This window comes from Nanorana parkeri, unplaced genomic scaffold (genome assembly GCF_000935625.1).
Source record: "Nanorana parkeri isolate BGI_ZX_2015 unplaced genomic scaffold, ASM93562v1 scaffold936, whole genome shotgun sequence".
Classification (NCBI taxonomy): domain Eukaryota; kingdom Metazoa; phylum Chordata; class Amphibia; order Anura; family Dicroglossidae; genus Nanorana; species Nanorana parkeri.
Genome location: NW_017307204.1, coordinates 431,136 through 493,773, shown reverse-complemented (window position 1 = coordinate 493,773; position 62,638 = coordinate 431,136). Strand labels below are relative to the sequence as shown.

The 62,638-nt window shown below is 44.2% G+C and overlaps 1 protein-coding gene across 1 annotated transcript; it reads right to left on the bottom strand.

Annotated features, from left to right (window-relative positions):
• Positions 1 to 6,784: 6,784 nt before the first annotated feature.
• Positions 6,785 to 48,434, bottom strand: ETF1 (eukaryotic translation termination factor 1). Its single transcript, XM_018566320.1, has 11 exons — positions 48,238 to 48,434; positions 48,025 to 48,141; positions 40,538 to 40,713; positions 37,873 to 38,012; positions 35,873 to 36,011; positions 23,083 to 23,273; positions 18,503 to 18,632; positions 15,181 to 15,336; positions 15,017 to 15,081; positions 9,712 to 9,859; positions 6,785 to 7,899 (listed from the first exon to the last, which is right to left on the bottom strand). The coding sequence occupies exons 2-11, from the start codon at positions 48,108 to 48,110 to the stop codon at positions 7,817 to 7,819; spliced, it is 1,314 nt and encodes a 437-aa protein (XP_018421822.1). The 5' UTR covers positions 48,111 to 48,141; positions 48,238 to 48,434; the 3' UTR covers positions 6,785 to 7,816.
• Positions 48,435 to 62,638: the final 14,204 nt, after the last annotated feature.

Below are 62,638 nucleotides of genomic sequence, written 5' to 3'. Positions count from 1 at the left end.
ACACACACACACACACACAGTATCTCACAGAAGTGAGTACACTCACATTTTTGTAAATATTTTTATATATAATTTCGACACTGAAGAAATATAACAGAATGGGTAACTTGCTGCACTCCTTACTGGAACAATAATTAACCTGAAAAAGCAGGTGGGTGCTTGTAGCGACCACGGACAGCACTGTGAACAACTCAAAATCAGCAAAAATGTCACCAGCACACCATAAGATTTCAGCAAAAGTCCATTTAATGACAAATTGCCATTCAATTACATTCACTTTTGGGGCCTCAAGGGTTCCCCTTCATCAGGCTCAGAATGACACAGTATCAAAACACTATCACCTTTATATAGACCTACAAATGAGTTTAAAAACCGACCCCTCCCACCCATTCACGGCATCACAAGAACAACTCCCGCCATTCTGGGTTTAAAAATAAGACTCGCATGCGGCAGACCTGTGGGGAGACCAGCGCGCTCCACTATCATGGCCGTTGGCCACGAGCAACATCAGCCCGTTGTCCAGGAAACCGGACGATAGGTCGCAAGAAGAACACGCCCTCTTGTCCACAAGCGTACGCACCGCGTGGAACTCAGCTTGCGTCTCAGCCAGACATCATTCGGAGGTCCTACGTCCAATCGCGCATGCGCAGTACGTGACGTTAGGACTGTGGCCTGCGGCTCAAGTGGTCACCAGACGAACAGCAGCGCCAGAGCACACACAGTAACATCTGCCCATCATTTACATGAGGCATACAGGACGAAATAGAGCAAAAATCAACAATAAATCTGGCATAAGAAATAATACCGAGTAGAAAAACCATAAACCTCAATGTACATATATAACCCATACTTCGCTGTTGCATTTGTTCATGTGTTGCAAAAAAACCCCACACATAGTACAATATATTTGAGGCTCACATGTCATGATGGTATACAGTAGCGCATAACAGCAGTAACATACCATAGCAGTAACAATAATAGGCAACACCAATGGATACAAATTAGGGATGCACCGATACTAGTATCGAAATTGGTGCCGATACCGAGTATTTGGGCGAGTACTCGTCCAAATGCTCCGATGCCTATCCCGATATTTCCTGTATTTCCTTTACCGATTTGGTGCAGCGACGCATGGGGTTTCTCAGCTGCCAATGGGATGTGCGGGATCCATTGTGTGTTTCTGTACCTTTAAGGAGGTGGGGCGTCCTCCTGACAGGCCTGCACCCAATTTGATATCTTCTGCCCCCATGTGCTCCAAGATGGAGACTCTCATAGTTTAGAGTTAGGACCGCACTATAAGAGGTGCCTTGGCGCGGCAGTGCGGCTTACACATCCTTTGCAGAAGACGTGTATCCAAACCTCTGTCATTGTCCTTAGTGGTGAGACAAGTTGTTTTACATGCTGGTTTGTGAGTGTGCCATGATGCCTTTCTACTATTTCCTGTATAATGACGCGCTGCCCGGTTTCCCGATTGGCCGTGAAGCGTCTCCACGCTCTCTCGTCACTTGTGATGGGAGAGCATGGAGCCGACTTCCCGGCTAATCAGGAAGCCAGGCAGCGTGTAATGATGCGCTGCCCGGCTTCCTGATTGGCCGGGAAGCCGGCGTCATGAGATGACGAGGGAGTATGGAGGCGGCCTCCCGGCCAATCAGAGGGCAGGGCTTCGCGTCATTACACGGCACCCGGCTTCCATGATTGGCCAGCAAGATGGCTCCGGCTGGGTACCAGAGGAAGGCCGCTCCTGGCTGGAGAGGCCCCGGGGGTGACAAACGACATGCCGAGGTGAGAGGGGATAGAGATCCGCACTGCAGAGACATGCTGGATCATGATTATTATGGGGAATCGTATGGGACGACTGTTGTTAATCGGGAAGCCGGGTGGCGAGTCTTTACACGCTGCCCGGCTAATCAGGAAGCCAGGAGGCACGTCATTACATGCCACCTGGCTTCATGAATGGGACTTCCGGTACTCGGTAATTTGTATCAGCAAGTACCGGGGAAAAAGTATCGGTACTCATACTCGGTACAGAAATACCGGTATCGGTGCATCCCTAATACAAATAGTAGGCTATAAATCATGTATGTATGATGTATAACCTATGGTGACAACTGATTATAGTCGCTGTATATTATTGCCACCAATTATTAAATGACTGTACTATTTGTATTGTTGCTCTACATAAAGATGGCCTAGGCTATAAGAAGATTGCAAAGACCCTGAAATTGAGCTGCAGCACGGTGGCCAAGACCATACAGCGGTTTAACAGGACAGGTTCCACTCAGAACAGGCCTCACCATGGGTCGACCAAAGAAGTTGAGTGCACGTGCTGTGTCATATCCAGAGGTTGTCTTTCGGAAATAGATGTACAAGTGCTGCCAGCATTGCTGCAGAGGTTAAATGGGTGGGGGGGTCAGTCTGTCAGTGCTCAGACCATAAGCCGCACACTGCATCAAATTGGTCTGCATGGCGTCGTCCCAGAAGGAAGCCTCTTCTAAAGATGATGCAAAAGAAAGCCCACAGTTTTCTGAAGACAAGCAGACTAAGGACATAGATTACAGGAACCATGTGTTGTGGTCTGATGAGACCAAGATAAATTTATTTGGTTCAGATGGTGTCAAGCGTGTGTGTGGTGGCAACTAGGTGAGGAGTACAAAGACAAGTGTGTCTTGCCTACAGTCAAGCATGGTGGTGGGAGTGTCATGGTCTGGGGCTGCATGAGTGCTGCCGGCACTGGGGAGCTATAATTCATTGAGGGAACCATGAATGCCAACATGTACTGTGACATACTGAAACAGAGCATGATTCCCCTCCCTTCGGAGACTGGGCCGCAGGGAAGTATTCCAACATGATAACAACCCCAAACATACCTCCAAGACGACCACTGCCTTGCTAAAGAACCTGAGGGTAAAGGTGATGGACTGGCCAAGCATGTCTCCAGACCTAAACCCTATTGAGCATCTGTGGGGCATCCTCAAACGGAAGGTGGCTGAGTGCAAGGTCTCTAGCATCCACCAGATCTGTGATGTCCAGTGGCAACCTGTGAAGCTCTGGTGAACTCCATGCCCAAGAGGGTTAATGCAGTGCTGGAAAATAATGGTGACCACACAAAACATTGACACTTTGGGCCCAATTTGGACATTTTCACTCAGTGTGCTCACTTTTGTTGCCAGCGGTTTAGACATTAATGGCTGTGTGTTGTGTTATTTTGAGGGGACAGCAAATGTACACCGATATACAAACTGTACACTCACTACTTTACATTGTAGCAAATTGTCATTTCTTCAGTGTCATCACATGAAATGATATAAAATATTTACAAAAATGTGAGGGGTGTACACACTTCTATGAGATACTGTATATGGCTATTGAACACCTCTCAATAGGATCTGCATCCTTTGATGACGAAACACGTCAGGGCGGGTTCTATTGACGGTGTTCCTGTGAGAAATTGAGAGCTTGAGAAGGCGTTTGCTTTCATTCCGGCCTGATTAAAATAATTTTTTATGTGAGTGTACTTTTAGTAAATCATTTGTCATGCTTCACAATGGGCAATTCCTTCCTTTTGAGGGACACAGAAATGTTGCTACTTCACATTGGAGATTACATTTTTCACTATTGAAGTCTGGAAATATTTATATATATATGCACCAAACGGTCTGGGGATATTGATTGAGTGCTTTCAGGCATACATTTCTGGTAAATGTTTGACTATGGGGGCTGGTGAATCAGGACCACTAACACTGCATGGAGTGTAATATATTGTTTGCACTTGTATTCCCCACAATATCTTGGGACTTTGTGCTACTTTATTTATTTCACTTTATTTTATAGTTTTATGAGTTACTTTATTTGGCATTTCAGCTGATTAATTGCTGTCTTGTACAGGTTTGTCACTGATGATGATTTGTATAAACATCAACATCAAAATTTTGTATGCACTTCAATTATATATAGTTGTTATATTAAGAGACTAAGTTTGCCAACAATAATATGACACACATTTTGTGATTGCACTTTTGGCTGTTTCCTGGCATGTACTATATGTGATTCTTAACAAGATTTAGTGTTGTGTGTAGAGATGCTTGGGAAGCCAGTCGAGCCAGCAGCACCCGAGAGAGCATGCCTGCAACACACAGAGCCCAGCCGCTCAAGTAGCCACTTCACCAACCAAGAGGGGGGAGGGGGAAACTCCCATACCTCAGAAGCAGCCAGGGAGTGAAAAAGAGCACCTCCAGCATCCCATCATAAAGGTGGCCATAAGTGGGGGTGCCATAAGTGGGAGAGAGACAAGTAGTGCACAGCTGTCCCTAGCAGCAGCGTGGGAATGGAGAGAGCAAAAAGGGTGCAGTGCAGCCCAACACTGAAGACCAGGGGGAACCCAACAAGCAAGAGGGAGCCCCATGATATTAAAACCATATGGAGCGTACAGCTGGCCGTAGCAGCAGCACGAGTGCAGAACGAGGGGGTGTAAGTGGCAGAGTGAGAGGGTGCAAGAAACAAGGATCTAGGATAGGGAGACCAGGATCTATAACATCCAGCCCGTTGATTGAAGAACAGAAAAAAAATAAAATATAAAACAAAACTAATCAAGATCCCAACAGGAGCACTTACTCCTCGACGCCAGACAAAAAAACTGAGCTGCCTAAAGCAGCAAGCATGGGCTGCAGCTCAGGTGTATAGCTGTCTCACAATAGCTACCATCAAGTATAATCTTGAAAAGAAAGATCCTACAACTCCACAAGTAGCCCATAAATAAAATTAAAAAAACATGGGAAAATCTTTTTTACATCCTATGCTGACAGGGGCAGGAAATGCACTGAGGGGGATGAGGGTGGGGCTTTTAATCTGTGTATTTCCTGTCCCAATCAAGTGGGAGGAGGTAGGCAGTTGTGGGAGAGGGGGCGCAAGAAATGCCTACCAGAAACCTAGAAGAAAGCAGGTAGGACAACTGACTAAATTAAAAGAAAACACTACAACAAATATTCTTAAATATGGTTTAATACTTTTCTCCATTTCTGTACATCACAACACCAAGTTATTACTGCTTGGGAACACTCAATCTGAAGATAAAGTTAAGAATTGTACCCCATCTCATTTGTACATATATGTATATGATGTGCCACTGAAAAGAACACATTAAGGAAATATAAAAATTTTGGCATCATTTCCAAATATAGCAAAAAGGAAAAAGGCTAATGCGTTGATAATGTTGTGGAATAAGAAGAATATCTTCCCAAATCAATGCAAATGTACATCCAATGGATTTTTTTTCTAAATCTCTATAATATACCCATTTACAATGGCATCAAGCAGTTTACCAATTCTGAAGCAAAGGAGCATAACACTGAAGTACTTAATTTATTTTTAACTAAAAAATAAGTATTACAGAGTAGTTTTGGGGGGGACCATGATTTTGTGTACAGTGTTATTTTAATCATATATCATGTTTATGTTTTCTCCTGCTTAGCAGGAGAGGCTTGGTACATGAGGTGTTACTGAACTCTCAAAAACATTATGTTTTCAGACATAAAGGGGAAAAACCCAAAATAAGGACTTACATCAGGTGATTTCCTCTATGCCACTTCACTATTGCTATTTTCTGCTTGAGAAATGCAAAACTATGAAAGACTGCTCTAAACACGGAGGATCACATGCAACAATACATAAGTCGGCTTCAACAGACACTAAGAAAATGTAACCTTTCATTTGGTGCCTTTTATGGTCTTTAAGAATCAATTGAGTCTTTCCACTGAAAACTTAAGAATTCTTTGCAATTGCATTTTGTGCCACCAATTGCCAGTTTGTGATAATGGTCTGAATTGCAAGTGCACCTGCAGGCTAGCAGTACCAGGTGGCATAACCCCTTAGCATTTGTCAGTCTTAAGGTGGCCATACACTCTACAACCATCGCAAGTCTTGCGATGGTTGTACAGGGATTAAAAAAAACGTACGATCTGCCTATCTTGGACAGGCAGATCGCACTCTCGATCATCGCAAGCCCGCCCCCCTGAGGGGCGGGCTTCCGATGACCGCAATGCTGAACGGGCAGTGTGCGCGTGCGCACACCGGCCCGTTCGGCATTTGTCTTCCGAGCACCGTTCTAACCAGCCGAGAATCGTACGATTCCCGGCTGGGTTTCGACAGAAGACGTGCGACCGTAGAGTAGAAACGATCGCACGTCTCCGTTCACACTGCTCGATTATCGTACGAAAAACCGATCGCGTACGATAATCATGCAGTGTATGGGCACCTTAATGCTGCTCAGAGCACTCCCACAGGGCTTTGCTCAGGTAATGGGCTCTGGGCAAAGCTTGTGCATACTCTTGTAACCGAAAACACTGCAAAAGCAGCAATGGAATCACAAATACCAGTGAGAAAGCATTGTGTTGTAATAATTGTGTATTTCCATGGAAAGCTTTAAGACCATAAAAGGCACCAAATGAAAGGTTACATTTTCTTAGTGTCTGTTGAAGCAAACTTATCACATTGTTATGTTTTTGAGAGTTCAGTAACACCTCATGCGGTCACCCATCTAGTACTTCTGTCGAAATCTTCCCCCAAATGTTTTCTGCATTTCTCAAGTTAAAAATCAAAGCAGGACAGAAACACCTCCTGTGTAAACAAAAATCCAACAGTTAATCTACATTTGCTGTAGGTCTGATAAACTTAAAAAAAAGAACTAAATTTACATCATGTTGATTGAATTCTCAAATAGAAGAGCCCATCAACAGAGAAAGGGGCTATCCATCCAGAGTGTATATGAATCCACCATTTTTTTGTTTGGAATTTAAGGCTCATATAGTAATGGACAGTAAGTAATGCCCAACTACACATTACAAGAGAATGTTCACACTTTCCCGTGTGTTAGCTGCTTATGGAAGCACGATATGAACTTTAAATAATTCATGCAAAACACAACTGGAGTTACAGACCAAGAAGAGCATAAATGGTTATATTTGGGAATAATAAGTCACAAAAATGACTCAATAAAATACATTAATAAAATTAAACTGAGCAACCAGTTCAAAGAGTCATTAATGTCAGGCGTTTAAGTTATTCTTTTGCTAACTTATCCCTGTTAAACTGCTGTGGCTGTAAAAGGCGATTACCATACATACTCTCCATGCTCAGTATCAGACATTTGATTCAGATATCCTATATTAAGGTAAGGAGAGGAATGAATGCTGTGCAGCTTGCATGCTCTGTGCTGTCACTTGCAATGTCTTTCATGCTGCACAGCATCATGCAAAGATACAGGTTATTGTTTTTGCATTTGGGACATTAGATACATTTCTTTTTTTTATTACAAGGGTTCCAACAGTCAGTGGACTGTATTTTCTCCAATTTAGGTAGCACAAATATATTACAATATGTTTTGTAAAGGTCTGCTATACATTTTAAACTTTATATTGTGTGCTTGTCCCATTGTTTATCCCAAAGATCTAAACAGAATATAAAATTTAAGTTTTCCCATTATGCAGAAAAAAAAAGGAACATGGTGTTAATTTGCATGGATATTTGAAGCATTTTATCTGCCTGTGTATAAAGATAAAAAATAATAGAATACAAGATCAACTGATTTCATAGATAAAAACTGATTTGTCAAACATGTCCAGGTGACATGAATGAACCTTGCAGATGCATTCACTCTACATTATGACAAAACAATTTTATTTCTCATATCCAATGCTTATAGACAAAGTACTGGAAATGTTCAAATTCTAAGGCAGGGACATGTATGTCTTTCACCACAAAATTTCTTCTTGGGTTGGATGCTGGAGGGTTAGGCACACACTGCCAGACCCATGTCGACTACCTAGTAGTCATCGAGGTCAAATAATTCATCATCTCTAGCTTGGTAATCCATTCCTTGGAAATCTACTCTGTACCGCAAGATCCCTGCAACAAACAAGATTTTCATGAGGCAATATCACCCAAGGAAATAATTAAAATTGACAACCAAAATTCTGCAAGTTTGTCTTGTACACAGTTTTACATAAATCATCCCAAGTTACATTTTAAGCATTAAAAGCACAAAAAGTGTACAGTCTATAGGATAATCCATATGTTATTTATCATATTGTAGTTTAAGAGCTTCAAATAAGTCTTGCTTCTCCCTTTTTTGGGACCCCGGTAGTGTAGGCCAAGGTTATTACTTTGAAACTTGGCTTCAAGCTCTGCCCCCTGAACTCTTACGTAAGCAAAGTGGGATGTCTCAGCAGCAGCACATGACTACTAATTTATTTTCAAAGCAGAAGGTTGTAATGATTTAATTTGAAAGCATGGTACCAGTCAAACTTTGTTGCTGGATACATACATTAGCGGTTACATTTTTCATTAAAGTTGTGTAAAGGTTTTAGCGAACACCTTTTAAAACTTCCCTCTCCTCTAGTCAATGTCTGACTCAATTATTCATTTGGCACCATACTTACTATACCCCCTTGAAAAGGTTTAGATGGGTTAGACAGGAAACTGGAGATTGTCCTAGATGTAGGAGTGAGGATGCTAATTTGATTCATATGCTTTGGAGATGCCCCAAATTGTTTAGCTATTGGGATGGTATAATTTCCTTTATTAATCAAGTATTTGGGGTAAAGCTGCCCTTGGACCCTAGAATATGTCTAAGTTATGTGGAAGAACAGATTCTAGGGTCCAAGGACATTATGGAGACTCTTGTTTAGAGCAAGAAAGTTTATTGCTTTTAAATGGACGTCTCCCAGATCACATACAATAGAGAAGTGGTGTAAACAAGTTGACTTGGTTCTATTAAAAGATAAATTGCTTTTCATACATAGAGGGTGCCCCCAGAAATTTAAGAGCATATGAGACCCCTGGTTGTCAGTACCGGCTTCGGCCCATCTATGGTGTAAACCTTAATTACCTAATAAAAAAGAGAACAGGAGGCTTAGAGAGATCAAAAAAACAGGGAGCACTGTTGAGGGGTCGTGTGTCTGTCTTTGTTTTGTATGTCATATATTTAAATGTTTAAAAAAATTTATAAAAAGAGGAATCTAAGAGGAGGAGGAGAGGGAAGGAGAGAAAAGAGGGAGAAAGAGGGAAGTATGGAAGGAAGGTTGTTGGTGTGAATTTTATTTTTATGAAAATAGACTTAATTAGTAATTAAAAATCCGTTCCTAGGAAGATGATTGTTTGTTAATTATTAACTATTTGATTGTTTGATCAGCACTTTAGATCTTTAAAATTATTGATTATACAGTAGATGGTGTTTATTATATATAGTATATACACACACGGTTGATTGTAGTACTAGTCATGGATTAATTTTTTATCATCTTAAAGATGCACTTTAATAGGATACAAGACTATATCTATGTATCCATCTATCATAACATTGATTTTGTTGACGTTTGTTTTTTAAAATTATTTTTTCTCCCCTTTTGGGAGTGGTTTGTTATAGAACACCTGTTTTTTTTTGTATTGTATTTTTATATTGTTTTGTTTAAAAAAATTGTTAAGGAGAACTATGGGGTCAATGCTTTTCCCCATAGTTCTCCTAAGGGTAACGGGAGGACACAAACTAGCGTCCTCCCATCACCCAAAGCTCAGTATACCGCAAGCTAAGCCATCCACAGTTCTAGATACTGAGGTCCCATTCATTTAGTGCCAAATTCTTCAGATGACACACACACTACAATTTTAAACACAAATACAGTCAACAGTATGTTCAGTATAATTCTATTCTCTACTTGCCTCCAATGCCACCAAATCCTTTCACAAATTGGGATCCTTCTTGTGATTTGTCTGTAACAATCTCCAGTGTTGCGCCAAATTTTTTGTAGTTATTAGCAAACCACTCTAGTAGAGGCATACTCTCTATTAGCTCATGTTCTTGTCCACTCTAAAACATAACATGATAAATGTACACAATTTAGTCATAATGGACAGCTTTTATTATACAATAGCGACATAAGCCTGTCTTGGCACTTTGTTCCTCTTTATTCAGTCTGATCAGCCCTGCTGTAGGCATTCTGTGAATTAAAGCTGCCTTATCAAAAACATTGTACTGTCTAGCATACACGTTCATTGTGAGATCTCAGGATTTTAGATCCAGCCAATCTTGGCACGGACAGTTACGGGTGAAAGATCACCTGAGCTCTGACAGTTGCTGCCAATTGCCTTCTTGCTTATAGCCAGGATAGCACCTTTTGGACAATTTAGCACAAAACAGAAAAATAGGTTTTTGTGGCTGTAGTAAAATTCTTTTTTGGAGTCTATTGAGGGACAGTGAAATCTAGACAGTCCCGTTTACTGCCGCCTACAGGAGACAGTAGCAAACAGAACGGACAATGTCAAAGAAAAAACAAAAAAAATTGTACAGCCTTCCCCAGGATAATCTCTCTACCCAGCATGTCTGAATTTGTAGCAAGCAGTACCAAGAGCATGAGCACAAAAGGGGTGGAACCTGTATCCCTCATTGGAGTCCATGGAGTTTATATATAGTCAGCATGTTCAAAAGCAGTCTAACCAAGGGGTGGGCAACACAACAATTGCTAATAGGCCCAAGAAGAGAATCAGGGACTGCCTGCATCCCTGAAGCCGATTGAACAAATCAACGTCTGAATCTTAGCTCCGTATAAGATGTTCTGTATATCTATAAGAAAAGTTGCCATCACAACTAGAGGGAGGGCACAGAGAATCAACCTGAAAGGCCAGCTGGTCAACATGTGAAGGTTGAAATTCTTCACACTGGCTGATTAGGAGAGGATCTGCGCATGGATCCTCTCCCGATCACAGCAGTATAGAGCAGATGTCACAGCAGTGACACCTTGCGATGGAGGAAAAATTGCAAATACCAAGCCCCATCCCTGCTTATGGAGAATCAGATGTAAACTGACATGCGTCAGTTTAGACCAGAGTAACCCCAATCCGGGACACTGTTCTGTTTGTTTCCAGACGTAGCTGGAGTCATGGGTAACCGGGTATAAACGATTTGACTGGCCATGTGAAAAGGGGCCTAACCCACTAGGATCAAAGGGAAGAAACTGAGATTAAACAGTCATCTTGCCACATAATCTCTGTAGGCAAGACTTACCAGTCTTGCAGTTTTGCTAAGATCATTCACCAGATTAAGAGCAGAACGAGAGAAGGTATCTGAAAGACATTCTTTAAGAGGCTGGAGATCAGCCAAGAGGAGTAGGCTGGCTCCAACCCCAGGTGGACAGGTCCCATGAAGTCATTAATACATACTGTTCCTTTTAGGGGAACCCTGCAATAGGAAACTAGAGTGTTACACCTACTGATAATCCAAGGAGGCACTGGTTCCTTCAGTGATACCTGTCACACAGGATTGGAGACACACCTAGCTGCATGAATCTCTCATCCTTGCCCAAAGGATAACAGTTGATGAGATGTTCTCAATTAATCAAAACAAGAGAATCAGTGCAAGAGAAACACAGTATCATCCAGAGAAGAAACTAGGCTACCTCCCTTGGCACAGGAAGGAGTCCCAATCTTTGGGAGTCCCAATCATCGGTGGTGAAGGCAACAGCACTTAGATGGTGTCCAATGTAGTCCAAATCAGGAGACCTGCCCAAAGCAGGATCCCCTGGTGTGGAAGGTACCACCAGCTTTGAAAGGCTCCACTGTAGTCCCAGGAATAGTGGTTCCCCAATACGTAAAGCTCCCTAGATAAAAAAGGAAAATAATCCACCTAAAGAGGATAAAAGGATCACACCAGGGACTACCTGGTCCATAAAGACAGACACAATAGACTGCTCAGAAACTAGACCCATAACCAGGGAGAAGGGGTTGAAATAGCCAAAGATAAAAGATATAGGGAGACAATCCTGACAGGAAGGTTCCCCAACACACCTGAGAGAAAAGGTAAGGTGTTAACTTTCTGTCCAAACAAGAGACCTGAGGTACACAGGCTGTGGACTTTTGAAGCCAACAACTAAACTAATTAGCCACGCCCACAGCTGAGTGTTTGCATATCTGAAGGGTACAGAGTAAAAAGCCCCGGAAATGTTAAGTGTAAATTGGGCGTTACTTGTAGTAGCAGAACTGCCCCCTGTGTATCTCGATACAGGACATGTTGTAATTGCCTGGTGGTAATGTAACTAGGCACATGGTATGAGCAAGGCCTCTGGTACTCAAACTGAGGCAACTGGTGACTGATTAGGGCTGGATAGCCAGAGGTGACCAGAGTCACTGGTAGTAGGGTAGCCGATATGAACTGGCGATCGGAGTTCCCAATGGCTTTTTGCAAACCAGGAGCAGCAGCTGGACAAACATTGGATGACATCAGCACTCAGCCCTAAAAAGCCAACAGCTCAGTAAAAAAAAAAAAAAAAAGAGAAGTATATATTGCTAGAGTGGCCATGAGCTTGTTTACCTGGTCGATACTATTCCGACATATCTATCACAGCCATGGGGGTAACGGCATGTAAAACCAACAGCTGCTAGAGCACAAAGGGTTTAACCCTTTTGCTGCCAAGCCCTCTGAAACGCTTTTAACCTCAGTTGGCCACACCATTTTTGAAATTTCTCACCCCTTTTATTTTTAACTGCAGCTTTTAGAGTTTGTAAAGGACCCCAAAACCATATATTTTCTGAAAGCACAGTAGAATAAAAAGATGGTGCTACCAATTTTGTAAGTCCGGCAATAATTGCGCAAATGTTTATCAAATCAATATTAAACCGATAAAAAAATAAAAATACACAATTTGATCGCACACTAAAATCAATATCAATGCATTCAATGAGATTTAGTTGGAAAAGTGTTTTTCCAACTAAATTGAAAGATAAAACTGTACTGGGTTAATAACAAATGTTTAAATTTTAAATTGCACCTTTTTGCGAAAATATATGTGGTAAGCGGCATTTTTGGTTTCGGCCTGAAAATTCTGCGCCGGGAAGTGCATTGTGATGCCATTCCCAAAGTGCCCCTCCAGCCCGCAGTGTAATCACCTACACTGGAACACGCGATACTGCAATGCCATGTGTTTCAGTGCAAAAACATTGTGCATACAGTAAACTATATTTGCAACACTCCATTTGTGTATTATACTTTGAATAAAAGATGGTTTCTGTTTTTTTATCCGATAAAAAAAAAAAAAATCTGCCAACTAATCTATTATGAAAGTAATCAGTTGCAGGCCGTGTGTGTGTTTTTAAATTACATTTTTATACCGTTGGGGGGCTTTGGTAAAAATCTCTGGGGTATAAACAGACCAGACATTTCCCTTTTGAAATAGAAAAAGAAATTGAGGACATAGTCCTCAATCTTTCCCTGCAGCCTCTAAATGAATGGAAAGCATCAGTACAGAGGCTTCCCATTCAGTCACAAACTGGAGATAGTAAATATTTACCATCAAACAGTTATGAATGGGTAGAAGCCTCTGTACTGAGCTGCTTCTACCCATTGAGAAACTCATGAATGAACAAGAAGTGATGTAAAACACTTCCTGTTCATAACTGGGGAAACCTAGTACTATGCGCCCCCCATTTGTTTACAAAAAGTGTTTGTTCTGCATACAGAGGATCTGTAAATATTACACAGATTTACCGATCGATCCTCTGCTCAGCCACGCACACAGCTGCGGTCATCCTGAAACAGGATGACAGCGGCTCTCTCTCATCACGTACCTTGGCTGTCAGCTTATGGGGATTCACAGGGCTGCAGCCAATCTACTCTTTTCCTCCCCTATTTAGGTTCAGCTCACTCATTGCTTAGCATTCGAGCAACAAGTTTTTCCTGCTGCTGGACCCTCCTGTGTATGTAATTTCCCTCAGTTTCCAGAGTTATTCCTGGATGCCTTGTTCCCCTAGATTCCTCGAGGTGCCTTGTGGATTCCCTGCTTGGCTGTTTCCCTCCTTGCTGTTGCCTGTGTGATTTCCTATGATGATCGCGGTTTATTCACCAGTGTGGTGTGAGTGGCCTTGCTTGCTTGCTGAGTGGCCTTGCTGTGTCCCTCCATTCACTTTAGTGTGCCTGCTTTCCCTATCTGCCCTGCTGTCTACCTGTGCTGTGTTCCTTGTTGTGGTAGTTCCTATTGTTTCCTGTGTACCCGTTTTCACATTGCCTTGCACTGTGTCATCCTTGTGGGTATCTTCCTGTATGCCATCCTCACTTCCTGGGAGCCCTCTCGTGCCTGGCTTCAGGCCTCGCCATCTGTATTTCCTTTACAGCCTACTTCTGTGTTCACACAGTTCATGTGTGTGTATCTGCTTCCCTGCCCTGTACCTTTGTATAACGCATGTTCCTTGTGTTATGCTCATTTCTTATGCCCCGTCAGTGTAGCATATTCCTTACATCTACCTGTGTCACTTGACTCCGTGTCTGCACGTCTCCTGCATGCGCTCCCCTGTGCATCTGCCATTGCCCAGTGTGTCCTGTATCAAGTATTTCCTTGTGCACCTGCTGCAACCTTCCAGCACCTCTTGGGCACCTTCTCTTGTCCTATGCTTCATCAAATCCAGTGTCCCAGAGCTGTACTGAATTCTACCCCTGCATTATTCTCATTGCACTTCAGCCTGTGGGGTGTGTTGTAGGGCCGCAACCTGGCATCTGCCCTGCTGCACAACATCCTCGCCATTAGAGGCCCTGGAGAAGTCCAGGCTCTCCTTAGACCCTGCACCTGTGGCATACCCACTTTTCTTGTGTAAACATCCTGTCCCTGGCTCCCTGCAGCCAGTCAGTCACTCTTCATGACCTGTGTTACAAGTCTGTTTCGGGTTCCGGACTGTCCGCTAAACCCACAGCTCATGATCCATAGTGTCCCGGTTCCCAGCCTGTGAAAGGCACCATAAATGGAGAAATAAAGCACTATACCTTTCTAGAATTAGATTTTAGGGATTTCTTATCTGAGAGTTCAGTTACAAGTTAGGTTAAAAAAACCAAACAAAAGTGTTACAGTCAGCTAGTGACAACGCTGAACACCAATTTCTCACTTATTTTTAGCACTTGAGCCCTGCATAAAGTACCAACAGAACTAAGAGCAAAATAATGTGGTTTTTAAACTTCAATAAAATTACCATCTTATTGAACACATACCTCTTTGTCAATGAAGTGTGATTTGTCCTTTTCTTGCTCTGGTGTTAAATAGAGGGTCTTCTCCTCTAAAAGGAAAAAATAATAAACACCATGTTATATTTGAACATTTAAACCTGTGCAGTGTATCAACTTTACTACAGAAGACTATAATGAGCAAAACCAACCTTCAGAACCATTACATCTCAAGACGTATCTCATGATATCCAAGTTCTCATAAACGATCAGAATTTCTACAGCTCCCATTTCCAATGCTTTTAGTGTGTCTTCAACACCGAAACAATACTTCCCCGTGTCCTGGCTAATCTCATCGAAGTATCGTCCTGTAAATAAACATTATTGATTTAAAAAACAAACACATTTATATGCAGAAAAAAGTAGCCAACAAAATATGGATGGGGAGGACACGACCTGTAAAATCCTATTCTTGGGAGTACATCACAGGACACACTGAGTTAAATTCTTAAGCTACTTTGCTATGCAGCTACCTTCAGTGGACTGAGGACTACCAAATCAAAGTAGCAGCCCCACTCTGACTCCAGCCTGCCTCAGTTTTAGCAAGCAGCACTGTGATGTACTCCAGAAAATATTCTAGAAAGACAAAAAAAAACCTGATGCTGAAACACCCAAGAAGCGCTAACACTCCCAGTAGAGTGAGAAGTGACTAATAATTGAGAAAGATATATGGAGAAGCTCAGACCTGAGAAATTGTCTGATTAAATCTACCTAGCTACAGTGGAATGGAAGGCTGGATACCCCATACGGGGACCCCCTGGGATGACCAACAGTGAGCTGGATTTACAAATAGCAGCTGTTGCAGAGACGTAAGCACTAACTGCTTGAACTACATCCAAACAGTGGAGGACAATTTGTTTTGGGTGTTTTGGTACACAAGGATAGTAAAACAACTTCCTGGTTAAGGTAGAGGGCAGATACCACTTTAGTGGTCTCATCAAAACTTTATTGTGGATGACTAAAAACTTGTATGTCAAAGCTTCTAAATCAGAAAACATGTCTAGCAGAAGTTATAGTGACAAAAAAAGGCCACCTTGTAAGGACCGGAGAAGTTCTCTGATCAGCTCAAAGGCCTGTTTCTAAAGGGCCACGAAGACCAGATTGAAGTTCAACTTTGTCACTGAAGCACGAACAGGGGAAAGATAGGCCACCCCCTACACAATGGCTTCACTAAGGAGTGAGAGGCAAGAAGTCTCTGAACAGAATTACCAAAGCAGATACCTGATCAGATATTAAAGCCAAATGCTCTACCAAAACCAGACTGGAGGAAAGCTAAAATGTGTTCCACGCTATCATTCCTGGAATGACTCTTGCTGGCCTCGCACCAATTCAAATATGCCTTCCAGATGACCTTGTTGGAGGTAGACTTCCTAGCCTTGAGTAGCATAAAGAGAATTGCATCCCAAAGGCCTCTGTCCCTCACGACTTGCACGTCAACAGCCATTGCCATTAAAACCAATGACCAAGAGGCAGGGTAGAATACCGGTCCTTGCGACAGCAAGTCTGGACAATTTGCAAGTGCCCATGGAGTGTCTGCCTGGAGTTTTGCCCTGGAGGACCTGGTACAGGGACATATTCAGTTGGGAGCAATGATGAATGCCTTCCATGATCCTGCATAAGAGGCGAGGAAAGAGTTTCAGAAAAGGGAAGGTGTAGATTGGGTGAAAATGATCCCATAACGTCACTAAGGCTTCCACTGCTTGGGGATCCCTTGCAACAGAAATGTCCGGCTTGTTGAACCGGCACAACTGAAAATTCACATCCGGTGTCCTCCCCTGCAACACATGTATCATTTATTTTTTGCAGGGGGAGTCAAGTAACACCAGTGCATTAGTAGGGTTTACATCACTGTCATTAGCTACCAATGTGTTACTGACTCCAATGCTGGGTTATTATTGCAGTCACTGACACTAATGCAGACTATTGCTGCATCCACTGACACCAAAGATGGGGGATATTATTGCAGCCAATGGCATCAATGTAGGAAGTTAACGTTAATGACACTTACACCTGTGTGCAATATGGTACACTTAAAAACAAAAAAAACAGCAAAAAAACAGCATAAGCACTGGCTTCGTGTGGCTCTCTGGAAGTGTTGGGGGCCCTCTATAATGCGAATTAAAAAGTGTTAAAGTGGAACACCAGAAAAAAGTACTTTAACTGTGATTGGTACAGACGTTATGCGTGAAGCTTGGCCCACTACGTCCAGGGGAAAATGTTTAATTAGCTTAGTTCCAGCATGATACTACTGCCCGACATGAGCTTCCGCCGCTCACACTTAATGTTCTGACTAGTGTATAATAAAGTTGCTCACTCTCCCACTTATCCATTCACAAAAAGCCTTGTATTCTTTGCAAAATATGTGGATGTCACACTGCCTCATTAAGGCTCCTCTGTGTAGTGTGGTCTTAACTCCAAACTAGTTGAGCCTCCATCATGGAGCATATATAGCAATTAATAAATTGAGCATCTCCAGGTATGCCTGGAGGTAGCCCATTTCTCCCTAAAGGAACAGGGAAACAAGAAGCTGAACACAGAACAATGGCAGCTAAAGACACCCCCCCAGTGTGTCCCCCCTTAGCACTGGCATCAATGTTCTGTTTTAGGACAACTTTCCATTGCAGAGTCCTGTGGAGCCACCCTTCTGTTTAATAGTAATCGGTGTCCACAGGCACAAGATGGCAAGCTAGTTGTGTGCGCCCTGCTCCCTCCTCTCTAAGCTTGTACTAGGACAGCTGCTGTTGCAGACTGCTCTGTCCCTTGTACTCCGCAGGAAGTTCAGGGAAGCAGAGTTCCGACAGTTGGAGCCAGCTGTTTGGAAACATGACTAACTGCTTGGGCAAAAAAAAACAGGGCCAAATCAGCATCAAGCCGGCCAATAAGCATGGAGCCGGCTTCCAAGGCAATTACCCGCCACCCCGATTGCCCGGGAAGCCGGCTCCATTTCCCCCGGTATCAGGGGAAGGTATCTGAGCATTTGGGCGAGTACTTGCCCAAATACTCAGGATCGGCACCTGTGCATCCCTAGTTTATAGCATACCCCTTTTCTCAAAGATATGCATATGGGTAAAGACACTGCTCTCAACACTGATCACTGGATTGCCCAGTAGTAAATACCTGTGTGGAGCTTTGGGCTTGTATCTATGCATCAGTTTGACACAGAGCATTCAGAACAGATTACACCACAATGCTGCCTCTAATGGCTGGTAGCTACTGCTCAAGTGAAAATTTTTACACAAGCAATATGCTGTTTAGGACAGATGGTCTGATGAGCATAGGTCTGATGAGCATAGGTCTGATGAGCATAGGTCTGATGAGCATAGGTCTGATGAGCATAGGTCTGATGAGCATAGGTCTTCGGTGAACGAGACACCCTTTCCTATGCCACACAGACACCAGATACAAGGGGAAAAAAAATACAATAAAAAAACAGACATCATTTTCATGTACTAAAATACATTTTAAAAAACATACCTATTAGTTTCTTCTCTTGGATAAATTTCACATTTGAAAGGACCTCCGTTGATAATTCAATTGCTTGGTTAAAGCCATTCTCTCCACCATATGATATATCAACTAATTTCAAGACTTTAGATTGCAATCGCTAAAAATGAAACATTGTTACAAGTTTTATAGTTGCAGGCTTATAAGATAATACTTAATTGTCCAGTTAGGCTTGTATTAAAAAGCACGCTTTTAATGTTATCCCACTTTTACCTTGAAAAGGTGACATTTAGGCCAGACACTGTACACAGATCCAGCTAAGCAGCTGGGAACTGGAAATGTAGCTGATATGAGCAGCCTCAGCCTAGTCTCGTATTTCACACTATGCCAAAAGGAAATTAACACATGCTTAAAATGTAAAATTAATTGTATAATTGAGATCTTTAGGGATGGTCAGCTTAGGTACGACTTCCACTGTACAGGGAATTAAAAAAAGATACCGACAGTCACCTCCAAGTATGTAGCTGTATTTAAAAATACAAGTCTGTATATAACATAAGACTGCATCAAATCACCTTAGAGCATAAACGTGCCTTTCTCCCCATGAGTAGAAACCAAAAACACTGCAGTGCTCTAGTTACCAATTTAGATCAGGAAGGCTATATATCAAAGCCTCTGGCTACCAATTCACTGCTGGGTACCAAGAGGGCTGCCAGTGCTGGGTACCGAGAGGGCTGCCAGTGCTGACTTCAGGTGCCCATACACTGCTCGATTCTCGTACGAGAATCGCGGCAAATCCCGCGATCGTACGAGAATAGAGCAGTGTGAACGAAGACGTGCAACCGCTTCTACTGTACAGTCGCACGTCTTTTCTCTAAGGAGCGCGCTAGAAAACCAGCCGAAAATCGTAAGATTTTCGGCTGGTTTTTAGCATGCTCGGGAGACAAATGCCGAACGGGCCGGTGTGCGCATGCGCACACTGCCCGTTCAGCATTGCGGTCATCGGAAGCCCGCCCCTCAGGGGGACGGGCTTGCGATGATCGAGAGTACGATCTGCATGTCCAAGATGGGCAGATCGTACGTTTTTTTTAATCACTTTACAACCATCGCAAGACTAAGGTCTTGCGATGGTTGTACAGTGTATGGCCACCTTTCAACCTTGCAATCAGCATACAGTGCATTCAGAAAAGTATTCAGACCCCCTTCACTTTTTTTTCAATTTTGTTATGTTGCAGCCCGATACTACGGTTGTTTAAATTCTTTTTTTCTCTCTCATTAATCTACACTCAGTACCCCATAATGTCAAAGTTAAAACAGAATTTTAGAAATGTCTGAATCCTCCCGAGCCGGTCCCGGGCCGCAGATGGGCTAGCGGATCCCGGGATTAAAAGGTGAGGGGTCAGGAGGGGGGAGATGACGGCACTCGAGATGGGGGGCGCTCCGAAATGCACGCCATACAACCGATCGGCGGCTATAGAGCCGCTGATCGGTTGTATGTGAAACAGCATTTAACGGCTGTAGTAACATTCGGGTCTTTCCTGCCCGTGCACTAGGGGGCGCGCGCGCGAGCAGGAAAAAAAATGCCGTCTGAGGACGGCAACCAGCGGATGCGAGTCTGCCGTCCGTCCATTTATTCTTACGGGTGGACGGCAAGAGGTTAAAAAGGAAAAAAACTGAAATATCACATTGGCATAAGTATTCAGACCCTTTGCAACACCACTGGAAATTTAGCTCAGGTGCCTCAGATTTCTCTTGATCGTTGCCGAGATATTTCTACACCTTGAATGGAGTCCACTTGTGGTAAATTACCTTGATTGGACATGATTCAGAAAGGCACACACCTCTCTATAGAAGGACTCACAGCTGACAATGCATACTTTAATCAGAACAAAAAAGCCATGAGGTCGTGAAACTGCCTGCAGAGCTCAGAGACAGGAAGGCTACAGAAACATTTCTGCTATACTGAAGGCTCCTAAGAGCACAGTGGCCTCCATTACTCTCAAATGGAAGACATTTGGCACAACCAGGACCCTTCCGAGAGCTGGTCGCCCATCCAAACTGAGCAATTGGGGGAGAAGGGCCTTAGTAAGAGGTGACCAAGAAAACGATGGTCACGGACTGAGCTCCGGAGATCCTGTGTGAAGTTCCAGGACAACCATCACTACAGCCCTTCACTGATCTGGCCTTTATGGCAGAGTCGCTAGACGGAAGCGCCTCTCCAGTGCAAAACACATGAAAACCCGATTGGAGTCAGCAAAAAAATAAAATAAAAAAAGCACCTGAAGGACACGGAATAACATAATTCTCTGGTCATGTAGAACCAAGATTGAACCGTTTGACCTCAATTCTAAACGTTATGTCTGAAGGAAACCAGGCACCGTTCATCACCTGTTCAACATCATGCTTTGGGGTGCTTTTCAGCAGCAGGGACTGGGAGACTGGTCAGGGTTAAAAGGAAAGCTGAATGGAGCCTGTTCCACAGCGCTCAGGACCTCAGACTGGGCCGAGGGTTCACCTTTCAACATGACAACGATCCTAAGCACACAGCCAAGACAACACAGGAGTGCCTAGGGGACTACTCTGTAAATGTCCTAGAGTGGCTCAGTCAGAGCACTGGCTTGAACATCTCTGGAGAGACCTGAAAATGGCTGTCCACCGATGATTCCCCTCCAACCTGACTTAGGAGAGGATTTGTAAAGAATGGCAGAAAATCCCCCAATCCAGATGTGCAATGCTTGTCGCTATACCCAAAAAGACTCAAGGCTGTAATTGCTGCCCAAAGGTGAAGTAAAGGGTCTGAATACTTAAGTACATATGAGATTTCATTTTTTTTCTTTTTAATAAATTCAGACATTTCTACAATTCTGTTTTCACTTTGTCATTATGTGGTACTGCAGGGGTGCCCATAAGGTCAATCGCGATCTACCAGTCGATCACGATTGTCCTTTCCTCCCGCCGCCCGTCGGGCTTCCCTGGATCCCCGCTGCTGAAGGAACCTCTGCAGCCAGCGGCAGACAGAGCTGCTGTCACAGAACTAAGGCTGAGCGGTGAGGAGAAAGATGCTCGCCCAGGTTCTCTCCCCCCTTAGTTCTGTGACAGCGGCTCCGTCATCCGCAACCACCTATCCCCCCCCCCGGCTGAAGCGCTTCTTTCACTACTCGCCGCATCACCCGATGCCTCTGCCCGGGAGAGCAGGGGAATCCATGTGCGTGGCGGAGCGGCAGAGGATCGGTACACATGAGTTAAATGCAAATAAAAAAAATGAAAAATTTAGAAATAATACAAATAAAATGAAAAAAATCCTGGAGGCCGGGCGCTGGGTGACATCACATGCCTGTTGGGGGTGGGGAACGTTTTTTTTCTTGCCTCGGGCACAAAAGGAGCTGGCTACGGCTATGCTCCCGCGGTGCCCGTGCGTCTGCCAGCTGAATGCGTCAGACGCTGCAGATGGAAAGGGGCAGGACACCTCCCCCCATGTGCAACGTCGGCCACACAAGCACCACGGGAGGACAGGAGGCCGGGCCCCTAGGACGTATTGGCATGCAAGTTGGCCGACTCCCTACGTTCAGGGGCGGGAGGGGGTGTGGGGTTGTATTGAAGTCAAGGGCACTGCAGCAATGCCCCCCGCCCACAGTGTGAGCGCCCGCACCCGGAACGCAGGCACATTAGTGCCTGCATTCCGGTCTATTGTGATCTGCAAAAATAGTGCTTGCAGCATTTTTGCGGATCGCACTGGACTGGAACGCAGGCACTAATGTGCCTGGGTTCCGGGTGCAGGCAATCGCACTGTGAGCAAGGGGCCTGCTTGCGGTGCCATTTACTTCAATGCACCGCCAAGCCCCCTCCCACCCCTGAATGCAGGTGTTTTTTCGTTGGTAGATATCATTGAGCTCGTTATTTGAAAAGTAGATCTCCAGACCATGGCCATAGAAAAGAAAGGGATTCCTGGGGTTAAGCGTTTTGTCGCGCTGAATTAGCTGCAACAAAATGCCTTGGTGTGAACGGGGCCCAATTGCCCGATATGATTAAACAGCGGCACCCTGACATCTATTGGCTGCAGTCGCTTCTGCATGCTGAAACCATTTTCGCAATACCTTCAGCTTGCATGTGATCACCAATTCAATGATGACATGATCAGGAACCACTATTTGGCTCCTGACTGAAGTGGGGACACTGTCTGCTAGCTGTCAAATCCAGCCGTCACTGATGGCTGCACTAAATATCAGCTGTAGCTGTCAAAAGGAGGGTGTTGATTAATATGTCCTCAGCACTGGGCAACATGCTGAAAAATGTTAATATAAAGAATGCAGATGGGAAGGGGTTAAAGGGTGCACGGAAACCTTAGAGCAGTGGTCCTCTGGTTTGAATGTTTTGCTTTTTATTTTGCAGGGTGCATTGCAAAGAATTCCAATAGGACAAAGTTCTATGTTTTAAACTGTGCAAAACTATACAGGCTGAGCTTGGGTGGCCTCTAAGGTAGCCATCTGCACTTGGCTCTTAAAGTGCTGGAAAAAAAAAACAATTTGCTATATTCCAGATTAGGACTATAGCAAATCATTACATCATTATCAGATAAGTACATATAAGATACTTTAAAGCAAAAACCTCACCTGATCAAACATGTCCGATTGACTGAGCTCTGTTTTGAAGTCAGCTGACCCAGCCAACACAAGTCCAGCTACGTTTACTTTATCACCAGAAATAAAGAGCTGTACAGCTGTTTCTGCCACTTTTCTGACATAGTTGTGGCGCTTTTCCATTCTTAGACGTGCAAAACGCAATGCAGATTGCCCCCCTCTACCTGTGGGAAATGAAAAAAAAAAAAAAGTGTTACCGTATGGCCATCTTTTCACAAATTCCAACCGGTAAGGAATTTTTCAAAGCCGCCTTACCTTTTTATCCAACCCCAATCAACTCCACTAGACCCCCACCTCCATAAAACCTCTGCATAACTACCTACCTTTACATTTTGAATATTGGCTTCTTCCCGATATCTGTGCACGCACAGTAGAACACTATAGATTTCTGTGGGCATCTCGCAGTTCATGGGGGTTCTACAGTGTCTAGTTAAGATGAGGGAGATTGGGGCAAAAGGGTAAGGAGTCTTGAAAGGTTTCCCTAAAGAGCAAGTATTTTACATTTTGGGCAGTGTAGGAAAGTGCTAAAATGTATCCTTTGCCAAGAAAAAAATGTTGAGCTGCAAAATGTAGACCCCTAATATCTATAAAGAGCACCAGTCATTACCACTGTACTATTAAACAGGGTAGCACTATTCACCTTACTAGGTACAGGGGGTTTCAAGACGAGCTACATGACACTGCCACAGTACCATTGCGATTAATGGCCCTTTACAAGTCAATTATCTCAACAGTCTATATAAAAGTAAACTAAAAATATTAGTCTACTATAAAAGTAGTGCCATGTGGCAGTGCATGCACTTTAATAATGCCCTATGCATTGGGTTGCCTGTCTAATAGATTTGATACTGAGAGCAGCGGGGATACAGAGTCAACAAACAACCGGCTCCCAGTGCGGTTGAGAGAAGCAGGCAATCCAGACCAACTAATCAATGAGAATCGCTGACAACGATTCTCATTAAATCAATTAGTTGTTTGAGCCTTACAAGTTTTCAAAATTTTATTTTGTGAACATAATCTCAGTGTAAAGCAGACTTGGAAGCTCAACTCTGGCCAAACAATCTGCTAATGACAAAACAATGTCCTTCAGATTTAGCAAGTTTTGTAGTGCAAGGACTACCCAAATCCAATACATTTATATCCGATCAACTAACCCCTTGCAGTACACAGATGTTCGTAAAAACTAGAACAAGATCACACAATCAGATAGTGTGGATAGACACATTTTCTTCTCCCTGCAAACCCCCAACCTAAACCAGAAACAAGTGCACCAATAGCTGACATACCTGTCAGGAGCTTTTATCTTCTACTTGCGTGCAGAGCACTGCTTCCAGGATCTGTGTTCAAGTAGAGGCACAAAGTGACAGATTTTGATCAAACAGTTAATCACAGCCTAAACCCATGCATGGCTCTGGCTCAGAAGATGGAACATTCCCAAAAGTATATGTGCAGCCAGTGGTGGTCTTATGGCTTGTTTAGAACGTTGGTGCAGGAGAAAGACGACATGAGTCTTTAAAGTGATCCTACAATATTCTGAAACAGATGCAGGCCATCTAGGCTACAGACAGAACTCTGAAGCAACACAATCCCTCTGGTTGATTTATCATGATTTGGTCATGAAGGAACAATGCTTAATGTACTAACATTTCTGAGAGCTAACCACTTACACACTATGCCCCAGATGACTGATTAAAGCAATTAGTATGGGACTACTGGGGGGAGTAGATCAGGTTGAACTCCACCAGGGCATCCACTGATATGCCGGTTGAAGAAACCATTCTCTGGCATCTAGATATTAATGGATGAGAATGTCCGCCTGGCAATTTTCTACTCCTGAAATGTGCAGTGGGTAGGGCTAAAACGATGAGTTCTGCCCAAGCCAAAATCTGGTCAGTCTCTTTGACTGTGTGAGACTTCGTTTTTTTTCCCTAATGGTTGACATACGCCACCTTTCTGGCACTGCCCAACTAAATAGGAGTCAGATGATCTCTCAATCACGATGTCCAGCGTCAAAGGTATAACCGATTTCCAGTATAATAAGTGAAAGATACAATTCCTATGGGACAAAGTCCCCCACACCAAAAGGGTGTCCTGGACTCCTCGCCAGCCTTACAGGCTGGAGTGTTTTTCAAGGATTTTCCAGACCGACGGAAGGATTTCTGTCTCCAGGGATGGATTTGTGAGCCACGAGGCCAGGGTATCAGGCACATATTACTGTCCAGTGACTGCCTCTTTGGTTTTGATTTGCAATGGTCTGGAGTGGAATGGGCATACAAAACTGCCTCGAAGGAGCAACCATCAAGCCAAGAACACTTATGCAAAAGCGGACGGTGGGCCAGCACTTATACTGCAGAGTCCAAACCTGGGAGCAAAGAGCCATAAGCTTCTTACTATCAACTAGGAGACCTAGAAACTCCAAGCAATGAATTGGATCCAACACTGATTTCCCAAGGTTCGGGGCTTATCCAACCCCCCTGCAGAAAAAAAAAACAAAAAAAACGGCAGACTGTTCCCTCAAACAGGGAAGAAAGTGGTCCAGGTATCCCACTAACAAGATTTCCCTGTGGAAAAAAACAGAGCAAGTACAGGATCTAGCACAGTGGTGGCGAACCTTGGCACTCCAGGTGTGCCAAAACTACAAATCCCAACATGCATCTGGGTGTTATGTCTGTGGCTGTCAGAGCCGTGCAATGCCTCATGGGATTTGTAGTTCCAAGACAGCTGGAGTGCCAAGGTTTGCCACCACTGATCTAGCACTTTGGCGAAGACCTAAGGTGCTGTTGACAGACTGAAGGAAAGACCAACAAACTGGTAGTGTTTCTTGCCCACCACAAAACGCAGGTAACATTGATGTGCTCAAAAGGATATGGAAAAACAAGTAGGCATCCCTTATGTCCACAGAGGCCACAAATGTTCCCAGACGGAGTCAAGTAATGACTTGATGGATTCCATGCAGAATTTTTGGCCTAAAATAAAGACATTGAGAGCCTTTAGATCAAGAATGGGGCAAAGCACCACCTTTTGCCTTGGAAGTTAGTATGGCTTGAGTAGAAAACTGGAAACTTTTTTTCCAGGACCATGGCTACGAATCCCTGACCGAGGAGTTGTGTTAGAGCAGCATAGAGCTGTGCTCCTCTTTTTCAGGGTTGTTGGCAGGCTTGGGGTGGAGTTAGAGTTAGGAACTCTTAGCTCGTAGTCCCTGGATCGGTTATCCATGCGTACCAGATATTGGTCCAGTCCTGGTGGTAGCAAAGGCCAACAGGACTTGCTCACAAGCCTTTGGGAGTCCAAAGCTTGTGGTGGAAGTGAGTTACAGGCTTAACCTTGAGAACTGGGAAAAGCAAAAAGGAACTCTTCTTTGCTTCTTATGTAGAATTTTTCCAGTCTAAGGATTAGCCTTCTTTTGCGGGGGGGGAAAAGGGTGGGGTTTATTTTTACACGGATGTTCCACAGACAAGGATTTAAGCCAAAGGATCAACCACATATGTACAGACACAAGGACCATTTTAATATCAGGGCACGTTATCCACAAGCCCTTCAAAACACAGTAGTGCAGGGCAACAGGCAAAAGTTTCAATCGTTGACGAACTGAATGATTAGTAAGGATTGAACAGGGAACTTGAGACATATCCTTGGACCATACACCCATGGTCTGGCAAATGGACAGGACAACAATTACCGTTTTCAGGATAAAAGGTCTGCTATTGAAAATAAGGCCTTGCAAAGGGCTTTCAGTCTTATCCACAGAATCTTTAAACACTGCAATGTCCTTGACAGGGACAGAGTTCTGCATGACCAGATCCACAATGGGAAAGGCCCACTTCTTAAGGAATTCAAACTTAATTGGGTATTGCTGGGCAAAACACTTCAGGAGGAGTGAAGATTATTATCTGTACTAGGCCAGTCAACGTACAAAACAGGTTTCGGCAGAGAGTGTACTGGGACAGTTTTGGCAGGCTGTGTGCTTTTGGGGGAGGATGCAGGCCCACTCTAGCTCTAGGCATGTGCGTATTGCATCAATAAGGAGAGAAATTGTATCCTTAAAAAAGGAGAACTATGAGGTGAGTGCTTTTCACTCACCTCATAGTTGTAGCCGACCTGTAACAATGAGACTGTCACAGGTCGGCTTAGTAGATCGGGAGGTGAGTGAACACATACCGGCGTTCGCTCACCTCTCGATCCTGTCACGGCTCTCTGCCGTGACAGGGGAGGGGCTGGATTCCCCCTCCCCGCCAGCGCTGACTGGCAGTACGGATGGGGGCGGGTACAGCTGGCTCTGCCTCTAGATAGGCAGAGCCAGCTGTCAGTCACGCAGCTGGGCAGATCCAGACATAATTGTCGGGATCCGCTTCAGCGTCTCAGTATACCGCGAGCTACAGCTTGCGGTATACTGAGCCTAGGGTGACGGGAGGACGCTAGTTTGTGTCCTCCCGTTACCCTGAGAACTATGGGGAAACGCCTTAACCCCATAGTTCTCCTTTAAGCCTAGAAGTAATATCAATAGACAGGCTTCTTAAAAGGAGAACTATGGGGTTAAGTTCTTAAAAGGAGAACTATGGGGCGAGACGCTGAAGTGGATCCCGACAATAATCCTCTGCCTATCTAGAGGCAGACCCAACTGTACCCGCCCCCTCCCCTGTCCGTTCCGCCATTCAGCGCTGGCGGATCGGAGAGGAGAGGGGGGAATCCAGCCCCTCCCCTGTCACAGCAGAGAGCCGTGACAGGATGGAGAGGTGAGCGAACGCCAGTATGTGTTCGCTCACCTCCCGATCTACTAAGCCGACCTGTGACGGTCTCATTGTCACAGGTCGGCTAGAAGTATGAGGTGAGTGAAAAAGCACTCACCTCATAGTTCTCCTTTAAGCTGGCCATACACCTCTAGTTTATCTGCAGATTTTCTATGGTCAGATGGAAAAAGTGCAACAGATTCCTCCATCTACACTAAACTGTGTGGATGGAGGAATCTCTAGCTGGGCCAAGCTTCAGTATCTTGCTAGTCAGCCCCGCTGCTTCTCAAAATACCTGAACAATGGCTACATCTAAATCAGATTGTTCAGGTATTTTGACAGTCAGCGGGGCCGACTAGCAAGATACTGAAGCTTGGCCCAGTGGGATATTCTTCTATCATAATCTATAGGTGTATGGGCAGCTTTAGGCACAAATTTAGCAAAAAGGATAGATTAAATTTATCCCCACCCTGAGCAGTGTGCAGATGCCGCTGCAGGCACATCAGAGACTCTGAAGGAACCACACAAAAGCTATAATGAAAGTGATAATATCCATAAAGTCTGACATGGTTAAAGAAAACCTCTCCCTAAATAATGCAAAAGAAAGGCACACTTGTGGGAGGGGGGTTAAGGAAGACTCAAAAAGGAGTGGGGACCGCAGAAGGCAGCAAATGTCTGGGCTGTTAAGAGTCAGACCCCAGGACAGGAGCCGCATAAACTGTGCCAGAGGATTGGTAGCTGAAAGGACCTGCAGAACTGCTCCCTCTACACTTATTTTCTGAAATACTGGAGGCGTGCAAGACCTGGTGGCTGTTGGCCCACACATTGCGAAGGGCCGATTTTTGATGCACACGCAGCTGAGGAAAGAAGCATGCAGGCAGCTCTAGCTATGGAGACACAAGAGCAGTGCACCTCCACACACTGCTTTCCACAGCTCCAATGTTTGACAGCTGCACACAGACTGTGTACGGACCTGGATCCATCACCTCTGCACCCAAGGGCCATATTGCTGCCTGTTTACAGCTGTCAAAACTTGGACAGCAAGATCTGAACATGGAGAGGAGAGGAGGATCATTTCTGGGGGTAGAAAGACCCTGGACAAAGCCAATTGCACATACTCCAAGCAATGGGAGGGCCCCAGCAACAACTTTTGGAGGTTCAGGACCCATCTGAAGCTCTACAGGGTTTGTATTGTCCAATGAATGACCAGGCTTTCTCCGACTGTTCTCTAAAGGAGAAGGACGCCCAGGGATCCTACTAGGAGGATGCTCTGAGACCAAACCAGAGCTAACACAGGGGACAGACTTTGGTTAAGACCCAAGGCACAGAGGGCAGGCTGAACAAACTGATATTGTTACATGCCCACAGAAAACTGCAGGTAATGTTGATGAGTAGGAAAAATGACATGCATTGTTGTAAATCAAAAGGTAAAAAGGCGGTGATAACAGCAGGGGAGATTCCATACACAATTTTTGGACCCGCAGGAACCCAATGTGGATCTTGGGATAGGCAATAAGACAGACCTTCCGAATTACTTTGTGGACAGTGAACAGGTTGGAGTAAAATCCCAGAAACTGTTCTGGTTTCGGAATAGGGACTATGACCCCCTGGGAAAGGCGCTAAGGCAGCAGGGCGATCCGACAGTCTGTGGGAAGATTTTTGCAGGTTTAAAAGCAGAAAGCGAGAAAGAAGCAGAATGCAACCCTAAGTTATGACGCTCTGGAGCCAGGCATCAGGAATGTCCCATACCAAGTAAGCTGTGTAGGTTGACAGACTTCATTCCATTTGAGAAAATGGGGGTGATCCTTAATAAAGTGGGCTTGTTCCTGGATTAAGCAGGCTTGGAGGGCCAGGGCTTCTTTTGAGGTAAGAAGGTGCTCTTGCCACTTCATTACTTGATGACTATCAAAGGATTCCTGGAACAAGTTTAACCCAGTAAAAAAAAAAAAAAAAGCATGTCACCAGCACTTCATCCACAGAATCCGCTGCACGTTGCATGTGAACAAACAGCAGACCCCACCCTGAGGGCATCCGTCGGGCAATTACCGCAGTACCGGCAGGGCAACAGGGAAAAGTTCCAGCCGTTTAAGTACGTTAGAAGTTTGAGAAAGCAGAGTCTTACTACACAGATAAGGCCTGACACACCACTATGGTAGCAACAGCAGGTTGCATAGCAGTGCCTACAAGGGAAAATAAAGCCTTAATGAGGGTCTCTAACCTTTTGTCTATAGCACTTGAAAACAGGAATCAAAAGGGATCAAAGTTTGAGCAAGGATCACATGCAATTGTTTTTGCTTGAAAATAATATCATCAGTGATAGTCAGTACGGATTCACAAAAGACAGAAGTTGTCAAACAAACCTACTTTCTTTTTATGAGGGAGTAAAAAAATTGGACAGAGGAATGGCTGTGGATATAGTATACTTGGACTTGCAAAAACGTTTGACACAGTTCTCCACATGCGGCTAATGTATAAGTTAAGGTCAATAGGTATAGAGTATTCAATCTGTAATTGGATAGAAAACTGGCTTAAAGACCGTATTCAGAGAGTGGTGATCAATGATTCGTACTCTGAATGGTCTGAGGTTGTTAGTGGTGTTCTCCAAGGTTCAGTGTTGGGTCCCTTACTGTTTAACCTATTTATAAATGACAGAATTGGGGATTAAAAGTACTATTTCTGTGTTTGCAGATGACACCAAGTTATGTAGTGGAATACAGTCCTTACAGGATGTCTCCAACTTACAGGCAGATCTGAATGCTCTGTGTGATTGGGCAACTATTTGGCAAATGAGGTTTAACGTTGATAAATGTAAAGTTCTGCACTTGGGGACTAAAAACATGCATGCGTCCTATACTCTAGGGGGGAGTATGTTTGGGGGAGTCAATGATGGAGAAAGATCTTCCTGTTCTGGTAGATCATAGACTCAATAATAGCATGCAATGTCAAGCTGCAGTTTCTAAAGCAAGCAAAATAATTTATTGTATTAAGAGGGGTATAGACTCCAGAGATAGACATAGTCCGGCCCCTGTACAAAGCATTAGTAAGACCTCATCTGGAATATGCCGCTCAGTTTTGGGCACTAGTTCACAAAAAGGATGTTGTGGAACTGGATGTTGTGGAATTAGCTGACCTGAATTTGTTCTCTCTGGAGAAGAGGCGATTAAGGGGGGACATGATCACCATGTATAAATACATAAATGGTCCATATAAAAAGCTTGGTGCCAAATTATTCACGTTAAGGTCACTGCAAAGGACAAGGGGGCACTCTGCGTCTGGAGGAAAGGAGGTTTAACTTTTGCATACGGAAAGGATTCTTCAGTTAGAGCTGTGAAAATGTGGAATAGACTCGCCCAGGAGCTTGTTCTAGCTAGCTCGGTTAATTGTTTTAAAAAAACATCTGGATGTATTCCTAAATGCACAGAATATTACTGGATATTGAGTTCTTAGAGGTATATTAAGCATCAGAGATTGTTGATCCAGGGAATATCCGTTTTTCCCCTGTTGGAGCAAATTGAACAGTGCTTTATAGGGTTTTTTTTTGCCTTCCTCTGGATCAACATTGGGTAATTGTGGGCATAGTGTTCTGTTTAGGCTTTTCTTTTGTGTCTTTTTTCAACCTGACTATGTAACTATGTAAGGAACATCTTCAATAGCAACGGTTAACGTCTTGTTTAAAACAAGAAATGGCTGCAGCAACAGGGACAGCCCATATTTTAAAGAAAACCCTCTTTAATAGGGTATTGCTAAGCAAACCATTCAGGTAAAGTTTTTCAGGGTGATTCCAGTTACCATACGCCAGCTGTGAAAGCACATTTACAAAAAAAGGTTTTAGCATTTTTAGAGAACCCCGACTAGTGACGTTTGTCAAGGTTGGTGCAGGCAGTTCCAATTGTTAAATCATGCACCACATGCACAAAGACAGTCAGTGTCTGAGAATGGGAGATGTAAACCCTTCCTGGGTTGATTCCACAGAATTAGAAGCAGCCCCTTCATCTTCCTCTAGGAGTGCACAAGCAGACAAAAAAAGGTCAGAGGGAGACTGAACAGAAAAGGAGAGGAGGGCCACTTATGCCCCCCGCCCGCAGGCCCTCGAAGAGCACAGTCCAGGATAAGGAGGGTGCCCTAGAAGGAAATTTGGAGGCTCCTGGGTAGGGAGTGAAGGGTAGAAGGGATGTAATATAGATACAGCATCCTCTATAAAAAAGGGACAGAACCCAATGAACCTTCTTGAGCCACACATGGATCCCATAGAAATGGCACCAAATGCAAACTGAGGGGAACCAAGAACCCCTCTAGTCGCTGAAACCCCAAATTTAAGACCCACGGGGTACTTGGTTAGATACAAGCCCTTACCACCCACAGCTGACTCGACAGTGCTGGTCACTTAATGGGGACATGCCCTATCCAGTCTTTGCATTACTGATTGGCATTATGGACATTCCAGGGGATTCACAGTACAAGTACAAAGAATTGAATATCAGGGTTTAGGTCAACAGATATACAGGAGAACACGACAGCAATAGGAGTAACCCAAAGCAGGGTTCCTCGATTATAAAGATGCAAAAAAAGATAAGGAGTCAGGACAAAAATTCATTAGGATTGTACACATACTGTAATGCAAAATGTCTCGGCTTCCATAATAGGAGATTGTCATTATAGGAACATAAGGAAGGAGACAATATGAGGAGGCAAGAATAGGTTATGAATAGGGATGTCCCGATAGCGGTACTAGCATCGGCACCGATACAGGGCATTTTGACAAGTACTTGTCAAAATGGCCCGATACAAAGCGCAAAAGCGTGCGCTATTTTTTTACTTGCCGCGCCACTGCTGCTCCGGTGGGCGGCGCTCCAGGCAGTCGCCAGCCACCTAAATTAGGTCCTCACTTGGAGCGCTGCCCACAGGAGCAGCAGTGACGCGACGCTCCTCTCCAGCTCAGCGCCGACGATGTCTTCACGTGCGAGGAAAATCGTGAGGCACCGCGATTGAGGCAACAGTGAGTATGACGGGGCCTGGGCTTGTGTGAACAAGAACAATCTACTGCTGCAGTACATTCTATATGTAGCACATATACAGTACATAAAGAATGCACTGCAGCAATAGATTTACAATTCTGCACTGCTAATCTGAAGGGGTTAAATGATCCATAGTACAACTACATGTTATGTACTATGGATCATTTAACCCCTTCAGATTAGCAGTGCAGAATTGTAAATCTACTGCTGCAGTACATTCTATATGTAGCACATATACAGTACATATAGAATGTACTGCAGCAGTAGATTGTTCTTGTTCACACAAGCCCAGGCCCCGTCATACTCACTGTTGCCTCAATCGCGGTGCCTCACGATTTTCCTCGCACGTGAAGACATCGTCGGCGCTGAGCTGGAGAGGAGCGTCGCGTCACTGCTGCTCCGGTGGGCGGCGCTCCAGGCAGTCGCCAGCCACCTAAATTAGGTCCTCACTTGGAGCGCTGCCCACCGGAGCCGCAGTGACGCGACGCTCCTCTCCAGCTCAGCGCCGACGATGTCTTCACGTGCGAGGAAAATCGTGAGGCACCGCGATTGAGGCAACAGTGAGTATGACGGGGCCTGGGCTTGTGTGAACAAGAACAATCTACTGCTGCAGTACATTCTATATGTAGCACATATACAGTACATAAAGAATGCACTGCAGCAATAGATTTACAATTCTGCACTGCTAATCTGAAGGGGTTAAATGATCCATAGTACAACTACATGTTATGTACTATGGATCATTTAACCCAGGGCTCAAAAGTGGAAATAAAGAGAGGGCGAGTGGAAATTCAGTCAGGTACGCGATCCGTGACCGCGTGCCTGACTGAATTTCCACTCGCCCTCTCTTTATTTCCACTTTTGAGCCCTGGGTTAAATGATCCATAGTACAACTACATGTTATGTACTATGGATCATTTAACCCATTCATGTTAGCAGGTCAGAATTGTAAATCTATTGCTGCAGTGTATTCTATGTGTAGCACATATACAGTACATAAAGAATGCACTGCAGCAATAGATTTACAATTCTGCACTGCTAATCTGAAGGGGTTAAATGATCCATAGTACAACTACATGTTATGTACTATGGGTCATTTAACCTATTCCTGTTAGCAGAGGATAATTGTAAATCTACTGCGGCAGTGCATTCAATATGTACTGTATGTGCTACATATAGAATGCACTGCAGCAATAGATTTACAATGATCCCCTGCTAACATAAATGGGTTAAATGATCCGTAGTACAACTACATGTTATGTACTATGGATCATTTAACCTTTTCATGTTAGCAGGGGATAATTTTATCTCTTACTGCAGTGTACGGGACATGTGTGCTGTATATGTACTAGGATTTAGATTTAACCTATTCATGTTAGCAGGGCAGAATTGTGAGCGCCTCTCACAAGCTGAGCACCGAGACACAATGCAGCGATCCTGACCAGCGCCGACTACAAGAGGCACCTCGTGAGGCAACAGGGATCGGAGTGAAACTGTGAGTGAGGGAAGCTGGGACAGGGCTGGCTGTAAATCTATTGCGATAGTGTACTGGATGTGTGTAATGTATATATGTAGTACATATATACACAGCACACACCTCCACTACACTCCTGCAATAGATTTACAATTCTTCCCTGCTAACATGAATCGATTAAATGATCCGTAGAACATAACACGTAGTTGTACTATGGATCATTTTAAAAAAGTATCGTTAATTGGTATTGGCAAGTATATGAGGGGAGGTACTTGTAATTGGTCCTGACAAAGTGACATCCCTAGTTATGAAGGGAAAGGGAAAAGGATGGTGTGAGAAAAAGAAAAAGGGAAATTTGGTAGAAAGGCACTCAAGAGTAAACAAAACTGACACAAGAGAACCCTCACATATCAGCATGGTACATCTGATAACCGGGTCATGTACCCCAGGGATTTAATAAACTATTTTGCATGAACGTTATCTGAAGATTATCAATGAAAAGTTGAGCGCCAGCAGGACCAATTATTTTGGAATTTGTTCCAATTGCAGTTTGCTTGGGCAAAGCAGAGTTTCTTTGGGCATGGGTGTTGTGGGTGGCTATCAAGACATCCAGTTAGGGAGAATCTACGCTTTTCTAGGAGCAACTGAAAGCCTTGCTGCTACAAAGATATGGGTTAAAAATATGCAAAATTAATACGGACAAGATGTGATGCCAGCTTCTAGAAGTACTGGTGCTGGATCATCAGCAGCCACTGTTCATGTATACAATAGACCTGAAGGAAGGAATCAAGCATGTTTTCTCGTTCAGTCCAAGGAGCTGAATGAAAAATAAATACATGTGTTGGGCTGCAACCAACTAATCAATAATTGATGAGAATAGTTGTCAACTATTCTCATCCATTAGTTGGTTGGATCCCCTAGCTCTCTCCTCCATGCTGGTAGAAGGGCACAGCAAGCAGTGGGTGGGCACAGCAAGCCTGCTATTGGCTATTGCAATTTGAACTGGCCAGCAGCAGGCCAGCCATTTGCACCAGCCCACTACCGGCTGTTATTTACATTCAGCTGCGGTCTGCGGAATCTTGCCACTGGCAGCTGTCATTCCCTGGCTGAAGCTATTTAGGCGCCATATGCTTACAATACAAAAAAAAAAAAAGGTCATTTTTGGTTTCAGCCTGACAAATTCTGCTGCGGGAGGTGCGTTGCAGTGCCGTTCATTTCAAATGGTACCCCAAACATGCCTCCCGTCCATAGTGTGATTGCCCGCACAGTACTGCAATGCCATGTGATTGCAAAAAATTGTGCATGCAGTTTTATTCTGAAGTAAACTATGTTTGTAACACTGCATTTGTGTATTTTATTTTAAAATGATGGATGGTATTCATTTAATATTTTTTATCCGCTTAATCGAGTTGCAGCCCTATACAGGTGTCTGCCCAGCTTACGTTTTGGTAAACCAAATCAATTTTAAGTAGCCACAGTGAAAGAAAAATGGGGAAAGGCTAGAATAGTCTAGAGTTACAGACTTACAAATACACTTTTCACATTACCATGCTTCTTTGGAAGATCCACAGTGAATTTGTGTAGCACTTCTCTTGTATTTCCTTGAAGGGTTCCAAAAAGTGCCCCGCTACCATCTATTACAATGAATCCAAATTTGCTATCATCAGAAAGGAGAGCTGTGAGAGCCTGTAATAAAAATAAACATTTACAGTTTTATCAGCAATGGAGGAAAAAATTAAATTGGAGCTGTCTATTTTAGAGGAAAATTATAGTTTCCATATATTTAACCATTTCATCTCTAGCACCTGTAAACTCCTTGTGGACCAAAATAATTTTTACATTTTAGCTAGAAGTCTATTGATTGAGATAAATTTGCCATTTTATAAATACATATACTGTTTTACAGTACAAACAACGCTTTCTCTTGGCAATGTTGCCTTTACAGATATTTGTATTTTCTATGAAAAAAAATCAGTAGAATGACCGAGGAGGAACACACTGTTACCCCACTCATACATTTTGTATCAGGAAGGGGTAATCAAATCTGGTTATTGGATTATATATATTCAAATGCACTCATACAAATTATGCAAAATGGCTTATAAATATGTTTAATCCATACCATTAAAGCATTCAAATAATTGAGCTGCAACCTCTATTTTTCCTTTAACGAGTTCTACTTAATAAAAAGGGAATTTTTATACACACCATAGAATCCTTTATGTTATACCGCTGCCTACTGGAGGGGAAAAAAGGGGGGGGGAAAGGACACACGTTTTGTAGCAAAACAGTTTTGAGAGGCTGATCATAAAAACAGACAGGTGGGACCTGTATCCCCCAGTGGACTCAAGAAAAGGATTTTACAATGTGTACAAAAATCTCATTTTCTTTCTCAGCTATGGAGGGGCACAGGAAGTTTAATCTTTGAGCTGTACATTGCCAAAAGCAGTGCAACTATGGAGTAGGCAACACCACAAAAATGGCCTAACAGCCCCCCTGCCAAATACATAAAAAAATAATATACACCTGGAAACTGGTGACTGCCTGCAGGATTTGTCCCACGGAGACATTGTTGGGGTGGAAGCCCCAAGACCTGCCAAGTAACGTGTATACCTTTCATGTCCGATGCGCTGATAGACCTGTGAGCCTTGCCGTTTTAGTGAGAAGGTTCTGAATGCCTGCATGCAACATTTGCAGTAAGAGATGAAGAGTAGGGTTCCCCCAACCCTTCCAAAGACCTCCCACATTGAGGCAGGAGCATGTCCCATCTGATGGAGGCGTTGCCAATGACAGCATCAAGTGCAAGTCCAAAGAGCCTATGTCCCTCGATGGACGATAAAGTATCAGTATTTGACGTATCAGCAGCATCCCAGACATCAGCTCCATGTGAGAAACAAGCTTTGGTGCTTGCAAGAAGCCATGACTACGGAAGCACAAGACTCCAGACATTTAATTCCAAATGCTCTATCTATCTATCTATATATATTTCTAAACTGTCATTTTCAAGTTTCAGCCTGACAATTTCTATTTTTGGTCTAAAAATTTAATTTCGGTACATCCATAGTAATAAGTATATATCAGCGCAGAAGTTCTCCTATCTATAATACGTTTTCAGAAGTCTTCCCTTTAACTTCCAACACAATGATTGAGAGAAGAAATCTTTAAAAAAGACACAGCCGTATAAACCTAAGGGGGTCTTATTCTTCCCCAAACTATGCAAAACTGAAAGGGCAAGAGACGCAGGATTTTACAAGTGACAATAAAGCACCATAACTATCGTCCCGATTCACCCTCTACCATCCATTTGACATGTAGGCTAATGCTATCAGAGCTTACATTTTAAACAAGACACATGTAAAACTCACCCTAGATCTTCCAGGTGTGTAGAATACAAAATGTTTCAACACGTCTATAACCACGAGTTCCCATTATAACTTTAAACATTTAATCTCTACATCAACATTACTTTCCACAATTAGTTTCAGGGTAATGTCCTAAAGCAGAAAAAACACACCAACACAATAAGAATTAAGCCCTAGCACCATACCTCTGTATGAAATTTGTTGTCGCACAAGTACAAAGATGTGTTGATTGGTTTAAAAGGTTCAAAGTCAATGTTTACTTTCTTCTCTTTTCCTTCTTCTGTTACAATTGTTCCACAATACACAACTAAGCCATTTGGTGGAACTGAAAAATAAAACGCACATAAATGATCAAATGCACCATCTTAATATGTATATTTTATATGTAAATTATGTATTATATTATGACTGACAACGATTCGAATGCACGACATCACTGAACCAAAACATTTTAAAAACTAGGGAGGTAATTCGAGCAGTTATAAAGATTACATGGAAGCAGTTTTTTTTTGCCCAATAAAAACCAAGGAAATAAAAAAACACATGTTCAAATTTGTTACAGCAGTAGAAAACTGGCAGACAGAAAACCTGTCGCCAAGGCTCGGATCAAGGTGAATGGGCTCTCCACCCAGAGATCTTTTGTCCGATGTGCCTGAAGTGGGGAACACTGGTGTTCAGTCTAAAGTGGTAAGTGCAGAGATTCATGGCCAGGACAAATAAACCCTGGGCAGTGATGGGACAGTCGGGTGGCGCTGTGGACAGGTAATAGCTCATCTATGTTTCCTGCCCTGAAGCTTCTTCCATGGCTTCCACGTTGTGAAAAAAATGTAAAAAAAATATCAAAGGAATCCTAGGTATTCTGGTGGCTCCGGAGCAGCCTTGCCATCATTGGTACGCAGGGATTGTGCGTCTATTCATGGACATCTCCTGGAGACTGCCTCTTAGGCCAAACATTTTCTCTCAGGATTTAGTCTTCCACCCTGCTTTTCCAGCTGGCTTTCAAAGGCCACGCCATTAAAGGACAGGGGGCAGTCAGATTCTACCAGTCCTACTTTGTTTAAGGCATGTTAAAAGCCTACACCTGAGAAGATAAACCATGGTACCTGAAGTCAACATTTCATGGTGCAAGTCCCTTTTTATCTTAGCATGCCTGGACTTTTGGCCTTCCTACAATGGGGTGTGACAACAGCTGGCTTAGTACTATCAAGGACCAAGTCTCAGCTTTGGCGGTCTTTTAGTGTCTGGTTTGTGCCTTCATCCAAGGGGTTACACATTTCTTCCCCAGTCAGATCTTCGATGCCCACATGCATTTTAAACCTAGTACTTTTGGTCTGGCAGAAACCTCCCTTTGAGAGTATATGAGAATTGCCCTTGTTGACTTTTTCCATGGAAAGTGGCCTTTTTGGTAGCCATATTTTGGCCTGAAGGGTTTTTGAATTGGCAGCTTTGTCTTGTAAGCTTCCCTTCCTGGTTTTACAAATGGAGAATGCGGTTCTTCAACTGAGACCTTCCTTATAGGGATGCACCGATACCGGTATTTTGATACCGATAATTTTTTTTCGGTACTCGCCGATACCAATTACGGAGTAACGGAAGTCCCATTCAGGAAGCCACCCGGCTTCCCGATTAACAAGAAAGTCCCCTCTTACCTTAGTATGTGCAGCCTGTCACCCCCGGGCCTCTCTAGTGAGAACGTGGCCTTCGCCCGGTACCCAGCCGGAGCCGTCTGGCCTGCCAATCAGGAAGCTGGGCGCCGTGTAATGACGTGATGCCCTGCTTTCCGATTGGCCAGCTCCATGCTCTGTCATGAGATGACGAGGGAGCATGAAGCCAGCTTCCCGGCCAATCAGAAATCAGGGCGTCGCGTCATTAGACGGTGCCCGGCTTCCTGATCGGACGGCTCCGGACGAAGGCCGCATTCTCGCAGGAGAGGCCCCAGGGGTGACAGGCTGCACATACTAAGGTAAGGCAACCTTACCTCACGAGGCCAGCTGCCTGATTGGCCAGCTTCCCGACCAATCAGGAAGCGCGTCATTACACGCTGCCCGGCTTCCTGATTGGCCGGGAAGTCGGCTCCATGCTCTCTCATCACATGTGACGAGAGAGCATGGAGCCGCCTCCCGGTCAATCGCGAAACCGGGCAGCGTGTAACGACGCGCTGCCCGGCTTCCTGATACCGGAAGTACTCGTGCTAGGCATCGGAGCATTTGGGCGAGTACGGAGTACTTGCCCAAATACTCGGAATCGGCACCGATATCGTACTAGTATCGGCATCGGTGCATCCCTACTTCCTTATTACTGAAGTTGGTTTTCACCTTAATGAGCTCATCCTCCCTTCACCACTAAATCCTCGTACAATCTCTTTTCATTGCTACCAAGGGCCAGAGAAAAGGTTAAGCGGCCATTACAGAGAGTTAACTGTTCAGGCCTATGCCATTAAGGATCAGTCTCAGCCCTTTCAAGTTACAGCCCATTGCACTAGAGCGATTAAGTCATCCTGGGGTTTTCCTCATTAGGCATCTGTTGTCAAGTCAGCAAGGCAGCCAACCTGGTCATCGTTGTGTACTTTTTCATTTTTATATAGTTAACATGGTTGCATCTTCAGAAGCATGTTTTGGCCGCAAAGTCTAAGAAGTTTTTCTACCCATTTAATGGAAGTCACAAATACGTTAACATTTCAGGACTTCATTACAAGTTACATTTCAGATTCAGAAAAGTATGGCCAGTATGCAGAACTCCCACTGGTTTAAGAAGGTAATTAAGGAAATATTTATAGTTTAGCATTTTCTTTATATATTTGTGGATGAGCGTTATTCCCAAAATGCTAAATCAAATTAAAAACACCCCCACCTTTGTTATAGAGTTTAAGCCTTTGTTGCACAGATGTAATTGCTCCCAGTACAGAAAGTCGGTTCACACGAGACTTGATGTTTGATGCTGTACCAAACTCATCCGCCAACATCTTCGCCACCCGTGAAATTTGGTCTTTTGGAGGAATGATCAAAGAGATCATGCTGGTGCCATTCCTATGGGTATAAAAATTATAGTAGTAAAACTCAACTTTTGCAAAAATGAATCCAGATCAAATAAATACACATTGCCCAACAAAGTATTTCTTTAAAGGTTTTTTCCCCAAGCACTTACAGCCACCCTGATTCTGAACAGCTGACTTACTTTCTACGTTCAGCTTCCTTGGACTTCCTGTCCAGTACAGGATGACAAGGCACCTCACAGTCTAAAACAGGATATCCGCCGGCACCTGTCAGAATACCCGATAACAGCAGGCAGCTCAGTTGCCAGTGTTCCATCAAAAGCTCCGACTTGGCACGTCACATCCGGTGACTGCCAGTAGGAGATGTACAGCAGATGGAGCTAGTGCACATGGGCAGAAAATCATTGTCTAACTGTTGCCACTGCTCCTGTGCGGCTAGTGGCTCATCGGATTCTAGAACCTAGTAAAAAAAAAAAAACTAATAAACTCATTTATCCTAGGTTATAGAAGCCAATAGCAGCGCAGACACAGTGGCAACTGTGGTTGTGTAAAGAATCTTGTGGCCGCGCAGGCGCTGAAACATAATATAACCTTTGACTAGGTTATAGAATCTGATGAGGCAATAGCCACTGCTCGGCTATCGGCTTCTATAACCTAGGACAAATATAACTGTAGCAGGTTATAGAAGGACAGCCGCGCGCAGGCCCTATGGCAATAGACAGTTCGACAAGGATTTCCTGGCCATGCGCACTAGCACCATCTGCTGTAGATCTCCTGACAGTCACTGAATGTGACATCACCAGTTGGAGAGGTCAACCAGTTGGAACTTTCGATAGAACACCGGCTCTGATCGTACAAATATTTTCCAGCCGGCTCCTTCAATCAGCTGATCGAGGAATGTTGGCTGAAAGGGAACCGACAGTAGGGCGGCAACAACTAATCAATTAAATAGAAAATATTGGATAATGGCAATCATTGGCAACTATTAGTTGCTTTACAATTAGTTGCCGCCGGTCTGCTCCTCCGTTTTCCCTGCTGGTGCTGGCTGCAGCGGTCTTTATCACTTTCAATTCCCGCTGCTCTCCCCGCCTGCATCGCCAGAGTTAGCGGGGACATAGAGCAGTGCAGTCGCACAAGCGGGGAGGAGAGACTGCTGTGCCTGCATTCACCCACTGCCCCCTTGGTTCTCCTCAGCCATGCCAAGTTCCTGCCTCTGCACCCCTCCCTCCCCCTACCCCCGTGGCTCCACTGCCACCCCATTCCTCTTCAGCATCTAGGAGGCTGGGAGCCATACCCAGCCTGCTATTAGATATTTTAAAATGCAATAGCAGGCTAGCTAGTGTACCTGCCAACTTCAATCAGCAGAGAACTCTCTCCTTCAGGCCCCTCTGCTGATTGACAGCAGGCAGTGGGCGGGTGCAATAGCCAGCCTGCTATTGCAATTTGAAATATCCAACAGCAGGCTGACTATTGCTCCCAGAAACAAAACAAAAACAAAAAAAACACAACTTAAAAGTTTTAAAAATAAATGTTTTTGGTGTGTTATTTTAAATAAAAAGGTTGGTTATTTTATTATATTGGCTTAGAGTTTTACAATTCACATTTTAAATCCATGAAAGAGATATATATTATACACACAGAAAAGAAAAATAACCACGTGCCCAGCGCCTGGAACTGCATGTCCCGGGCATTGGGCGATCGGAATCGCACATCCCTGCAATAGAACAAGGGACTAGGCACCACTCTTAATATAAAAAAAGAAAATGTGTATTGAGAGCGCTGCTACTATTGTAAGCAGATATAAAACTCACATTTGAGATGTCATCAGAAGCCCCGGAGGAGATCCAGTAGAGCCCCTGGGGAAGTACAGCCAGGCAGAGTCTGGTGGCGTAGGAAACTGAAAGCCTGTATGAACGTTAGCTGCGGTGGAGGGACAGCTGTGCGCCGCCAAGACTCAGCTGGCCAGGCTGAGTCGTTGCGGCCGAGGACACTATGTATCCAAACACTGTCAGCAGTCGTCTGTGTGTCAGATGGCTCGGGAGACAGAGCCGTGATGTAGTTGAGAACGTGCAATGGCTGAAACAGTGAGATGCTGGTGAGGCAGTTGGAAGCGGTGTGTACGGGGGTTGGTAGCTACGCGTTTCGAGGCGAAGCCTCTTTGTCAAGCTCGGGTTCTTATTTAGTTACCACAGGGTTCCTCTCCCTGTTTTTTTTATAGAGCTTGCACACTGTATCCTCTTTCTGTGAACCTTCCTCCAACAAGTTTGTATCCCTTGGTAGTGGGCATGTCCATTTGTTCTTGTTTTAGTTACCACTCTTACTATAGTCACGGTACAGGGAATATGATAAAACCAGCATAAGCTAGAATTTTAATTTTTTATAATTTGCAGCATATTACTGAACAGATGTGCAGATTCCCTCACAGCTATGTGTTCTAATAATAAAAAGATTTAACAGCACGTGGGTAGAAGGCTCGTCATCCACTGTCTGCATTTAACTGGTAACCGCTCACATCTGACTTTCTACTGGCTCATTTAACTTGTACTCTACTGTCTCATTTGAATGTAGACGCTTGCCAGACAGCAAAGTACAAAATTTATCCTGTGATATACACTATTAAAAAACAAACACCTTTCATTTGTAAAGTGCAATTCTCTTGAAAAATTTCAACATTGAAAGACACAGCAGCATTATCAGACATGTGGTTTATACTGCCACCTGTAGGAGGAAGATGGGACATTGATATACACTATTAAAAAACAAACACCTTTCATTTGTAAAGTGCAATTCTAACCCCAGGCACTATCAATGAGGGGCAACAACCTTGGCCCAAGCCCACGAGGGTAAAAAATGTAGCTTATTTTTGTATCACTCAGCTGTAGATCCTCAAATTTGAGAATCTACAGCTGAGCGATACACAAGATACATTTTGGTTAATGGCCAAATCTTAAAAATGCATTCAAGTACCTTAAGGGCTTTTTCACACCAAATGCAGACCCGATCTGCATGAGTTTCTGCACACGCAGTGCAGTTATACTGCGTTTGCCGTGTTATGCGTTCCAGGCCGTTTTTGGTTAAAAATGGGTTTCAGTGCGTTTGCATGCATTCCAGAGCAGGTAAAATAGGGCTTGCTGCAGTTTTCTACATGCTCCGGAACTGAACGCTGCACCCAAAATACCCCAAAATACCATTGGAATACATTGGACGCAGTTTTGATGCGGTCTGTAAGTGCTCTGCTCCAGGAACGCGCTTGGTGTGAACAAGGCCTTACACTCCAAACTCGCTCCCGTGATAAGACTAGCTAAATAGAAATTAGTAAACTAAACATGATTATTGTGCAGCACGGGAACAAGCTTGGGGAGGTGGCTACTTTACAACACAAACAAACTCCTATGGAGATACCCACAGACAACGCTAGCCAAACTGCATGAAATACATGGATGTCCAAAGAAAATTATTGGATTAAAAAAAAGGAAAATGGTCAATTATCTATTTTATTTTAAAATGTTTTACCAGCTGAAAACACCTATGGCTGGCAGCCACACATCACTAAACCACTGTACTCATGGGGTGTTTGGGTGCACGTCAGTCACGAAGGGGTTAATAGCCACAAGTATCCAAACCCACCAAATGCCTTCCCGGTTATTACCTTGGTAAAATAGCAGTGACATCATTGTGCTACACATAGCTAGTACAGAGGAGCAGAGCTGAGGGAGGGGCCTGGGAGGTCCATCCACTACAGCAGGGGTCTCAAACCTCCGGCCCTCCAGCTGTGGTGGAACTACAAATCCCATGAGGCATTGCAAGATTCTCACAGCCACAGACATGACCAGCTGGAGGTTTGAGACCCCTGCACTACAGTCTGCCTGCAGAAGACTAGCGGAGGGGGGGTTGAGAGATACAAGACCAGTCACCCTTCAGAGGGAGAGAGAGCAGACGTGACTGGTCTTTATTCCAGGAGGCTCCTGCACAAATGCAAAGTTTTACTCTACATTACAGCGCAGACCTGGAAAAAACAAAGCTCATCAAGGTTGAAGAAAGAACATACATGCCTGTTGAATATAGACAATATTTGCTTATTTGAGGTTGGCCTTTCCAAAAACCTGCTAAATTGCTTAAGGGCCAGTTCACCTGATTTTCAGGTCCTGATCAGGTGCGGATCTGCAGAAGCGGTGCTATGTGTTTTTGCGCGTTTTTGATGCGTTCCAGTTAAAAAAAACTGCTGGACTGGGGCTGTCAGTATGTTAGCTGCAGTGCGTTTGACGTTTCTGAACCGTTTCCTGACCGGACAACATGCGACATGCAGTATTTTTTTCTGTCGTAACCTGAACGGACTGTGCACGTGAGAACTGTAGCCCATAAGACACATAAGGATACATTGGGATGCATTTTTAGTGCAGGAGCGTACGGATCAGGTCAGCACAGAAAACGGACGTCGTGTGAACAGGCCCTTAAGATTCTTGTTGCAGGAAATCAGTCCATGATTTAAAACCAAAACCCCCAGCTGCATAAACTATGAACAGCAATTGATCAAGTTGTTATCATATTCCACAGAACAGCTGTTAGGATAAGAAGGCAGCAGATGAGAAACCGGTAAGATGGTTGTCCACTGCCTAATCTGTATATAGCATGGGGAAAGGGAGAATAACGATTATCCAGTACAAGACCAGCCATATGCTATATACATTTCAATAGCAGCCACTTCATACAGTGGGCACAACATCTTCCAAAATTCAATCCTCAACCTACAGATCAGGTTTTTCAAATGTTAATACATCTGCCAAGCGGTGTTAATGGGTCAGTGTAAAAGTAACTCACCATTACATCTGTAATCATGGGAAGACAAGGCACGCATGGGAAGGAGCTAGTTCTAGCTGGCAAAAAAAAAAAATCTGGATGTATTCCTAAATGCCCAGAGTATTACTGAATATTGAGTTCTCATAGGTATGTCATAGCTCGAGCCGACCTGTGACAATGAAACGGTCACACGTCGGCTCAATAGATCGGAAAGTGAGCGAACACATACATTCGCTCGCTCACTTCTCGATCATGTCCCTGCAGAGAGCCTTGACTGTCACTCATGGCTCCCTGCAGAGATCCCCCCCCCCCATCCGATGCTCCAGCACCGACTGGCGGATCGGACGGGGGAGGGTACAGCTGGCTCTGCCTCTAGATTGACAGCTGGCTCTGTAATGACGGGGATCCGTCCCAGCTGCGGCGGTCTCAGGGTGTGGGGGTTGCCCCACTGCAATGGCTAATTTTTCTACAACCTGGAGCTCTTCTTTCAAGTGATAATAAACTCAAGAGTTACATTTCAAAATTGCATTGAAGTACCTAAACTATTAACAATACCAGAGCCTTCTCTGTGTTACACTCAGCTGCAGATCCTGAAATCATATCTGAATTCATGCAGACATTGTCCTTCCTTCTGGAGGGTAGCTACTTTTGTTCCCCTTGGTCACTGTGTGTGTGTGTTGCAAAGTAGCCACCGCTCCAAGCTCACTCCTGTGATGGACTACAATCTCAATACAATTAAACTAAACATGAGATTGTAGCGCATCACCAGAGTGAGCTTGGAGCGGTGGCTTCTTTACAAGACAGGGACCATGGGGAACAAAAGTAGCCACCCTCCAGAAGGAAGGACAGTGTCAGCACCAATTCAGAGATGATTGGAGGATCTACAGTTGAGTGATATACAAATAAGCTACATGTTTATAGCTAAGGTACTCGAATGCACTGTTAAGTTTTAACTCCTGAGTTTAGTGTCACCAAGTCTCAAAGCTATATATGTTCTGTGTGAGATCTAAGGCGCTGCTGCTTTCGACTTCTAGTTTGGGGAGATTTGGCAAGACATTTGAGAACTTCACTTCTTTGCTGCCAAATGTTCTTGCAGGAGGTTCTAACAATTTTAAGTAAAGCTCTGCCTCTACAAAGATGGCCACCTCCACATAGAAAGTGAAGAACAAGTCAGTAATTGGGACATATCAGATAAAGATCACAGGCAAGAATATTGGCGACTAGTTCTTTACCCTTAGCCTGCCTTTTCTTGGGCACAGATTCCACAAATAAGTTCCTTCTTAGAGCACTCAACTTGTTTGACCTTCCAGAGCAAATGATCTCAATAAGGACAACAATGTTGGATCATTCAGCTCAGCCTTCAAAAGTATGGCTTTTCTACATTCAAGGAGACTGTCGTACCATATTGGTGCAACTGCACAACAATCTCTGCCTTAAAAAGGAGCCTGACTATCATTAGGGGCGATTCACCAGATCATACCATTTTGGTGGATTTTGGAGCTAGAAAATAACTGCCCACAGAGATCATTAAAGTGAAATAAACATCCAACTAGGGGTTATGGAAAACTATTGCGATTTCTCCATGCTGTCCTATCTATACAATACTTAGCAGAAAACAAGTAGTTACTCTATATGCACAGAATAGTACGTTTACATAATGGGGCTGATCCAAAGGATTTGAGAATGTTCACAAAATACATTTGTGTGAAGTTTCACTTCAATTATGTGTAGAAGAAATAAGTAAACAGGGAAAAGTTTTTCACATGATTCTTTACATCATTTGTGTGAAAATTCTCATCCTCGCTGGGTGAACATATATGCATGGAGTCTGATCTCAGTCATATTTCAAACATATGAGCAGCCATGTCATTTATCAAGCCACATGAAGGAAAACAATGCCAACTTCTACAAATGAAGCCTCATCCACAGTAGCCACATGCATGAATGTATGCAAAATCATGCGATTTAGCACACGTCATGCTTGCAGTGCCATTATTTGTTAATGGCAACCTGGGATTTGTCCAGCCTTGATAAAGATAATAATTAAAAAAAGAAAAAAAAATTGGATTTGTTGATCACAGTAACCATATACCCACATTTATCTTCCAACCTGGGACCATACATATGCTACCACAAGGTCCTCCTTGGTGATCCTAGATAAGAAAACCAGACTCCCTAAATGTTGGCCTAAGCCTACATTTTTACCACGGGCTTGATGATCACATAAACAAGCCTTTGCTAAACCAGACCCAACGATCGCGTGAGACTTTAAAAACAATTCGTGGATATCCTGCCATCCAGCAGCCTGCCCAGACACCAGAGGTTATAGGTCTAGTGGCCCATAGAGGAAAGCGTATGCTAACTGCTAACCCACCCCCACCCCCCAGGTACACGGCAGATGAGCAGTGTGGGTGAGGCATTGACCAGCGCAGTGGAGGTGGATAGGCAGCAGCGTGCTCGCCCTACTGCGGCCTTCTCTCCGTCTGCTCTTCCTACAATCTCCTCCACGTCTCCGCTTGTCCTTTGAGTCAGCGCTCCTCACACTCACCCTCTGGCCGCCTCCAAGCTCTTAATCAGCTTCTTGATTTTCCAAATCTCCACGTTCCTGTCTGCCGCACTCGGATCGTCCGCCATCTTCTCTCCTCCTCCTGTCTAAAGCCGAGAGCTGTACGACAGAAAAGCACACGGTTAGCGACAACGGTGCCGGCAAAGCCTCGTTCTAGCAAAGCCTTACCGCAACAGGCGGCCTCCTGACGCTCACCTGTCCCCCTTATCCTCGGCTCTCAGCTTGGAGCTCAACGTCCGCTTTCGATGGAGGCAACCCCAGCTCCCAGATGTGACGTAGAAACCGGCTTCTTTCTTCGCCGCGGCTGCTGGTGCATGTGTTGCAATCCAAGCTTGCTCACATGGGTCCATGAGCTCACTTCCTGCCGCCAGCACCTCACTCTTCCATTGGCCGCTTGGCTGGAAATAAGGCGAGCTTTCATTGGACATGGAAGCGGATCCGCCTCTGATGTCTCATGGAGTTATGGCGGCTTGGGGTGTGGGAAATGTAGTGTTCCCGAGGAACCTATCAGCCGCCGTGTTTGCACAGCACCACAAAGTTGCAGATGTGAACCCGGTTCTGAGGCTTTGTGCTGTTGTAGGGAGAGTGTCTCTGCTTAGTTTCACCATTGGGAGAAATCCGTTGACTGTATTAATGGAACTGACACATGGTACAGAAACACGAAGTAATGCGTGACTGAAAGACGAACGTGTACACATTTTTATAAACTTGTATAGAAATATATATCTATATGCATGTATGTAAAGCCTATCCCCCAGTAAAAAAAAAAAATACACTTACAGTAGGGCTACACATGCGCTGCAAGGGTTAAATGCTCTTTTTCGTCTACAGGTATGGTGCAGATGATGTCTACTTACCTGATCTCCCCTCAGCAGTCGGTACTCACCTATACTGCAGCACCTGGACTGTACCTTGTCCCATTATCATGTATAATGCAGGGCTATGGGCCCTGCATTAGATGTGATGATGATGTCGGCAGGTCTCCACTCGTCGGAGGGGGAAAGAGGCTGCGTGGATCAGGTAAGTAAAAGGCCGGTTAGGTTAAAGTGACACTAAACCCTAAAAGTGCATTCAAGTATATTAATTGTTAACAATACTGCACCTTATCTGTATCAGAAATCACTAGCACTCAAGAAGTCATTTTCAAATGGTAGACGTCCATTTAATCGGACATGACGTCACAAACGAAAGAACCAACGTTTCGGGGCCGCACAGGGTCCCTTCCTCAGGGTGATAATGTGACAACCCTGTGCGGCCCTGAAACGTTGGTTCTTTCGTTTGTGACGTCATCCGTGATTATCACTGCGAGCACCAGCATTACAATTTGGGCCGGGAACGCTGTAAGGAGTGCAGAGGGACTTTTTCTACGTTTATCTGTGTATCACTCGGCTGTAGCTGTAGATCCTCAAATAATCTCTGAATTGGTGCTGACACTTTCCTTCCCTCTGGAGGGTGGCTACTTTTGTTCCCCATGTGTTGTAAAATAGCCACCTCTCCAAGCCCACTACCGTTTACTAATGTGTATTTTAATTTATAGTCCATCACAGGAGTGAGCTTGGAGCGGTGACTACTTTACTTTACAATGCACAGGGACCATGGGGAACAAAAGTAGCCCCCCACCAGAAAGAAGGACAATGTCCGCATGAATTCAGAGATAATTTGAGGATCTACAGCCGAGTGATACACGTCTACAGTTTTGGTAATAGTTAAGGTACTTGAATGTATTTTACATAGTCATGGTGTCTGTTAGTTCAGTGCACACTATCACACAGCACAATGCACCACATGCTAGGTGTGCTGGTACAATGTGTTGCTTTTCATTCTGAATTGCACCCCAATGCACCCAATGGTGGGTGTGCGTGCGTAATGCAATGCAGTGAAAAAAAATATTGTTTACACACTCCCACTGGGATGTGTGTTGCGGTGCCATTAAGAATGAATGGCAATGCACCAGTGGACCTAGCGTGTGGGGCAATGCACTGTGCAATTGCATGGTATCCGTGCCTTTAGTCCAATTCTATAGTGCGAACTATCCCTTACAAATATCCTCTAGACAAGAAACGAGCATATAAGCATGGGGGTAGCCACACTGCAATGGGAGGATTGTTTTTTTTAAATGAAGAAAGGCTTTAAATAAATGTAAAATAAGCTTTGCTTTCAAATGATTGTATGTTGAATTGATATGGGGCTTGCAGTATTTGCATATTACTATTGATGAGGCAATCAACCAGAATTTTATGTGTGAGTTCTGCAAACTGTTACAAAAATTGCCCAAAGTGAATTGCATTGTAGGCAATGGGAGGCAAATTCTGACGATTGTGGCCTTTTGGGAGGCTGCTGGGCAAGTGTGAGAAGCTTGGCACTACTGTCAAGACCTTTGTCATTGCAAAAAAATGCAACAGGAGGAGAGCTTTTTCATATGGCTTTGAGGGTGCTATGGAAAATACACATATTAAATGACAGGTTTGGGGATGCCTTAAAGCTGTACATGGTGTTACGGAACAAGCACGGTTTTCAGGGACAGCCTCAGTGATAGTGTACTTTGGCAGTGTATTTTTGGCTATGGAACTAGTGTTTTTCTTTCTTATACAATTCGATTTTCTTACAGACAGCAGTATACCTTCTACTTTTGACTAATTTCATGTGTTTTCATCAGGTAGTACTAGGCCTGCTTTGATGGGCAGAAGTAACAGTTGCAACAGTCCTCAATTCAGAGTGGAAAGCATCTTCCTAAAAATTGGGACCGTAATCCCTTGGGCTCCCTATACATGTTACAATCCGACTGTACAGTCAACTTTAGATCTACTAAAACCATGTAATATGATGACCTAAACAGTTGTGCGTCACCTACTCCCTGCCTGGAGCATGGCTATCTCTGAAGCACTGACAGACAATGAACTACCCTCTTTTGCTGTGCTCTCCACTCTCCTCCTCACTTGCCACTGTCTGTTCTCTCCCAGAGAAGAAAAGGAAGACTTGCACATAGCTATGATCTTCCTCTGTTTGCGGCTTCTCCAGCAGCAAAACCGAATTGAAAATAATAAACAAACTCTTAGGCAGAAAGGAAGGTCTTGGTCTCAGGACTACCTTATCATTATGAAGGCTATGAAAAGGCTCCTTGAAAGACAAGACTGCCAACCTGATGCCCCTCTAAAGTGGTGGCAAGAAGAAAAGCCAGCTTCTGAGACATTGAAATCTCCTTTAGCATTTCAAAAGGGGGCCTCTGTAGAACAGAAATAACAAAATTAAGATCCCATGTGGCCTGCAAACTATTAACATGTAGGGAGCGATGTGAGTAAGCCCTTGGGCTAATGTACATACCAAGGAAAGAGACACCAAGGTAAGGTATTGTGCCAATTGCTGATCCATACCGAACGGTAGAAAGTTAGAGTCAAGGTTGAAAGACTAACACCATATAAAAGAAGGCCTTTGGTGTGCGATGATAATATCCTGACAGGAGAGCTTACATGCCCTTAGCATAGTAGTGATAATGTTTGTGGCTTTTCCTGCCTGCAGCAAGCCATAGTGTGACTGAATAATTTTGTTGACTACTTGAGGCCAATTTGCAGGACTATGGTAGGATAAGTGGAATAGTATGAGCGTGCATCAGCAATGCTGGTTGATTTCTGACTGCTCTGTGCCTGGGAGGAGGAAGAAGTAGATTTCGTAAGTCAGTCAATTAACTACTTTGTGTGCTGCGGCTGGAATGGTCTGCCACTCTGGCTGAGAAAAAAAACAGGTGTGCCTTGCCTGTGCTGGCCGCTTTGTTGAGCCGATCAATCTTTATTCCCAGCACTGCTTTCTCTGTTTTAAAGTGACACTAAACTCAGGAGCTAAATCTTAGAAATGCATTCAAGTACCTTTTTTTTTTTTTGAAAAATTCTGTTTATTAAAGTGGAGAAGAACAGGATGTCACGAGCGGAGGCAACGGAGCTTCACTGAACACGTGCACTCAGGCTCACATCGCGGCCACGCCCCCCGCATTCAAGTACCTTAAAGGGGTTCTAAAGCCTCCCGTTTTTTTGCCTATATCTACTGCTAATAAGCAGTAGATATAGGCAAAAAGTTTTTTTTTGGTTTTAAACGCCTAAACAGCGGTTTAGACTGACCTCATTATCGCTGCGCGCTCCCGCTGCAAGAGTCCGGAACTGTTCGTGCAGCCGCAAAGGATCTTGGGGCGGGAGCATGCGCAGTTCAGATTCTAGGGCAGGAGACGAGCAGAGACGCAAGGTAAGTCTATGGACGCGTGCACCTGCCTGCAGACACCGCTGGTTTGGAAGTGCCTGTAAGCAGAGAGGAGTCAGCGCTGGATCGGAGAGCCGACGCACCGCTTGAGGGACAGAGGAAAACATGGGGAAAGAAGAGGAAGATCGGATTAAGAGACATCATTTAAGGTAAGTGCTAACATTAACATGGGGGGGGAGGGGAAAAAAAAATTATCCTTTAATGTCACTTTAACTATTGACAAAAATGTAGCTTTTTTTGTGCATCATTTAGCTGTAGATCCTCAATTCATCTCTGAATTGGTGCTGACACTGTCCTTCCTTCTGGATGGTGGTGGTCCCTGTGTGTGTTGTAAAGTAGCCACCACTCCCAAGCTCACTCCTGTGATAGACTAAAATCTCAATACAAATGAGTAAACTAAACTTGAGATTGTAGTCCATCACAGGAGCAAACTTGGAGCGGTGGCTACTTTACAACACACACAGGGACTATGGAGAGCAAAAGTAGCCACCCTCCAGAATGGAGGACAGTATCAGCATAAATTCAGAGATGATTTACAGCCGAGTAATGCACAAATTATCTAAATTTTTGTTAATAGTTAAAGGTACTTTAATTAATTTTTAAGATTTAACTCATGAGTTTAGCGTCACCTTGAAGATCTGTAAACATGAGGAGGAAGCCAAATGAAGCCACAGATGAGAATGCCAAAACCACTGCAATACAGGAATTGGCTTTTTACATGGGGGCTTGATCTTGTATAAAAGCAATGTGTACGGAAAGCATTTACAAAACTTTCAGTGACTTTCTTGAAGCATTTAACCATTTCACCAGCAGACCCATTTCTCACTTACATGCTAAAATGCATTTTATTTTGGCTTTTAAATGTATGTACTTAGGGTCTCTGCATTAACCACTTTATGACTGGGTTATTAAACCACCTTCTTGGCCAGGCCATTTTTCAGTATTCAGCACTGCAGTACTTTGACTGACATTTATTCCGTCATGCAACGCTGTACTGAAATTAATTTTATACCATTTTTTGGGGACAGATAGAGCTTTATTTTGGTGGTATTTAATCACCACTGGGGGGTTTTATTTTTTACTATCTAATGAAAAAAGGACCGACATTTTAAAAAAAAAAGCTATTTCCCTACGTTATGTTATAAAACATTTATTATTACTCGTTTTTTTGGTCAAATATAAAAGATCGGGTCACGTCGGTTAAATAGACACCAAACATGTCAATTCTTTTTTATGTGTAACTTAAAATTTTTGGAGGGGGACTTTAATTTATTTTTTCCTTTTTTTTTTCTCCACTAAACTTTATTGCTATCACATACGGGGGCTAATAAACCCCCCTATGTGATAGCAAAATATGTGACAGGTCCTCTTTATGGAGACATCAGGGGTCTCCAAGACCCCTAATGTCACCTAGGACCCCCCAAAAGAAGCTGATGAAGCAGAGATCTTCTCCTTCACCTTCTTTCCAGCTTCTGAAGCTGGAGAGTGACCGGAGGGAGCTCGTGTACCGAGCTCTCTCTGATCCCCTGTGTCACAGGCGACATGCTGATCCCGGGCTCGCACCGGGCACAGCGGAGCCCCGGGATCAGCGGGACAATGGCGGGGGGGACAGCAGAGGGAGGGGGGGCCGCACCGATCGTCGCTAAATACAAGCGATCCGCTGGCTTTACAGCCAGCGGATCGCATGTATATTAACAGGCATCGCTGCCCGTTTTTAAATTGCGGCCATTTCCCGCTCGCCCGCGCCCGGTGGCGTGTCTGAGCGGACGTCTAAAGACGCCCGCTCAGATCTAGAGAGCTCCTGGCTGGCCGTTTTTTTTACTACGGCCGGCCCGGAGGCAGTTAAAGGATGTGGAATCCTGGACACTTCTTAATTGATTTCTCTGGAAATGGACAGAGAACAGCTTGTCAGGCTGCTTTCGCTTGTTTGGTTCACATCTTGCTGTATTTCTGCCTGCCTGAACGCGATACAAAATGGCCTACGCCCAAAGAAGTACATGTACTTCTTTGGGGCGTTTTGGTCTCGCGTTTTCATTGGGATACAGCCAAGTGGCCCTCGGAAACGGGCGTTTGTCGAGCGTTTTTTTAGCGCGAATCGCGGTAAAAACGTGTGACGCCAAACGCGCATATTCAATACACCTAGGTGTGAACCCAGCCTTATGTGAAGAATGGAGTATCTACATTGGCATAATGCCCATTAACCGATGCCTCTCAGGAGTTTTGTAGGACCACTCTTCTAAGTCAAATTGTGAATCAACGGAAGTTCAGCGGAGGACTTGTAAGCCTCACAGAGTGACTCAGGCGGAGCACTATCAAACTGGAGGTTTCACAAAGCACAATCGAAGCTACCTGGTCAACCCCAGCACATAACACATTGAAATGCCACAATAGTTAACATTTTGTATAACTATGAGAGAAAAACTACAGTCCAAAGAATTGTAATAATTGCTTACATTGTAATAGGATATACAGAATAATGCTTTTAACCCTTTCGCTGCCAAGCCCTCCGGAACATTTGGGGGGGGGGCGCCCGGTATTTTTAAAATTAGCGGTCATCAGCGGCTTGTGAGCCGCTGATGACAGCTATTAATTTTAGGGGACAGCTATTAATTAAGGGGACAGTCTGCTGAACAGTCTGCTAAAGCGACCATCAGCTTATAGTAGAACTGTAAATGCCAGGTCCGTACGACGTACTGAGCTGGCCAGCTGGAAGCACTTTTGTAGCTCCGTACGACGTACGTCCTTGGCAGCGAAAGGGTTAAGGTTTGACTTATTCAAAGTGAACTGACCATGCATAAGGGAACCTCACCTTTATGGCCAAAAGATGTTAAGCCTGCCACCACATCAAGGTGGACTCTTTCATCAGGTGAAAATCAAGGGGTGAAAATTCTGTAGTTGACTTTATGTCAAATGTATGTATTTATGTAGGTTTAGTGGCTGTACAGAACTCGGGTAACCATCTTCTCTGGTCCCAGTCACCCACCCACCTACAGATTTTGTTGTTTTGTCAATGTAAAACATGACATTTCAGCCCTGCCTGATGACAAGCTTTTCTAAATTAAAAATGAAAATAAATTGCTATTTTCTAGGTATGTGCTGTAATGGATTTAAAACATAGTTATTTCATATTGTAATTAGAGATTTCATCTAAAACTGGCTATAAGTTGCTCAAGTCCTACTGACTGCCAAAATCGAACTTTGTGTGGATCTGCCAGCACTAAAATGAACTTCTGTTGAAGAAGCCAAACCAAAAATTGTTGGCTAAACAGTGACTGCAGCCAATCAACTGCAATTACTGTTCACGTATTTTGACAGCTGAAGGTGCTGACTTTCAGAATACAATAGCCTGACGGGATATCCCCAGTGTGGATGGGAGACTAAAACATTTTTTCTTTTGTAAAGCTATATACTGTACATTAGCGATGCACCGATACCAGTATTTCGGTATCGAGTACGAGTACTGATATTTGTTTCGGTACTCGCCGATACCAAGTACCGTAAGTCCCATTCAGGAAGCCAGGCGGCATGGAATAACTCGCCACCTGGCTTCCTGATCAGGCGCTGTGTAAAAACTTGCCACCCGGCTTCTCGATTAGCAGGGAAGCCGTCCCCATGCTTCTTACTAGGTGACGAGAAAGCATGGAGCCAGCTTTCTGGGCAATCAGGAAGCCGGGTGCCGTGTATTGACGCAGGGCCCAGCTTCCTAATTGGCTGGGAAGTCGTCTCCATGCTCCCTCGTCATGAGGTGAGGAGGGAGCATGAAGCTGTCTTCCCAGCCAATCGGAAAGCCGGGCACCGCTTCATTACACGGCACCCGGCTTCCTCAGGAAGCCGGGCAGCGAGTCATTACATGTCACACCATCTGGTACCACACACCTCATGCCTCAGCCCATTTATAGAGGGAGGCCTCAAGTAACAGTTATTCCATATACAATCAATTAAACTTCTCATGAAGAAAAAAAAATTTTTTTTTCACTAACTTCCCTCTTTCATGTCCTGGACTTCCAAATGCTGCCACGATAATCTAGATGGTTATTCATACGCCTCCCATCGTGGAAGCGGTGAGAAAAGAGGCGCTGGAAAGTCCGGCCAATGGCCCATTTCAACTTGTGGAAGTTCCAGTGCTTTAATGAAATTCTGTAAATCCGCCAGTGTCTGAAGCGTAAATGTTTGTCCTACGAGCTCGCAGTTGAAATGGAAATCCCCAACCATAGGATATTGCATCCGCTGTTAGTGCTTAAGTTAATGGGCATGACTCTCCTTAGTTTGTCTCTAGTCCGTTTTGAGATATCTCTAAACAGTGATATTGTTGTCTCATCTAAGTAAATCACACCTTTTTTTTCTTGCCATGGATAAGATGTCCTCCCTTTGATGATAATGCATTCTGCATAGGACATCGCATGGTTAAGTAGAATTAAATCTACGATATCTTGGTGTCCGATGTACTCTGTCTGCTGCTCCCCTGGCTTCAGCGAGTCCCCTGATCTGTATATTACTGCGCCTATGTTGGTCTTCTAAATCCTCCACTCAAGACCTAAGTAGCTGAAGTTGTTGATGATGTTCCACAGCCGTGGACTTGGTCTCAGAAATACTAGTAAGCAGAGCCGGCAATACATCTTCCACCGCATTTATGCCGTTTCCCAAGCCCCGGAGGCCGTCCCACAGCGCCTCCATTTCCCTTCGGTGAGCATGCAGATGGATTGTTGAATAAATATTCAATATCTGCTTTCGGTGGAAGACGAGCAGGACATTTTGTCAGGGAGCCAGAGATTTCCAGCTCGCCTACATCACTGTCATCAGGGAGCTCCTGCAAGGCAGGAGAACGGTGTCGCTCCTATGTGCTTTCCCAATAGAGCGGGAGGCGCCGGGACTGATGTGACATGGTCCAGCTCACCCTGATTCTCTTTTCTCCCAAAGTAGGAGGTAATAGCTGTGCCTCCGTGGCAGCTGGAGCGGGGTTAGCCGGGGACATTTTCTTTGAATTCCTGCACATTTGCTCTGTGGATGCGCTTACTTGCTTGGGAAAATGCTGGTCCGACCGGTTGGAGACAAGAGCTCACTACATGCACGTTCTCACTCGGCTATCAGCGGACCCCTCCCCCACCTTCCGAGTTTTCACTCCAATCTGTTCATAGTTCCCAAGCCAAATGGGAATGTGCAGCCCTTCCTGGACTTAAAGTCCCTAAACCAGTTCTTGTGGGTCTGCAAGTTCCGCATGGATTCAGCTGGCTCATTATTTGCCTCCCTCCAGCAGGGAGATCTGGCATCAGATAACTATCCATGTTCAGTGGCCTGTGGCCCCACATTCCTTGGTAAAGGCCTTTGTTCAGGGGGTTGCACATGTGGCTGCTAGATACCCTCCAGTGTCATTGTGGGATCTCAGTATGGTTCTTTCATGTCTCCCATTGAACCTATTCAGGATATCTTATTACTGGATCTTATTGTGTTCTTTGACACCATCACCTCCACTAGGAGGGATATTGAACTGGCTGAACTTTCATGAAAAGATCCATTCTGTGTTCCTCACAAAGATAAGGTCATCTTCAGACCAAAATATTTATTTTTGTCTAAGTACGAAGTTGTAAGTACGAAAACCACCTCACGGTCCATGTGGTTTATCCAGAAGCAAATACATCAAAGGTCGAATCCCAGAAACATCCACCGCCTGCGGTATAGGAGATGGCTTCCGCTTGCACCACTTTATAAATCCATGGGAAGTTTTAACCGTAGAAAACACCTGGTTTCACAGGATGGGCGTCATAGTTATGTATGTAGATATATCATATTTCCAAATTCCATAGTCCCATGCCTCTAAGAGTGACCTAACCAGGGGAGGAAATAACTTAGAAGATGGTTGATAGGAGGGTCTTACCCAGGGGAGAGATGTAAGGGGCAGAGGGGGTTAGATGTTGTCATATAGTCACCCACAATTTAAACTTTTCATGGTGGAACCAATCCATAATATAATTTAGGATCGCAGACAGATAATATAATTCTATACGAGGAGCCTAACCCTCCACCTTGTTTTCAGTTAACAAGGTATCATGCTGCAATCGGGCAGGCTTATGAAACCATCGGTGCCGGAGTAATATTGTTCACAAAGTGCGAAAAAAAGATCAAGGAACATGGATAGGTGATGTCTGATACCACAAAAGAAAACAAGGCGATACATCAATCGTTATAAGGGCCACCCGACCCAGCCAGGAGTACCTCTTAGTGGTCCAAGATTCCAACCTACGTTGTGTAGCTACCAACAGGGGTAAATAGTTAAGCTCATAGACCTTATCTAAGCAAGCAGATATATTGACCCCAAGATAACATAAATGAACCAGCTTTTTAAAAATGTTGGCACTGTTATATGTCCCCGATGATAGTGCCATGCTTCCCATGCCTTTTGTTTAACAATAGCTTGCTTAAGGCCCTATTCATACCAGGGTGACAGTGTTTTTTTGTGTGCGTTTTTTAGCATGTTTTCTGTTCATATGTAAGAGCATTTTAAGACTGGTTTTCAGCTCGTTTTCAGTTGTCTAATGAAAAGCTTCCTCAGCTGCAAAAACACACTAAAAAAAGCGTGAAGAAGCGCAAAAACTCGCTGATCGGCGCTTTTCAATTGAAGTCTATGGAGCAAAACGAGCTGATCAGCACCAAAAAAGAAGCTCATGGACTATTTTTAACAATGGGCATATTGGTATGCACGATGCAGCGCATTTGTGTAAATGGCCCCCATAGGAATACATGGGATTTTGATTTGCATGCTTTTCAGCGCAGAAAAAAAACGGGTGACAAAACACCCTGGTGTGAACGGGGCCTAATAGCCCTACACATGGCCAGAATTTCATAAAAAGATTTCCCCCCTCCCCCATAAACTAAAGGAGTTCAAAGCAAAGGTCAGGTGTGCTAAATTTTGAGCTTGATTTGCGAAATAGCTTATGACTTGAACCTGGGCATTTTTGATCACCGCTATGCTCTAGAATTGATTCCATGCACAACACTGAGGATGGCCTAAAGCTTGAAATGGCTGAATGTAGTTTGGAATAAATAACTCTATGGTTTATATCACAAGAACTACCTGTCATCATAGGTAGTTGTTAATGCTTTGCATGTCTCTACCAGCTATAACAAAATAAGGACTGATCTTATTTCTGGGTCATGGAGTGAGACATGTAACTACCATCTGTTCTAAAAAGGTCATCACCCTGGGTTGTTTTTTAGAGTACACAGCACACGCTTTAAAAAAAAAAAAATATATATATATATTCCGTTTGCCACAGAGGGGCATAATGGAATGATATAGCCCACCCACTATACTAAAATGAGGAATAATCCCCTTTTGTTCTGGGATCTGTGATGGAATGAAACATGTAAATACATTCTGTTCTAAAAAGGCTCTGCTGTGTTTGACACCAGTTCAGTGGAGGGGTATTTGGTTTCTTTTGGCCCATCTCACTGTAACCTGTGTGTCCCCAAGCCATACTCCACAAAAGCCATTGTTTCATAGTTACATAGTTACATAGTTACATAGTATTTGAGGTTTTTTTACCTATGATTAAATTTCCTTGCACTGTATTCATGATGGGCAAAAAGCCTGTATGCAGTTTGGGGTAAATGGCTCTATAATATTAAGCTGTATCTGCGTTGTAAACCAGTAGTTCTTGATCTGAAGTTGGCCAAAGGGACATTAACCACTTGAGGACCATAGGACACACATGTACAGGTGAAACTCGAATAATTAGAATATCGTGCAAAGTTCATTTATTTCACTAATGCAACTTAAAAGGTGAAACTAATATATGAGATCGACTCATTACATGCAAAGCAAGATAGTTCAAGCCGTGATTTGTCATAATTGTGATGATTATGGCTTACAGCTCATGAAAACCCCAAGAACCCCAAATCCACAACCTCAAAAAAGTAGATGATTACATGCAATCAATAAAACAAGGATTGTACATAGAACAATATCGGACCTCTGAAAAGTACAAGCATGCATATGTACTCAGTACTTGGTTTGGGCCCCTTTTGCAGAACTTACTGCAATTACTTTTGCACGATATTCTAATTATTCGAGTTTCACCTGTATGTCCTGATCTTGAAGTGGTTATTCCAACCAGAGGAGCCATGCTTTCGGTATCAGTTTTCACAGCAGACAGTACATGTGATCTGGGCAGCCCAAGAACACCACAAAATGTGTTAGGATGAGGAGTGGTAAAAGGCCAAGGAATGTCCATTCCCCAACCTGCTCTTTGATCACTGAAGCTGGAAGCAACATTGTGCTCTTTTTGCTTTTGAGCTTTCAGAAGCCCGACTAAAATGCCAGATAAACAGATGATCAAGCAATGGAGAGCAAGAGAGACATTAGGGGTCCCTCATAGACCTCTGATATTTCCATAAAGAGAATGTCACCTGACATTGTCACCTGCCAATGCTACCATATAGGCAGTATATGTGTGTGGGGGGGGTGTACAGGGACAATGATGGCATGCTTGGACTTGTAGTTCCTTAGCTGATAAATATGTGTGGGGGTGGGGGGTACAGTTCTAGTGGATGTTTATATAATATGGGGGGGGGGCGAAAAAAATGTTCTGCCCCGGGCGCCCATAACTCTGGTTACGCCACTGCATATAGGTGCTAGTTAGCCCTCTTGTGGTAGCAATTAAGTTAAGTGAACAAAATGTAAAAAATAGTAAAAATAATACAAAATAAAAAAAAAAAGTTAAAAGCAACCCTGCCACTACCATGTGCATACAAATGGAAACACGCTTGTAGGGCATCCACTTGTATGTACACCGCAGTTGCGCCACACATTTTAGGTATCACTGCATACTGCAGCAACACCCAACATAGGAGGTAATGTTCAACTATAACATTTTGTAAATGCTTTTAATTACTTGTTACCGTGCAGTTGACATTCTCCATTGCTGTATAATCATGGATTGATGGGATTTGTAGTCTCTCTGCAGCTTGGAGTTAGTGGCAGAACTACCAGGGGTGCAGCGTTTGCAGCTGGGACTGGGCCCTGGAGTTCCACCACTGTCCTAAAATCATTAGTCTGTGTTGTTTTAGAAAAACTGCAAAAAGTTTCCCAGCACACTCACCAGCCAGCATGGAAAAAAACAGGCTTTAAAATACACTTCGTCTGAAAGCCGCACTGCCTCGCCAGGGCACATCTATATAGTGCGATCCTAACTCTAACCTATGAGAGTCTCCATCTTGGAGCACATGTAGCAAAAGATAAAATTGGGTGCAGGTTCGCCAGAAGGCAGCCTAACCTCCTTAAAGGAGAACTATGAGATGAGTGATTTCCACTCAACTTATAGTTCTAAGCCGACCTGTGACAATGAGACTGTCACAGGTCGGCTCAGTAGATCGGGAGGTGAGGGAACACATACCGGGTTCCCTCACCTCTCGATCCTGTCACGGCTCTCTGCCGTGACAGGGGGAGGGGCTGGATTCCCCTCTCCCCGCTCCGATCTGCCAGCGCTGACTGGCGGAATGGACGGGGGAGGGGGCGGGTACAGCTGGCTCTGCCTCTAGGTAGGCAGAGCAAGCTGTCACTCACGCAGCTGGGCGGATCCCGTCATCTACGTCGGGATCCGCTCCAGGTGCGGTGTCTCAGTAGCTCGCGGTATACTGAGCTTAGGGTAACGGGAGGACGCTAGTTTGTGTCCTCCCGTTACCCTAAGGAGAACTATGGGGAAAAACACTGACCCCATAGTTCTCCTTTAAAAGGCACAGGGACACACAAGGGACCCCGCACATCACAACGGCAGCTGAGTCCCCCAGTGTGTCACTACACCAAATCAGTCAAGCAAAACAAATGGTGAACGCACTCAACAACTCATAACCAGCTTTCAAGCAAGGTGCACATGGAAAGGCTTTATACAATACAACAGCAAAAAGTTTCCCAGCACACTTACCAGCCAGTATGCAAAAAAACCTGTCTAACCGCTGAGGTTAAAAACAGAGGTTTTAGATACACGTCTTCTGCAGAATATGTAAAGACTGCACTGCCTCGTCAAGGCTCCTCTGTGTAGTGCGGTGCTAACCTATGAGAGTCTCCACCTTGGAGAACATGTAGCAAAAGATAAAATTGGGTGCAGGTTCGCCAGGAGGCAGCCCAACCTCCAAGATGCAGTGCAATCCCACACGCCGCGATCTGTGCTAACGCAACACCCTGCGTTCCACTGAGGTTCCATTGCATACACTATTTTTCCCAATTGCAACACACCACCACAAGACCCTCCTGAGACCCCACACAGCCCACCTGGGAACGTGCACAGCCCCCGGGACCCTGCACAGCCCCCCTCCGAGACCCCACACAGGCCCCTGAGACCTTTTACAGACATCACAA

Excerpts from the sequence above, each read along its gene's own strand:
- ETF1 (XM_018566320.1), bottom strand. The coding sequence starts at position 48,110 with ATGGCGGACGATCCGAGTGCGGCAGACAGGAACGTGGAGATTTGGAAA. Across the intron at positions 40,714-48,024 it reads AGCTTGGAGGCGGCCAGAGG|GAATGGCACCAGCATGATCT; the intron begins GTGAGTGTGAGG and ends TTATACCCATAG. Across the intron at positions 15,082-15,180 it reads GAGATGTAATGGTTCTGAAG|AGGAGAAGACCCTCTATTTA; the intron begins GTTGGTTTTGCT and ends TTTTCCTTTTAG.